We start from the raw sequence: 72,089 nt of genomic DNA, 5'->3' as shown, positions 1-72,089 counted from the left end.
ATTATTGAACTACCGATTGTTTTATAGTGCAAATTGGATCGATAGGTTTAATCACGCAGAAAGAACAAAAAAAAAGCAGATTACAACTTGCAACGGATTTGGATATATCTGATTTGATTTCGAATCTTAATACAGGATTAGAGACAAGAACAAATTTAATAAAGTGTGATGGTGAGATGAAACATATTACGTATATGTATAAAGTCAGTGTTTATATTTTATATAATTTGTATTTATGTATATATATATTCTGTATATATATTTAATTGTATTTTCATATATATATATATATATATATATATATATATATATATATATATATATATATATATATATATATATATATATATATATATACCTGTATAAGTATTGCTGTCCATTGTTTATATTTATATCTGTATTTTAAATATATAAGGAAAATATACTAATATTAATTATTAATATTTATTATCGATTTTAATAGTAATAATAATCTATACTAATAATAAAAATACTAATATCAATAATAATAATAATATCAATAATAATAAAATTAATTATATTAGTAATAATAATACTAACATTAATAATAAAATAAATAAAAACTATAATTATAACATTGCTAATAATAATCTTATTAATGATAATATTAATTATATTTTTATTATTTCAATATAATATTTATATCTAATAATTTTACTAATATTAATCATAATAATTAAAATTGCAACTTTACTACTATTTATAATAATAATAATGATGTTAACAATGATAACAATAATATTAGTAAATATAATAACTCAAATGTATCAAATTTCATATTATTTGTTTTAATAATATTATTAATATTTGAATGTAATAATGTAACAACTATACTTTGTAATTATATTTAATATAAAATATAATATACAATATTATATTATGTGATATCATTTATTTAATATTTATATGTTACAAGTAATTATAATATATATATATATATATATATATATATATATATATATATATATATATATATATTTTAATAGTAACTTAATTATTTTATTATTTTACATTTTTAATTCCAATTGATTAAAGTATATTTTATTAATTCAAATTATTATATATATATATATACACTTATATTTACATATATATATTTACATATGCATATTTTCATATTTATCTACACACAACAGTTCGTGAATCGTCGGGAATGGTCACAGGATAATTTAATATATAATAACAGTTCAAAAGTTTTGAAATTCGATTTAATAGAGTTTGCTTATCGTATCGAAATCATATAAAGATTAAGTTTAAATTTGGTTGGAAATTCCCGGGTCATCACAGTACCTACCCGTTAAAGAAATTTCGTCCCGAAATTTGAGTGAGATGGTAATGGTTAACAATAAAAATGTTTTCATGATGAATATGAGTTGATAAATTGAGTTTTATCATCATTGAGTAATACGGATAAAAATAATTCGATTATTCGAAGAGTACGAATGAAGCTATCACCAAAGAGTGAAATAGGAAAGTAAAGATTCATCTTAACTTTTGACAGAGTCAGGGTTGAATTCCGAAATTCAAGGGATTTAAAGAAAATCTTCGCAATCTAAAAGATTTGATTCTTCAGCGAGTAAGAAAATTAAGATCTCTATAATTAAATACGGTGATCTGCCTCGATTACGCTGTCTGATATTTCCATTACAAATTAAGCTCTTCCGTTCCATTATTCTCACCATTCCTATACTTACTTTCTTAGTTCATACATCCAAAAGATTGTGAAAATGCTTAATCCAGTTCTAATCCTTGATATTTTTCTAATTAACATTTCTGTCATCCTTCTTTTCAATCCTCCATCAGAAGAATCTGTTTACTTCTACTATTACCTTGGGGTGATACTATTCTTAATTATACCGTGTCTTTATATTGCTATCCGTATTAATATCCATGGTTTGTAATCTTCGTGTTGTTATTGGGCTTTATATTTTCTCTTATATTTTGGAGCTCTTTGCCTTTTTATTATCTTCTCGACCTCTAGTAAAGCGAGTAACGGTCCAGAATTCATAAGTATGGAGTTTCGAATGAACATCATGTTCTAAACAAGAAAGAACGTATTAACACGATTTGATTTGTCAAATTTCCAGAATCACCGAGAATAGAACTATCAAAAATATATTTTCTTGATATGTTCAGAAGTTAAATAGAATGAAAGAGTTATGTAACATGGCACGTGATGACGTTAGGATCTGTGAATCATCACGTCCCATTAGAAACTCAGCATGACTTACTGTAATATAATCACGTTGATCAAGTGTCATTATATTATACTAACTCATGCATCAGTTCCCAACATTACTTCAATAACATTCATATTTTAAGCTCGAAAGTTTACAGAATATAGAAACTAACAGTTTCTATATGATGTAATACTGATAGCACTAAGAGATTAATGATTTCAGATAAGATTAGTTATGAAAATATATTCAGAAATATCGAGGATATTTATAATGAAAGATACGATAATATCTCGGAATATCTAAGATCAGAGGATGATAGAAACTATTGTACGCAAGGGTTTAGAGTAAAGAGCAAGATATTCGCTAAAGACTTTAGCAGGCATTGAATCATTTGGATTCTTTGAAGTCAAACTTATTCTTTGTGATTTGTCCACGGCTTCCTTCATAGTTTCGTATAATCCGCTTTTCGGTACTAAATTTTCTATTGAATGTTTCCAATACTCCATTCTTTATCATCAAACTTTCGACGATTAAGGTCGTGTACAGTTTTTGCCGCTGTATTCAGCTTTTTCAGAATTTGTGGTATTGATTTGTAGACTGGGTGCTTTTCGGAATTTCAGAATGGAAGATCATAATTCTAAGAGATAAATGTTATATGTTTATATATAACTGTTGATGTAGATTTGCTGTGAGATTTCAAAATATTGATTGTTGATTCTCGGTGTTTGGTACGGCAATTCTCGTTATCAGATGTAGATGAATAGATGATAGGATTTCAATGAATATAATAACTTTTCATAAAGTCAAAGATCAATGAAGTTGCTGGTAATTTTACTGCTAATGTAGTGAGATATAAACGGTTTTTCGGTATCGATGACGAAAGGTAAACTTATATATGAAGGTTATAATAAGCTAATCCGAGTGAAAAGTCGAAGTTAACTTGCTGGAGCTGTGACAAAATTTGCTACTTTAATAGGAATTACCAAGTTATTTTTGGTAATAATAATACTAAAGAAATTAGCACAGATACGTGTTAAACGTTTACTCAGGTTCCAAGAGTTTTCAAGTGCATAACTATATGCATCAATCTCTTCTTACGTAGATGAAGTGCGGTTGGTTCATCATCCCGATTGAGGTGTTTTCAAGAATCATGAAAAGTTTGAATACATATTGTAATCGTTAAGATACAAATGAGGTTTAAGATGAAATCAAGTGGCAAACTTGAAGAATTATTTAGTTTCATATGTTATAATCAATATTTTAATTTATTTTAATTGTCCAATGTTATTAGTACACAGTCGATAGTCCACAGTTGACAGTCCAATAATTCATATATAGTTTAATATATAATATTCGAATTAATACGTATCGTGACCCGTGTACATGTCTCAGACTCGATCACAACTCAAAGTATATATATTATTATAGAATCAACATCAACCCTGTATAGAGAACTCGATCATTACTGCATATAGAGTGTCTATGGTTATTCCAAATAATATATATATATATATATATATATATATATATATATATATATATATATATATATATATATATGCGTCGATATGATATGTCAAAACCTTGTATACATGTCCCGATATTTAAAGTGCGTAAAGTAAATAGCAGAAATTAAATGACGATAAATAAAATTGCGATAGTTAAATTACGATAAATAAACTGCGATGAATAAAATGTAATCAGTTAGCTAGGAACAGTTAGTTAGGATTTTGTTAGCGTGGATTCTTAACAAAATTTTTTTTTATACTTAATTTGTTTGTTTCTAACAAATTTTTATTTTTTATCCAATGTTTTTTTCATTATGCCACTTGTTGGATTCTGATAGATCAAAATCCAAATATGAAATTGAATGAAAAGGGTTATCCTGTGGTGAACGGATACGTATATCGGTGGTTGTAAATATGATAGTAAATGACTGTTGAATTAGATTTGAAAGAATGTACAGTGTAACTTATTAATGCGAAATCTAAATATTCCTCGGGTATTACCTACCCGTTAAAATATTTTCACCATTAACAGTTTGTACAATAAAAATTTTAATTACAATCTTTATGAAAATATATATACATATATATTTTCTTCAGACGTAATCATGGATTTAATGAGTCAATGTGATATTAAACTCATCAGATTTACGGCTAGAACTGGAGTACATAATCTCTAAAACATTAGAGATTACATAATCACCATGAAAGATAAGATAGTTTATGTAGAACGATTCGTAGAACGATGATTATGCTTGAGGTATAGATTGCGAGGTTGAGACGTGTGATGATGTTGTTGTTGTTGTTGGTATTGGTTATGCTGCTGGTGCTGCTGATGGTGGTACTATTGCTGTTGGTGCTACAAGTGTTGTTGGTGCTAAGGTTGGTGATGATGTTGGTGTAGTAAGTATAGCTTGTAAATCACGTACCATTCTTGTCAGGGTTTCTATCCTACCTTCTATCATTTCTATCCATCCACTCATCTGATTCGATAGATCTTGATTATCAATTCGAAGTTCCCTAACTTCTTCTAATATTCCCCTTCGATTGGTATTCGAAAGTAGAGGTTGAATATTTTCTGATATTGCAGTAATACGACCTTCGAGGTGGAAAACTTTAGCAAGAAAGGTGAATACAGTGTTGCGCATAGGTTCACCGGTGAGTACATCGTTTTCTCCGATGTTTGGAGGTAAGTTTGGTTCGCGGTAGGGCTCGCCTTCTTCATTTCTCCATCGAGTAAGTAAGTCTCGGACCCACCCCCATCTCCTCCAAAAAGAAAAATATCTAAATGGTTGAGGCACTTCTGGTTCATTGACTTCGGAGTCTGCTTCAATATACATCTCGAAATCGCTTCCGGAACTAATGGAATCCAAGCTAGGTGTAGGATCCATCTCTCAAGATCAGTTAAAGGGTTTTGATATGAAATGATTTTCGAATATCGAATGATATTCTAATTATATATAGAATATCTATACATACTTCCAAAGATCCCGTGAATTACGGAGAAAATTAAAGGAAACGTGTCAGATAAAGTTTACATTGACAGATACGCTAAGATATGGATTTTTTTTGTCTATACACTATTCATGCAATCAATGCAGTAAGATGTGTCTAGACTAAGAATGATAAGCAGATGATTTCTGACTAGAAATGATAAGCAAAACTTTTGACATGCAGACACAGTCGAAGTCCAGACTCTCTAATGCCTCCTAACGACTTATCAGTTAGACACACTAATGCAGACCTGGTTCACTAAAACCTCCGCTCTGATACCAACTGAAGCGACCCGTCCTAATCCATCTGGACGAAGTCCATATCGATTACAAACGATTCACAATATTTGATTACATCGCTAGGTACTTGACCTCTATATGATACATTTTACAAACATTGCATTCGTTTTTAAAAGAACTTGCTTTACATCAAAAATTGATGGCATGCATTCCATTTCATAATATAACCAACTATAATTGACTTAGTAATAATCTTGATGAACTCAATGATTCGAATGCAACATCTTTTGAAATATGTCATGAAAGGCTCCAAGTAATATCTCTAAAATGAGAAAATGCACATCGGAAGATTTCTTTCGTACCTGAGAATAAACATGCTTTAAAGTGTCAACCAAAAGGTTGGTGAGTTCATTAGTTTATCATAAACATTCATTTTCATCATTTTAATAGACCACAAGATTTTCATTTTCAGTTCTCATAAATAAACGTCCCATGCATAGAGACAAAAATATCATTCATATGGATTGAACACCTGGTAACCGACATTAATAAGATGCATATAAGAATATCCCCTATCATTCCGGGAAATCCTTCAGACATGATAAAACAACATCGAAGTACTAAAGCATCCGGTACTTTGGATGGGGTTCGTCGGGCCCATAGATCTATCTTTAGGATTCGCGTCAATTAGTAGATCGGTTTACTAATTCTTAGGTTACCAAGCAAAAGGGGCATATTCGGCTTCGATCATTCATTCATATAATGTAGTTTCAATTACTTGTGTCTATTTCATAAAACATTTATAAAAAATTGCGCATGTATTCTCAGCCCAAAAATATAAAGGGTAAAAAGGCAAATGAAACTCACCCTACAATATTTTGTGGTAAAAATATTCATACGACGATACAGAACAACTGAACAATGCAGGGTTGGCCTCAGATTCACGAACCTATATCAATTGTATATTCATTAATACATACAAACGTACTTGAACAATTTCATATATTATAACCTAATTTATATATATATTATATATATATATATATATATATATATATATATATATATATATATATATATATATATATATATATATATATATATATATATATATATATATATTTAATTTGTGTATATAATCAAAATGATTAATATTTATATAGTTATATTAATATGTCCATATTTATATATATAATTGTTTAATGTTATATTTAAAAATCAATAGTTTGTTATATGTAAATATTTATATAAATAATAGTAATAGGTTATATATATATATATATATATATATATATATATATATATATATATATATATATATATATATATATATATATATATATAGTTATGTAATATGTTAATATAATAATTGTATATGTAATAAGTATATTTTTATGCACAAAAATATATTTGTTTAAAAAGATAGTTTTGATAATAATAATGACTTACTAATAATAAGAGTAACTTCATTAATAATAATACGAAAAAGGATTTTTGTTAATACTGGTACTTATAATAATAATAATAATAATAATAATAATAGAAATCTCATTATTAATGATAATATTAATAATCATATTACTTAATAATAATACTTATTTTGATAAAAATTTTGATAATAACAATAATATTAATATTAATCAATATTGTAACTAAGGTTATGATAATAATAATAATAATAATAATAATAATAATAATAATAATAATAATAATAATAATAATAATAATAATAATAATAATAATAATAATAAGTGGTAACTAATACTTACATTAGTAATAATAACAGCAATAACTAACATTCGTAATACTTAATAATAATAATTCAGCTACTTAATGATAATAATAATAATAATATCCTAATCATAATAATTCTTATATCAATATTAATAATGCTAATATTAACACTAATAATACATAATGATGTTACTTGGTAACAAATTGATATTAATATTAATATTGTTTATAAATGTAATTATAATCATAATAATGATAACTAATACTTATTTTAACATTAATAATAATAATTATTATAATACATGTGATAATAATAATAACTAATGATAACAATACTAATAACAATAATAAGAATAATTATTAATAATAATAATAACATAATGATGGTAGTAAAAATAATAACTACCTCATAATAATCGGATTAAAAAAATTGCCTCACTCGGGTCTCGAACCCACGACCTCCTGTGATGCCCCGTACAAAACCATCGTGTACGAATCATCCACAACAGGATCATTACAAGGTTAAGTACTATATGCGTTTTCAAAAAGAGTTTGCATTCAATAATAAAGTGACGTCATAACCGACATCAAATGTTTTACAATCCAAAAGCATGCTTCACTAAGTAGAAGCAGATAATAAGTGTATGTGACCACAATGGTCGTTACAAGTCATAGTTCAAAAGTACGAATGTTTGAATGCAAAATAAAGTAGTTCATGCGATAGCAACGGGTGTCTACAGCATGACTAGTACACAACGGAAGCTAACCTCAAGCACCTAAGAAAAACATGCTTGAAAACGTCAACACAAAGGTTGGTGAGCTATAGTTTAAGTATAACAGTATGTAAGGTAGGCCACGAGATTTCAGTGCTACAAAGAGCGTTTCAAAATAGTATGATAAAGTATATGTTAACCGTGGGCACTTGGTAACTAACTTAATGTTTATACCCCCTGAAAGTACACTTGGAAAGTGCGTATGTCTATGAAGTATTAAACACTCGTTAAATACTAGCGCTACTAGCCCGAATGGGGATGTCAAACCCTATGGATCCATATCTAAGATTCGCGTTCACGGTTCAAAAACCAATGATTAAACGTTACCGAGCTAAAGGGAATGTTTATGCCGTTGTATAACCCACACATATATAAGTTTAAGTACTCATTCCTAGTATGTAAAACATAAAATCCGCATGTATTCTCAGTTCCCAAAATAAGTTAAAGTAAAAAGGGAATGCTATAACTCACAATGATAATGTAGTCGTAAAGTCGGTTCGGAAAAGGTGTGCAAGTAATCGGTCCGAAGGTCCTCAACCTAAGTCAAATAGTACTAAGTCAGTAAATCATCTTAATAGGTTTAAAAGTATGTAAATAAGGTCTTAAGGGTCATCATCGTTCATCATCAAACAAAAGGCGTAAAGTAAGTTTCGTTTATGAAAGTAGTTTAAAACAAAGGCTGAATTCAGTCAGTCACCACGGCCTCTACCCTTACTGAATTAAGGTGAGACCAGTGGCCATGGCTCCGTATATGAGTCCTTTAAGTGTGGTAAAAATTCCAGAAGTAAACTCATCTTGGTTTGACCGTGGCGACGGTCTAAGTGCGAGTAGGTCAGAAATTTCTGCACAACGTTAAAGGACATAGTGACGATCGGAGGGCCATAAATCCTAAACCGTAACTCGGATTAAGACAAGTCCTATATGAAAAGTTATCTACTAGAAAAGTTATATCTAAAAATCATGGTCTCAGTAGCCCAAGTCTAATGGTATGTTACAGAAACAGCAGGTCAGTAGGGTTTGGACAGAAACAGTAAGTTTAAGTGAGTTCCGGTGGTCTTGGTGCTTGATGTTCATCATGGTTCTCATCCTTGATGCATATAGCTTCAAGTGTACAACTCATTGATGTATCTACATCATCTTAACCAAGTCTTGACCATCATAACCCTAGTGCAAGTCTAAGACATAAAGCACAACTCACTTAAGAGTTGCATGTAGTTTGATGAACCAAAGTTGCATCAAAGTCTTAGGTTTGACACTTACATGAACTATAATAGAAATATTGAACTCTAAACTTGAAATTAAGCTAACTAATCAAGATCTTAAAATGTAGAACATAGTTCTTAGTTAGATCTTGAAGATCCAAGACTCAAAAGTCTAGATCAAGCATAAGTATACAAAGTTATATTTAAAGAAAACTTATTTGTGTGTTCTTGAACTTTCAAGGTTAACTTTTAGTTCAAGATTAATGAGATCAAGACTAACTTGTAGTTCTTGACCATTTAAACTAATCACATGAAATTAAAGTGCAAGAATGAAGAAGTAAACTAAGTAAACATGTAATTTGTTCATGGTTGTTCATACTTTAAAGATTCAAACCAAAGTTTGATCTTTAGAAAGTAAACTTTAAAGTTTACTTCATGAACTTCAAGTATGAGTTTTTGCAATCTTTTAAGAAAGTATATGTAGAATCATAACTAGTAAGCTATGTTCTTGAGTGTTCTTGTAATTACAAGATAAAAGAAGAATCTAACTAGGAAGTTGATTCTTGTAACAAGTATGTAATAACAACAAGTAAGTAAACAACTATAACTAACAAGTAATCAAGCAACAACAAAGATGATGATGATTTAAGGTGTATAAATTCGGTTTTGTAAGAAAAGAAAAGGAAGAAAAGAAGTTCATAATGCTTACAATCTAGAGAGAAAAAGAGAGGAAAAGTTGAGAGAAAAATGAGAGATAAGTGTGTGTGAGTTTGAATGAGAGAATGTGAGTGAAGTAGTAATGAAAAAAAAAGATTTGAACTCCCCCACATGGCCTTAAGCCTTCGGCATTCAGCAGAAAAAGAAAGGGAGAAGGCAAGTGTTTAATGGTTATTCATGTGTTAAAGTTTAAAAGTTGGATAAAGAATGGTTATGCATGGGGATTATGAGTGAACTAGATTCTTATCTCCTTAACTAACTAGTTGCCATATACAAGTAATACTTACAAGTCTTATGGGCTAATTAAGTCCATTTAAAAGGTAGGGTGGGCTTATAAGCCCATGTTCAATTAAAAGCCCAAGTTGTGTGTAATTAACAAATGAATCCAATTAAAGCCCATGTAACTAACTACTCACCATAGTTAATTAAAATGATTAATAAAACTAATCATGAATGTAAATAATATCTAAAAATATTATTCGTGTAAGTCTCTGGTGTCACAAAGACGTTTCAGGCAATTAAAGTCAAGTACGTTTAGTCATGGCAACATGTAAATGTAATAACATACATTCGTTTAATCACACGTATTAATAATAATAATAATTAATAAATAAACGTTGGAAATTCCAGGGTCGTTACATTACCCACCTGTTAAAGAAAATTTTGTCCCGAAATTTTAAGCTGAGGTAGATGGAGGAGTTGGGAAAAGGTGATGATATTTCCGCATCATTTGATCCTCTCGCTCCCAAGTAAACTCATGTCCTCGTTTAGCATTCCATCGTACCCGGACGATTGGAATCTTGTTGCATTTCAAAGTTTTGATCTCACGATCCATAATCTCAACAGGCTCTTCCACAAAGTGGAGTTTGTCATCAATTGTAAGTTCTTCAGGTGGTATGATGAGTTCAGGTGCAGCAAGACACTTCTTCAAGTTTGACACGTGGAAGGTAGGATGAACTGAGCTCAATTGTGCTGGTAGATCCAAACGGTAAGCAACGGGTCCAACACGTTCCAAGATTTCAAAAGGACAAATGTATCGTGGGTTCAACTTTCCACGTTTTCCAAAACGGATCACACCTTTCCAAGGTGCAACCTTTAACATTACACGATCACCAACGTTGAATTCAAAGTCCTTACGTTTAAGATCAGCATAACTCTTTTGACGATCGCGGGCAGTCTTAAGTCTATCTTGAATCTGAGCAATCTTCTCCGTGGTTTCGTGGACTACCTCGGGTTCGGTGATTTGCTTTTCGCCTACTTCGGCCCAACAAATAGGAGATCGACACTTACAGCCATACAATGCTTCAAAAGGTGCAGCATTAATGCTGGAGTGATAACTGTTGTTGTACGAGAATTCGGCCAGTGGCAAATGCCTTTCCCAGGCCTTTCCAAAATCAATGACACATGTGCGCAACATGTCTTCCAACGTCTGAATCGTTCGTTCACTTTGCCCGTCAGTCTGAGGATGATAAGCAGTACTCATGTCGAGACGAGTTCCCATGGCTTCTTGCAAAGAATGCCAAAATCTAGAGGCAAAACGGGGATCGCGATCTGAGATGATCGATAACGGTATACCGTGTCGTGATACAACCTCCTTAATGTATAATTGAGCAAGTCTTTCCATCGTATCAGTTTCCTTCATTGCTAGGAAGTGTGCAGATTTGGTGAGGCGGTTAACAATAACCCAAATAGTATCGTATCCGCCCACCGTCTTTGGCAGCTTGGTGATGAAATCCATCGTTATCCTTTCCCACTTCCATTGTGGGATTTTCGGTTGTTGAAGCAACCCAGAAGGTCTCTGATGCTCGACTTTAACCTTCGAGCAAGTCAAACACTTACCAACATAAGTCGCAACGTCCTTCTTAAGATTCGGCCACCAATATTGTTCTTTAAGGTCGTGGTACATTTTGCCCGCTCCAGGATGAATTGAATATCTCGATTTGTGTGCTTCATCAAGTATCAGGTTTTGTAGATATCCATAAAGAGGTACCCAAATTCTTCCGGCATAACATCGGAGTCCAGACTCCCTAACCTCGAATCGAGAGACAAGTATGTTCAAATGTTCGTGAGATATATTCTCCTTCTTGAGAGCCTCATCTTGGGCTACTCTGATCTGGTTGTTGAGGTTCGAATGGATGGTGATGTTCAGAGCCCTAACACGAAGAAGTGTCGTCCTCTCCTTTCGGCTTAGAGCGTCAGCTACAACATTGGCCTTGCCAGGGTGATAACGGAGTTCACAATCGTAGTCGTTGAGCGTCTCGATCCATCGACGCTGTCTCATATTCAGTTTCTTCTGATCAAAGATGTGCTGGAGGCTCTTGTGATCGGTGAAGATAGTACTCTTAGTTCCAAAAAAATAATGTCTCCACAATTTGAGTGCAAATACAACGGCTCCAAGTTCAAGATCGTGAGTAGTGTAGTTCCGCTCGTGAATCTTCAATTGGCAGGAGACATAGGCAATAACCTTTGATCGTTGCATCAGTACACAACCAAAACCACTCTTCGATGCATCACAATACACAACAAAGTCGTCACTGCCCTCAGGAAGTGATAGGATAGGTGCGGTGGTTAGCTTCTTCTTCAAAGTTTGAAATGCTGATTCGTGTGTGGGTTCCCAAATGAACTTCTTGCCCTTGTGGGTCAGCGCGGTCAAAGGACGCGCAATCAGAGAAAATCCTTCGATAAATCTTCGGTAATAACCGGCGAGACCTAAAAATTGGCGAATATGCGTCGGAGTAGTGGGGGTCTCCCACTTGCTGATGGCTTCAATCTTGGCGGGATCAACTTTGATACCCTGGTCGCTCACAACATGACCCAGAAATTATACTTCCTACAACCAAAATTCACACTTGGAGAATTTGGCATAAAGTTGCTCTTGTCTCAAGAGTTCAAGCACTAGTCGGAGGTGTTGCTCATGCTCTTCTTCACTTTTAGAGTAGATGAGGATATCATCTATGAAGACGATAACAAACTTATCCAAGTACGGCTTGCAGACACGATTCATGAGGTCCATGAACACGGCAGGTGCATTTGTCAAACCGAATGGCATCACGAGAAACTCATAATGACCATAACGGGTCCTGAATGCAGTTTTCATCACGTCACTTTCCTTCACCCTCAGCTGGTGATATTCGGATCGCAAATCGATCTTTGAGTAAACGCTCGATCCTTGTAGTTGATTAAAAAGATCGTCAATTCGTGGAAGAGGATACCGATTCTTGATAGTCAATTTGTTGAGTTCAGGGTAGTCGATACACATACGGAAGGATCCATCCTTCTTCTTCACAAACAACACAGGTGCGCCCCAAGGCGAGAAGCTTGGTTGGATAAATCCACGGTCAAGTAGTTCTTGTAGTTGACTCTGTAATTCTTGCATCTAGGAAGGTGCGAGTCTATAAGGTGCGCGAGCTACAGGTGCAGCTCCTGGCACTAAATCAATCTGAAACTCTACGGCTCTCTGCGGCGGCAATCCAGGCAATTCCTCTGGGAAGACATCAGAAAATTCGTTCACAATTCGAACGTCGTTCACGCTCTTCACCTCAGTTTCTACCGCTTTCACATGTGCTAGGACAGCAAAACGTCCCTTCTTCATAATCTTGTGCGATTTCACGCAACTAATGAGGTTCAACTTCGAGGTATATATATAAAAGAGATATTTGATTAGCTTACATCTCATTAGCTCCTTAAATATTGCATATTAAGCCAAATGTAATTTCCACATGTCACAATTATTCATATATACATATCACATATACCTCATTCAAATACTAAAACTACCATACCATATGTACCCATTTAATTTAAAAAATTCACTAAACCCAATTTTACACAATTTAATTCTTATTTCATCCCTACTCCTATATACTACTACGATCATCAGAAAAACTACAGACATTTGTTCAGTATATTCATACACACATTTGTTCATATTAAATCATAAGAAAAACTATCAAACAATTTTTAATACTAATTTTGAGGGAATGGTAACGTATTACTCTTATTAGTAAAATTATGTCATTACATAATTAGATTCAACCGATTTCTTAAATCTAATAGAACTCGAGCAATTTTTTTTTTGGTGCAACTACACGCAATATGAAACATATATGTATTTTATAGTCCCGTTTTGCCAACGAAACATACTAACATACTAGAAATGCGTCATTTTTTAACAACTATGACTTATTGAAAATAGAGTACGGGCTCAAATAGAGTACACAGTTTTATATATGCTCGAATTTCATAAACCCCAGTAAACATTTCTCTTAATTTTAGTACGTTTTGTGGTCCGATTCCAGCTTCAATTATACAAAATCATGTGTTCAATTTTTTACCCTTTGAAACACTAGTTTGTTTCAATTCAAATGAAATTGAGTGATTTTTTGCGTTACTATATTTTTACATATACGATTAGTGTATCTGTTTCATTTTTGTCTGATTGAATGGGCGATCTTGGTATGGATGAGGATCGCTCGTATCTGCCGCCATTTGCTGCTCCGTTGAATAATCCGGATCCAGATTCGGTTCGGGTTGAGGCGTGGGCCGTAGCTGAAGACCCGGTGTAGTGACCCGAACTTTTCCATGTTTATATATATTAATTGAGATTGATATTTACATGATTAAATGTTTCCAACATGTTAAGCAATCAAACTTTTTAAGACTTGATTAATTGAAATATGTTTCATATAGACAATTGACCACCCAAATTGACCGGTGATTCACGAACGTTAAAACTTGTAAAAACTATATGATGACATATATATGGATATATATATAGTTAACATGATACTATGATAAGTAAACATATCATTAAGTATATTAACAATGAACTACATATGTAAAAACAAGACTACTAACTTAATGATTTTTAAACGAGACATATATGTAACGATTATCGTTGTAAAGACATTTAATGTATATATATCATATTAAGAGATATTCATACATGATAATATAATAATTTAAAATCTCAATTGATATTATAAACATTGGGTTAACAACATTTAACAAGATCGTTAACCTAAAGGTTTCAAAACAACACTTACATGTAACGACTAACGATGACTTAACGACTCAGTTAAAATGTATATACATGTAGTGTTTTAATATGTATTTATACACTTTTGAAAGACTTCAATACTCTTATCAAAATACTTCTACTTAACAAAAATGCTTACAATTACATCCTCGTTCAGTTTCATCAACAATTCTACTCGTATGCACCCGTATTCGTACTCGTACAATACACAGCTTTTAGATGTATGTACTATTGGTATATACACTCCAATTATCAGCTCTTAGCAGCCCATGTGAGTCACCTAACACATGTGGGAACCATCATTTGGCAACTAGCATGAAATATCTCATAAAATTACAAAAATATGAGTAATCATTCATGACTTATTTACATGAAAACAAAATTACATATCCTTTATATCTAATCCATACACCAACGACCAAAAACACCTACAAACACTTTCATTCTTCAATTTTCTTCATCTAATTGATCTCTCTCAAGTTCTATCTTCAAGTTCTAAGTATTCTTCATATATTCTACAAGTTCTAGTTACATAAAATCAAGAATACTTTCAAGTTTGCTAGCTCACTTCCAATCTTGTAAGGTGATCATCCAACCTCAAGAAATCTTTGTTTCTTACAGTAGGTTATCATTCTAATACAAGGTAATAATCATATTCAAACTTTGGTTCAATTTCTATAACTATAACAATCTCATTTCAAGTGATGATCTTACTTGAACTTGTTTTCGTGTCATGATTCTGCTTCAAGAACTTCGAGCCATCCAAGGATCCGTTGAAGCTAGATCCATTTTTCTATTTTCCAGTAGGTTTATCCAAGGAACTTAAGGTAGTAATGATGTTCATAACATCATTCGATTCATACATATAAAGCTATCTTATTCGAAGGTTTAAACTCGTAATCACTAGAACATAGTTTAGTTAATTCTAAACTTGTTCGCAAACAAAAGTTAATCCTTCTAACTTGACTTTTAAAATTAACTACACACATGTTCTATATCTATATGATATGCTAACTTAATGATTTAAAACCTGGAAACACGAAAAACACCGTAAAACCGGATTTACGCCGTCGTAGTAACACCGCGGGCTGTTTTGGGTTAGTTAATTAAAAACTATGATAAACTTTGATTTAAAAGTTGTTATTCTGAGAAAATGATTTTTATTATGAACATGAAACTATATCCAAAAATTATGGTTAAACTCAAAGTGGAAGTATGTTTTCTAAAATGGTCATCTAGACGTCGTTCTTTCGACTGAAATGACTACCTTTACAAAAATGACTTGTAACTTATTTTTCCGACTATAAACCTATACTTTTCTGTTTAGATTCATAAAATAGAGTTCAATATGAAACCATAGCAATTTGATTCACTCAAAACGGATTTAAAATGAAGAATTTATGGGTAAAACAAGATTGGATAATTTTTCTCATTTTAGCTACGTGAAAATTGGTAACAAATCTATTCCAACCATAACTTAATCAACTTGTATTGTATATTATGTAATCTTGAGATACCATAGACACGTATACAATGTTTCGACCTATCATGTCGACACATCTATATATATTTCGGAACAACCATAGACACTCTATATGTGAATGTTGGAGTTAGCTATACAGGGTTGAGGTTGATTCCAAAATATATATAGTTTGAGTTGTGATCAATACTGAGATACGTATACACTGGGTCGTGGATTGATTCAAGATAATATTTATCGATTTATTTCTGTACATCTAACTGTGGACAACTAGTTGTAGGTTACTAACGAGGACAGCTGACTTAATAAACTTAAAACATCAAAATATATTAAAAGTGTTGTAAATATATTTTAAACATACTTTGATATATATGTATATATTGTTATAGGTTCGTGAATCAACCAGTGGCCAAGTCTTACTTCCCGACGAAGTAAAAATCTGTGAAAGTGAGTTATAGTCCCACTTTTAAAATCTAATATTTTTGGGATGAGAATACATGCAGGTTTTATAAATGATTTACAAAATAGACACAAGTACGTGAAACTACATTCTATGGTTGAATTATCGAAATCGAATATGCCCCTTTTTATTAAGTCTGGTAATCGAAGAATTAGGGAACAGACACCCTAATTGACGTGAATCCTAAAGATAGATCTATTGGGCCTAACAAACCCCATCCAAAGTACCGGATGCTTTAGTACTTCGAAATTTATATCATATCCGAAGGGTGTCCCGGAATGATGGGGATATTCTTATATATGCATCTTGTTAATGTCGGTTACCAGTTGTTCACCATATGAATGATTTTTATCTCTATGTATGGGATGTGTATTGAAATATGAAATCTTGTGGTCTATTATTATGATTTGATATATATAGGTTAAACCTATAACTCACCAACATTTTTGTTGACGTTTTAAGCATGTTTATTCTCAGGTGATTATTAAGAGCTTCCGCTATCGCATACTTAAATAAGGACGAGATTTGGAGTCCATGCTTGTATGATATTATGTAAAAACTGCATTCAAGAAACTCATTTTGTTGTAACATATTTGTATTGTAAACCATTATGTAATGGTCGTGTGTAAACAGGATATTTTAGATTATCATTATTTGATAATCTACGTAAAGCTTTTTAAACCTTTATTTATGAAATAAAGGTTATGGTTTGTTTTAAAAATGAATGCAGTCTTTAAAAAACGTCTCATATAGAGGTCACAACCTCGCAACGAAATCAATTAATATGGAACGTTTTTAATCAATAAGAACGGGACATTTCAGTTGGTATCCGAGCGTTGGTCTTAGAGAACCAAAAAATTTGCATTAGTGTGTCTTATCGAGTTTGTTAGGATGCATTAGTGAGTCTGGACTTCGACCGTGTTTTCTTTAAAAATGATTGCTTAACATTTTTGTTGGAAACTATATATTTTTAACATATGAATATTATGTGATATATTAATCTCTTAACGTGTTTGATATTATGTGATAGATGTCTACCTCTAGAACAAGTCCCATTGACTCACCTAATAATAATGAAGAGTCAAAAGTAAATTGGAATGATTCGTGGACTGATTCACAAGTTCCCGAAGAGGAACCGGAAGAAGAGTCGGAACCAGAAGAAGAATCGGAACCGGAAGAAGAATCGGAACCGGATGAAGAAATAGAACCGGTGGGGGAAATAATAAAACGGTTAAGTAAAAGAAAATCCTCAACCAACCGACCAAGGTTAATTATGGTCAATGGTGTTTCCGCCAAGGAAGCAAAATATTGGGAGGATTACCAATTCTCCGATGAATCGGATTCCGACGAGAATTCCGATGATGTTATAGAAATTACCCCAACTGAATTTAAAAAGGCAAAAGAAAATAATAAGGGAAATGGCATAAAAATAGAGAAATCTAATTCCAACCCCGATGAACTTTATATGTATCGTCAACCCCCGAAGTCCTTAAGTTGTAACAATGACCCGGGAACCTCTAAACCACCAGGTTTTTTCTAAACCAATGTGGAAAACGACGGCTCGTATTAGGGGAACATCATATATCCCTAGAAACTTGGCAAAACGAACCAAAACCGAAGAAGAAGAAACAAGCGAGTCGGAATAAGATCGTTGTATTCGTGTGGTGTAATATATGTAATATAGTGTGCTTATGCTTTATGATATATGTAAAAATTGCTTGTATTAATAAGTATTTTTTTTATGAATCTAACACTTGTCTATTTTACAGTATAAAAACACAAAATGGATAGACAACCCAATATTTTAAGAGACCTACCCGGAGACATGATTGATGAAATCTTGTCTAGAGTCGGTCAGAATTCTTCGGCACAACTATTTAAGGCGAGATCAGTTTGTAAGACATTCGAAGAACGTTCCAAGAATGCCTTGGTTTATAAAAGGCTTTCGTTCGAAAGATGGGGGATATCACATTGGGAAATCCATAAGTTACGATGTGTTTACTTTGACGCATATATTGCGGGGAACCCAAATGCTATTTTACGCAATGGGTTAAGAAATTATTTTGACTCAATATATCCGAATATTGGACTTCGTGATTTAGAAAAAGCGGCTAACATGCAACATAAAGAAGCATGTTATGCTTACGGATTAGTAATGTTCGCTTCTCACCAAAGTGAGAACAAGAACATCGGGCTACAACTATTAAACAAAACGTTCCCACAAGTGACGGAGTCGGTAATTGGGGTAAGAAATGAGGTTTTTAGATTGTTACGGGACTGTTGGACATTACGTAACCCTCGTCCCTTTGACGACGTTACAACACGCTGTCTTATTAACGGCCATAACGGTTATGTTCCACAAGACCAAGGATGGGAAGTAATCCTAGTAAAACCAGAATGCATGACTTGTTTCTGGACGTATGAATTACGTGTCTTTATTGCCTTTGCTGAACGACTTGTGTACTAGCTAGAATTATCTTCACAACCATCTTGTATCAAATTTATTGTGTGCTATATTTCATGCTATATGTAAAATAAGCGGTATTGTAAGTTTGTAAAATATTGTATAAAAGTTTGACCGCGAAATATTATTATAATCAGTTTTTCATATAGAATTGTAGTAGTTGAATTGTATATTAGCTACTAAGTATGAACTTAACGGGTAGGTACTACCCGAATTTAAACTTATAAAATGCTAATATGAAGAAAAAGCTTTTATAAATGAGTTCATATTATGCTACGAAATACTATTAACTACTCTTAATATTCTGTATGATTAACTTGTTCCATTTGACTATTTTTGAAGGAAATGGCACCAACTACTCGACACACCGTGAATATGAATGAAGAGGAATTCCGTACTTTTCTAGCTTCAAACATAGCCGCAGTACAGGCTGCGCTACATACCAACAATAACCTTGGATCTGGCAGTACAGGAAATCGTGTAGGATGCACCTACAAAGAATTCACTGCCTGCAAACCTTTGGAATTTGATGGAACCGAAGGACCGATCGGATTGAAATGGTGGACCGAGAAGGTCGAATCGGTGTTTGCCATAAGTAAGTGTACTGAAGAGGACAAAGTGAAGTACGCTACGCATACCTTCACAGGTTCTGCGTTAACATGGTGGAATACCTATCTAGAGCAAGTGGGACAAGATGATGCATACGCACTACCGTGGTCAGCATTCAAGCACTTGATGAACGAGAAGTACCGTCCCAGAACCGAGGTCAATAAGCTCAAGACAGAACTTAGAGGGTTACGAACCCAAGGATTTGATATTACCACGTACGAAAGACGATTCACAGAATTGTGCCTATTGTGTCCGGGAGCATTCGAAGATGAGGAAGAGAAGATCGACGCGTTTGTGAAAGGATTACCGGAAATAATCCAAGAAGATATAAGTTCACACGAGCCCGCCTCCATACAACAGGCATGTAGAATGGCTCACAAACTAGTGAACCAGATTGAAGAAAGAATTAAAGAACAGACTGCTAAAGAGGCCAATGTGAAGCAAGTCAAAAGAAAGTGGGAGGAAAACGGTGATAAGAATCACCAATACAACAACAACAGCAATTACAACAATAATCGCAACAATTATCCCAACAATCGCAACATCAATCGTAACTACAACAAACGGCCCAACAACAACAACAACAACAACAACAACAACAACAGCAACTACAACAATCATCCCAACAACAATAATAACGGCAACAACAACAACAATCAGAAGCAGCTATGCCAAAGGTGTGAAAAGTATCACTCGGGGTTCTGCACCAAATTTTGCAACAAGTGTAAAAGAAATGGTCATGGCGCGGCGAAGTGTGAGGTCTACGGACCAGGGGTTAATAGAACGAAAGGAACAAATGGTGTCGGAACGAGTAATGGCGGAGCAAGTAGTGTCGGAGCAAGTTATGCCAATGTAGTTTGTTATAAATGTGAAAAATCGGGCCACATTATTAGAAATTGCCTGAACCAGGAGAACACGAATGGACAAGGCCGCGGAAGAGTTTTCAATATTAATGCGGCAGAGGCACAGGAAGACCCGGAGCTTGTTACGGGTACATTTCTTATTGACAATAAATCTGCTTACGTTTTATTTGATTCGGGTGCGGATAGAAGCTATATGAGTAGAGATTTTTGTGCTAAATTAAGTTGTCCATTGACGCCTTTGGATAGTAAATTTTTACTCGAATTAGCAAATGGTAAATTAATTTCAGCAGATAATATATGTCGGAATCGAGAAATTAAACTGGTTAACGAAACATTTAAGATTGATTTGATACCAGTAGAGTTAGGGAGTTTTGATGTGATAATCGGTATGGACTGGTTGAAAGAAGTGAAAGCAGAGATCGTTTGTTACAAAAATGCAATTCGCATTATACGAGAAAAAGGAAAACCCTTAATGGTGTACGGAGAAAAGGGCAACACGAAGCTACATCTTATTAGTAATTTGAAGGCACAAAAACTAATAAGAAAAGGTTGCTATGCTGTTCTAGCACACGTCGAGAAAGTACAAACTGAAGAAAAGAGCATCAATAATGTTCCCATTGCAAAAGAATTTCCTGATGTATTTCCGAAAGAATTACCGGGATTACCCCCACATCGATCCGTTGAATTTCAAATAGATCTTGTACCAGGAGCTGCACCAATAGCTCGTGCTCCTTACAGACTCGCACCCAGTGAGATGAAAGAACTGCAAAGCCAATTACAAGAACTTTTAGAGCGTGGTTTCATTCGACCAAGCACATCACCGTGGGGAGCTCCTGTTTTGTTTGTCAAGAAGAAAGATGGTACATTCAGGTTGTGTATCGACTACCGAGAGTTGAACAAAGTTACCATCAAGAACCGCTACCCACTACCGAGAATCGACGACTTATTTGATCAACTACAAGGCTCGTCTGTTTATTCAAAGATTGACTTACGTTCCGGGTATCATCAAATGCGGGTGAAAGAAGATGATATTCCAAAGACTGCTTTCAGAACACGTTACGGTCATTACGAGTTTATGGTCATGCCGTTTGGTTTAACTAATGCACCAGCTGTGTTCATGGACCTTATGAACCGAGTGTGTGGACCATACCTTGACAAGTTTGTCATTGTTTTCATTGATGACATACTTATTTACTCAAATAATGACCAAGAACACGGTGAACATTTGAGAAAGGTGTTAGAAGTATTGAGGAAGGAAGAATTGTACGCTAAGTTTTCAAAGTGTGCATTTTGGTTGGAAGAAGTTCAATTCCTCGGTCACATAGTGAACAAAGAAGGTATTAAGGTGGATCCGGCAAAGATAGAAACTGTTGAAAAGTGGGAAACCCCGAAAACTCCGAAACACATACGCCAGTTTTTAGGACTAGCTGGTTACTACAGAAGGTTCATCCAAGACTTTTCCAGAATAGCAAAACCCTTGACTGCATTAACGCATAAAGGGAAGAAATTTGAATGGAATGATGAACAAGAGAAAGCGTTTCAGTTATTGAAGAAAAAGCTAACTACGGCACCTATATTGTCATTGCCTGAAGGGAATGATGATTTTGTGATTTATTGTGACGCATCAAAGTAAGGTCTCGGTTGTGTATTAATGCAACGAACGAAGGTGATTGCTTATGCGTCTAGACAATTGAAGATTCACGAACAAAATTATACGACACATGATTTGGAATTAGGCGCGGTTGTTTTTGCATTAAAGACTTGGAGGCACTACTTATATGGGGTCAAAAGTATTATATATACCTACCACAAAAGTCTTCAACACATATTTAATCAGAAACAACTGAATATGAGGCAGCGTAGGTGGATTGAATTATTGAATGATTACGACTTTGAGATTTGTTACCACCCGGGGAAGGCAAATGTGGTAGCCGATGCCTTGAGCAGGAAGGACAGAGAACCCATTCGAGTAAAATCTATGAATATAATGATTCATAATAACCTTACTACTCAAATAAAGGAGGCGCAACAAGGAGTTTTAAAAGAGGGAAATTTAAAGGATGAAATACCCAAAGGATCGGAGAAGCATCTTAATATTCGGGAAGACGGAACCCGGTATAGGGCTGAAAGAATTTGGGTACCAAAATTTGGAGATATGAGAGAAATGGTACTTAGAGAAGCTCATAAAACCAGATACTCAATACATCCTGGAACGGGGAAGATGTACAAGGATCTCAGGAAATATTTTTGGTGGCCGGGTATGAAAGCCGATGTTGCTAAATACGTAGGAGAATGTTTGACGTGTTCTAAGGTCAAAGCTGAGCATCAGAAACCATCAGGTCTACTTCAACAACCCGAAATCCCGGAATGGAAATGGGAAAACATTACCATGTATTTCATCACTAAATTGCCAAGGACTGCAAGTGGTTTTGATACTATTTGGGTAATAGTTGATCGTCTCACCAAATCAGCACATTTCCTGCCAATAAGAGAAGATGACAAGATGGAGAAGTTAGTACGACTGTATTTGAAGGAAGTCGTCTCCAGACATGGAATACCAATCTCTATTATCTCTGATAGGGATGGCAGATTTATTTCAAGATTCTGGCAGACATTACAGCAAGCATTAGGAACTCGTCTAGACATGAGTACTGCCTATCATCCACAAACTGATGGGCAAAGCGAAAGGACGATACAAACGCTTGAAGACATGCTACGAGCATGTGTTATTGATTTCGGAAACAGTTGGGATCGACATCTACCATTAGCAGAATTTTCCTACAACAACAGCTACCATTCAAGCATTGAGATGGCGCCGTTTGAAGCACTTTATGGTAGAAAGTGCAGGTCTCCGATTTGTTGGAGTGAAGTGGGGGATAGACAGATTACGGGTCCGGAGATTATACAAGAAACTACCGAGAAGATCATCCAAATTCAACAACGGTTGAAAACCGCCCAAAGTCGACAAAAGAGCTACGCTGACATTAAAAGAAAAGATATAGAATTTGAAATTGGAGAGATGGTCATGCTTAAAGTTGCACCTTGGAAAGGCGTTGTTCGATTTGGTAAACGAGGGAAATTAAATCCAAGGTATATTGGACCATTCAAGATTATTGATCGTGTCGGACCAGTAGCTTACCGACTTGAGTTACCTCAACAACTCGCGGCTGTACATAACACTTTCCACGTCTCGAATTTGAAGAAATGTTTTGCTAAATAAGATCTCACTATTCCGTTAGATGAAATCCAAATCAACGAAAAACTTCAATTCATCGAAGAACCCGTCGAAATAATGGATCGTGAGGCTAAAAGACTTAAGCAAAAAAAAGATACCAATTGTTAAGGTTCGATGGAATGCACGTAGAGGACCCGAGTTCACCTGGGAGCGTGAAGATCAGATGAAGAAGAAATACCCGCATCTATTTCCAGAAGATTCGTCAACACCTTCAACAGCTTAAAATTTCGGGACGAAATTTATTTAACGGGTAGGTACTGTAGTGACCCGAACTTTTCCATGTTTATATATATTAATTGAGATTGATATTTACATGATTAAATGTTTCCAACATGTTAAGCAATCAAACTTTTTAAGACTTGATTAATTGAAATATGTTTCATATAGACAATTGACCACCCAAATTGACCGGTGATTCACGAACGTTAAAACTTGTAAAAACTATATGATGACATATATATGGATATATATATATAGTTAACATGATACTATGATAAGTAAACATATCATTAAGTATATTAATAATGAACTACATATGTAAAAACAAGACTACTAACTTAATGATTTTTAAACGAGACATATATGTAACGATTATCGTTGTAAAGACATTTAATGTATATATATCATATTAAGAGATATTCATACATGATAATATCATGATAATATAATAATTTAAAATCTCAATTGATATTATAAACATTGGGTTAACAACATTTAACAAGATCGTTAACCTAAAGGTTTCAAAACAACACTTACATGTAACGACTAACGATGACTTAACGACTCAGTTAAAATGTATATACATGTAGTGTTTTAATATGTATTTATACACTTTTGAAAGACTTCAATACACTTATCAAAATACTTCTACTTAACAAAAATGCTTACAATTACATCCTCGTTCAGTTTCATCAACAATTCTACTCGTATGCACCCGTATTCGTACTCGTACAATACACAGCTTTTAGATGTATGTACTATTGGTATATACACTCCAATGATCAGCTCTTAGCAGCCCATGTGAGTCACCTAACACATGTGGGAACCATCATTTGGCAACTAGCATGAAATATCTCATAAAATTACAAAAATATGAGTAATCATTCATGACTTATTTACATGAAAACAAAATTACATATCCTTTATATCTAATCCATACACCAACGACCAAAAACACCTACAAACACTTTCATTCTTCAATTTTCTTCATCTAATTGATCTCTCTCAAGTTCTATCTTCAAGTTCTAAGTGTTCTTCATATATTCTACAAGTTCTAGTTACATAAAATCAAGAATACTTTCAAGTTTGCTAGCTCACTTCCAATCTTGTAAGGTGATCATCCAACCTCAATAAATCTTTGTTTCTTACAGTAGGTTATCATTCTAATACAAGGTAATAATCATATTCAAACTTTGGTTCAATTTCTATAACTATAACAATCTCATTTCAAGTGATGATCTTACTTGAACTTGTTTTCGTGTCATGATTCTGCTTCAAGAACTTCGAGCCATCCAAGGATCCGTTGAAGCTAGATCCATTTTTCTATTTTCCAGTAGGTTTATCCAAGGAACTTAAGGCAGTAATGATGTTCATAACATCATTCGATTCATACATATAAAGCTATCTTATTCGAAGGTTTAAACTCGTAATCACTAGAACATAGTTTAGTTAATTCTAAACTTGTTCGCAAACAAAAGTTAATCCTTCTAACTTGACTTTTAAAATTAACTACACACATGTTCTATATCTATATGATATGCTAACTTAATGATTTAAAACCTGGAAACACGAAAAACACCGTAAAACCGGATTTACGCCATCGTAGTAACACCGCGGGCTGTTTTGGGTTAGTTAATTAAAAACTATGATAAACTTTGATTTAAAAGTTGTTATTCTGAGAAAATGATTTTTATTATGAACATGAAACTATATCCAAAAATTATGGTTAAACTCAAAGTGGAAGTATGTTTTCTAAAATGGTCATCTAGACGTCGTTCTTTCGACTGAAATGACTACCTTTACAAAAACGACTTGTAACTTATTTTTCCGACTATAAACCTATACTTTTCTGTTTAGATTCATAAAATAGAGTTCAATATGAAACCATAGCAATTTGATTCACTCAAAACGGATTTAAAATGAAGAATTTATGGGTAAAACAAGATTGGATAATTTTTCTCATTTTAGCTACGTGAAAATTGGTAACAAATCTATTCCAACCATAACTTAATCAACTTGTATTGTATATTATGTAATCTTGAGATACCATAGACACGTATACAATGTTTCGACCTATCATGTCGACACATCTATATATATTTCGGAACAACCATAGACACTCTATATGTGAATGTTGGAGTTAGCTATACAGGGTTGAGGTTGATTCCAAAATATATATAGTTTGAGTTGTGATCAATACTGAGATACGTATACACTGGGTCGTGGATTGATTCAAGATAATATTTATCGATTTATTTCTGTACATCTAACTGTGGACAACTAGTTGTAGGTTACTAACGAGGACAGCTGACTTAATAAACTTAAAACATCAAAATATATTAAAAGTGTTGTAAATATATTTTAAACATACTTTGATATATATGTATATATTGTTATAGGTTCGTGAATCAACCAGTGGCCAAGTCTTACTTTCCGACGAAGTAAAAATCTGTGAAAGTGAGTTATAGTCCCACTTTTAAAATCTAATATTTTTGAGATGAGAATACATGCAGGTTTTATAAATGATTTACAAAATAGACACAAGTACGTGAAACTACATTCTATGGTTGAATTATCGAAATCGAATATGCCCCTTTTTATTAAGTCTGGTAATCTAAGAATTAGGGAACAGACACCCTAATTGACGCGAATCCTAAAGATAGATCTATTGGGCTTAACAAACCCCATCCAAAGTACCAGATGCTTTAGTACTTCGAAATTTATATCATATCCGAAGGGTGTCCCGGAATGATGGGGATATTCTTATATATGCATCTTGTTAATGTCGGTTACCAGGTGTTCACCATATGAATGATTTTTATCTCTATTTATGGGATGAGTATTGAAATATGAAATCTTGTGGTCTATTATTATGATTTGATATATATAGGTTAAACCTATAACTCACCAACATTTTTGTTGACGTTTTAAGCATGTTTATTCTCAGGTGATTATTAAGAGCTTCCGCTGTCGTATACTTAAATAAGGACGAGATTTGGAGTCCATGCTTGTATGATATTATGTAAAAACTGCATTCAAGAAACTCATTTTGTTGTAACATATTTGTATTGTAAACCATTATGTAATGGTCGTGTGTAAACAGGATATTTTAGATTATCATTATTTGATAATCTAAGTAAAGCTTTTTAAACCTTTATTTATGAAATAAAGGTTATGGTTTGTTTTAAAAATGAATGCAGTCTTTGAAAAACGTCTCATATAGAGGTCAAAACCTCGCAACGAAATCAATTAATATGGAACGTTTTTAATCAATAAGAACGGGACATTTCACCCGGCCCGGGAAGTGTTGAATTGTATACATCCAACTTTGGATTCTGAGGAGAAGAGGAAAGATGTTATTGAATTTGTGCATAAGCTTATTAGATATCATCTTCAATTTGAGGCTAATGTTAATTCATACATATTTAACTTTTGTCGCTTTGTTTTTGCATTGTGTAAATATTTTTTATAACTAGTTAAGTGACCCGTGAATTCACGGGTTTGATCAAAAACTATTACGATATATTCCTACTTTAATACAAAAATATTAAGGTGGTGATAATATTACTCATCCATGATCATATTCCATAAGGTATATATATATATATGTATATATAGCATAGATGACAACTAAAACAAATTGAAGATGACAACTAAAATAAATTGAATATAACTAACGAAACATACTAACATTTCAAGATATGAGTCACCGAACATCTCCTACATCACTCTATAGTTAATATTAAATCTCTATCCTTGTGATGTCATAAATAAGCAATTATTCTTTATAAAAATAAATCAAAAGAAAAAAGAAAAAATTAAAAGACATGTAGATGATGTCATAAACACTAATTAAAATAAATTAATTAAAAAGGAGTAATTATTTATCTTCTACTTTATTAATAAATTAGTTTTTCCTTTTCATAATAACAACTAAATAATTATTCCGTATTATTTTTAACGAACATCATTATCTTCTGCATCATATCTTATTCTTTTTATTTTCTTCAATCATAACAACTAAATAATTTATGTGGCTAAAATGCAAGTCAGATTGTGACTGATATTGTGTGATATATTTGTGTGGGAATATCAAATCTCTTATAACATACTTAAAATAAAATTTCTTAAACACAACAAAATATCATTCATTAGTCAACTTTTTAAACACAAAATATCGGATCACTTTTTAAAATTATGATAAAACATCCACGTGACCATATGTACAAACTTTAAAAAATTATACAATCTTTTATAAAAGACCCCATTAACACATGTACAAACTTTGAAACATATTATACCACCTTCATATAATAATTGTAATTTTAATTTTTTTAATAAAAATAAGGAGACATTTGTTATTACCAATAATTATTATTAAAAATATAAATACTAAATTTTAACACAACAAAATATCATTCATTAGTCAACTTTTTAAACACAAAATATCGGATCACTTTTTAAAATTATGATAAAACATTCACGTGACCATATGTACAAACTTTAAAAAATTATACAATCTTTTACAAAAGACCCCATTAACACATGTACAAACTTTGAAACGTATTATACCACATTCATATAATAATTGTAATTTTAATTTTTTTAATTAAAATAAGAAGACATTTGTTATTACCAATAATTATTATTAAAAATATAAATACTCAATTTTAGAGCAAAATTTATTATTATTATTATTATATTATTATTATTTAACTATGGTTTTTTTTACCGAATTAATTACGTTACACATGTATACAAAATACACGTTTCAATAAAATGTTGTAATGTAGACTTTTATGACAAGGAAAATAGAAATTGTGATGAAAATTGGAAGAAGGTCGTGGGAGAATAAATGTAGTTCATTTATTCTGACCAAGTTAAGTATATCAATATGTTTGTAAAAATAATGACAAGTTTCTTAGTCGGAATCTGTAGTTCCACGGGTCATTAAACTAAATGACTTTAACATTTACGTTCACTTAATACCTAAAACATATCATTAAACTATTTTATTAAAACAAACCCGTGATTTCACGGGTCATTTCACGTATATATACATATACATATATAGATAAAGATAAATATGAAAAGTAACATATACAAATGAAGATAAAAGTAACAATACTTCGGCATGAGGGAGTAATGCTACTGGTACTTAGTAAATGTCCATGACTTCTCATTTATAGCCACTAAATGGATGTAAAGCTAGTTTCTATGTCTATTTTTTTTACAAAATACGAAAAGTAAGTTAGAATAGACAAAATTAAATACAGTACAAAATGAGTTTTCATTCCATTTACATTCTTTCCCAAAACAAAAGTAAACTCTGTTGTTAATTTGTAAGCATGTGAGATTACGGAGACCGGTTTTCTTCAAAAGTTAGAAGAATATAAGCCAAACATCATCTTTATAACAAAGGATATAACAATCTCGCAATTAAACGAAGAAATCAGAGTTCTGGTAAAACTAACGTAATCATGAAGAGCTTGAATGAACTCGCCAAGGGTAAAGGGCCAAAGACCAATAATGTCAGCAAAAGTCATACAAAATCTCCAAAGCTGTGATAGTAAGCATATAGTATATATATACTTACATATTAACTATTAACCATTATGATAATGATAAAGAGCATACTTATTAAAGGAAAAAATAAAGAGATGTGGATATGAACCTACCATGAGAAGATTTCCAACAATTTTATTAATAAATTGACGGGAGAGTTAACATTTATTAGGGCAAAGGATGTAATAGAGAAAAAAAACTCACTTAAAGGACTCTTTGTGCAGTTTTTGCTTGGGAAAGATGAAAACGGCTAAAAACCACCAACACGTGGACGATTTCAGTAAAAGTTTGTCTACGAAATAACATGTAGAACTGCTATTTATTAGCATGTAAGTAACATGTTGCAATTGAAAGGAGATGACAACTTTAAGCAAGCATATGACTATGATTATGCATATTATGTAGAGCTCCATGTGCAGAACTAAATTAAAGTAAAGTTTATTAAATCTAAGTTTTTGGTTGGTAATAACTTACTGAATGGGTCATGGTTGACAGCAAAAACGAAATGCAAGTGAGTGATCAGTATGTTAACTTCAATTTCATCAAAAGTCAATACCAATATTAAAGATCAATATGAAATTAAATTAAAAAAGTAATTGGGTTGAATATGATAAAAGTTATAATCATGAGTTTAAAGGAGCCCGATCGTAGTGAATGGATTTTTCATTGCGTAACGATCTGATTACTACATACGAATCGGATTAAATCTACAGGCGGCCACATAATCTCGAATCTACTCATGAAGCCTAAATTATCATTACACTCAAATTATAACTGAAAAAACGAAATCAGGAAGAAAAAAAAATTATACCTTTAGTAATCTTTTTCTCTTGGGCATTTCATCAAACAATTTGTAAGCACTACAATAGAAAAAAGACAACTTTAGTTGGATATGAAATCAAACCGAAAAAAACCCTAAAATTACCAAATTGAAAGCATATATCTGGGATTAAAACCACAAAATATAGAATCTAAGATAAGATTAGATGTAAAGTTTTTATCACAAGCTCACCGATTTAAACCCTAAAAATCTCCGACTCATGTAATCGTTCAAAAGAAAGGAGAAACAATATACGAAAAGTAAAATACAAAACTGAAATATTACCTGAAAACAATCTCGATCTCATCATACCTTCTGATTGAATCTGAAATATTAGAGAAATTGAAAATGATAGGAAAGTGAATATAGAAACCCAGCGATTTGAAAGATGAATAGGTAATTAGACCTTTGTATACCTTGCTTTTCAAAAAAAAAAAATTAGACCTTTGTATACCTTGCTTTTCAAAAAAAAAATTAGACCTTTGTATAATTTTTAATCTGTAATAAAAAAAAAAGGGTAATAATTGCTTTTCCTTAAACTGATACTCAGAATTTAATATTTTAATAATTTTAGCCCTTTCATGATCATGATTATGTGAGCCTTTTTTTTTTTTTCAATTTTATTTTATACGCTATTTAATCACCTTAAATACACCATTTAATTAATTTGATACTTATTTTTATACAAGGTAAGTAAAGAGTAATTTATTTTGTTCTTATGTACAAAGTTGTTAAAACTAAGAAAAAACAACATAAAAACTACCAAAACCCCCCACAAGTGACACCGACCAGCCGCTGTTCGAAACAAAAAATAGTACAGATCTGAAGAAATAGACGGCGGCAGCAGAGAGCAGTGGCCGACGGTGCTGGAGGTATAAATTTACAACATATTCAGCACGAGGATTACAACCACAACTAAAAATGTACAACATTTTCAGCACGAGGTACCACCTTAATAGTCATTTTTTCTTTTTGTAAAACTGGCTCTGTATGTATGAAGTTAGGAGAGGAAATGATAAAGTCTATTAGGCAAATATGTTGTATAGAGCTCGCAAAAAATTGATTTTATCTAAACGATTTGATGTTTAAAAAAAAATTGACAAAAGGAAACTTGTAGTTTTTGTTTCAAAACATGTGTATCGGCAGGGACATGTTAGCCATGTGTTGACTTTTGTCAACCCATCCAGCGGTCCCCGGTAGCCCACTGGAGCCTGACGAAACACCATCACCCATTTCCCCACAGCATGCCAGGCCCGATAAACGAACCTGCATTGTCATTGTTTCAATCTTCGCATGCGTGAGACCAAGGGATCATTTGGGCCCGGTAAGAATAGTTTTTGATCCAATTATTTGGAAAATCCTCACCTAGTGGGAATCGAACCCTCACCTCCTCCCCTAAGGGAGAGTGAGTCATTCGCCACTAGACTATTGGCCCATTCTTAAAAGGAAACTTGTAGTTAATCGGAGGTAAAAATTAGGTAGGGTCCACGTTCATTTTTGGAAAAGCTTGGTCCAAAGCAGTAATCATTAACCCTATTTTAACCTAGTTGGTTTTTTAATCTTAGACTTTGGTTTACTCATCCTTACCCAAAAAAATATGGAGGCATGCATGAATGGTGATTGGGGGAGACCGTAGTGTCAGATCAATATCTTCTTGTGTACGCTTTGTCACAACAAACTATACAGTAAAAGTAAATAATAAATGGCTCAACTGTTAAATACTTTAAGATTACATCATCTTAGTTGCCATGTTACAACTCTTGAAACATACTCCGTATATTACAACCTTAAAGTCAGGTGATGACCTCAGCATCAACTCTCAATGATAAGATATACTACCTCCGTCTCATTTCAATAGTCCACAGACAAAAAACACGCAGTTTTAGGAAATCCCACTAACTTCATTTCTCCACCAATGAAATATCTTCTCTCTCCAAATCCACCAATGAAATATCTTCTTTTCTTTCTATTTATGGAAGTGGACTATCAAAATGGGATAGCCCAAAATAGAATAATGGCCTATTGGAATGAGACGGAGGTAGTAATAGATAGATAGATTGGTGTTTCAGGTTTATATCTTTTTAGATATTTTTTTTTTTTTTTTTTTTTGATGATTGATAAGGTTAGGAATACTACTTTTAGTGTATGCAGCTTCGTTTCATTCTCAGAATTGTTATTTTCTAGTAAGTTTATTTACGTTTATTTATGTTTAGATATCTCCTAAATATATTTAATAGAAACTTTCAAATAACACTTGATATCAGGTGTTGTCTATTCCACCGCGTATTATGTTATCATGTGTAAGCTACAGAATTGATTTGTTCATTTTGTATGAGTTCCTTTTGAGTACACTTGGAATTTAGCATTTCTAAGTACATCGTTGTGCTTATTTTTGTTCATATATAATCACTTTGATGGAAGTTTTGATATTACTTTCGCTCTTGTCGTTTTTAGTCTTGGAAGATTAGTGTTGATATCCTGTCGGCTTCCTAGTTTTGTTGGTCAGTCATTAGGTCGACACTAAAACATAGAATTATTGGCAACTGATTTGCTAGAATGTCGAAAAGTATGGGAATGTTACTTATAGCTTGATCGAATCATTTGCATTATTATTTTTTATTTTTTTTCAGGAGTGAACGTAACGAGTTCAGTGACATAGATAGCATAAATTGATAATATCTTGATAGCATCTTTTTTAACCTTTGGTAAATTATTTGTCTTTCTTTTATATATCATATTCAAAGCATGCTATTCATCTCATAGATCTATAAAATTGGCTTTGGTATAAGATCTTTTTTAAATATACTTGGGTTTTAAATAAAGTAGTCATTTGCATGGGTATATTTAGTGGGGAATTTTAATCTGACATTCACTAGTGTGCCTTTTAGGTGTTCCCATATGGCTCAGTGCCACTGAAGACTTATCTCCCTGACGGAGACATTGATCTGACGGTCCTTAGTACTCCTAACTTGGATGATATTCTACCTCGGGAAGTTCTTCGCGTTCTTCAGGAAGAAGAGCAGAATGGAAATACTGAATTTGAAGTAAAGGATACTCAATTTATCGATGCTGAGGTAGTGAGGTTATCCTCGTTACACAACTGTTCAATTTTTTTTTTTAATGGTATGGTATTTGTCCTGTATATTTTGGAGTATATTTATATGATGGATGCAAGTGTGCCATCTTTTTTTGTTCTTATGTAAGCTGTGATATATTGAATATATGTGGAAATATAGGCTGGTTGGTGGTTAATGGATTCAACCAGAATAGTTGTAATGTTAAAACGGCCCGAGCAAAAAACTTTTATCTGTTTTATTATTTTTATCAAATTGAAAATTTTGTTAAATAACTACCCACCTTTCTACATTACCTGTATGACCCATTTAAAGTGGGTCATAAGCCGAGTCTAACTGTTCACAGTAAAAAGGATTAAATTTGTCACCTTTTTATATGGAATATCTTAACAAAGAGTCTAACCTTTTTATACGGGTCATAAGCCGAGTCTAACTGTTCATAATAAAAAGGATTGGGATGTGATTCTCACACACTCACTTTTAGTCCATACACACTAATTTCATTGAATTAACTATTTTGCCCTTAATAAAATAATACCAATAATACGAGTACTCCGTGTACCTAACTAAAATATACAAAACCAATCAATTATTTGGTGACTCTCACTGTTATCTTTTCTCTGAATAACCACCATGAAAATTTTAGGGAGTATTTCTTCTCTCAACAACCGCCCCTTTATCCCAAACAATCTAGTTTTTGACTTTCGAATCAAAAGGTTATAAATATGCAGTGAATAAAGACGTGCTAATTTCGAAACCGTAGTCGAGATTGAACGTCATAGAGCTTCAGGCGATTGGATTAGCCGCAAGATTGTCGCAAACGTCAACGCATCAATTCGAGAACTTTATGGACCGAATGAAATACAATGGTTATTTTTTAAACGCTTATATAAGAAAATACGACGACAACAGGTTTCTTGTTTATCTGTCGAGTTTCAGTTCTTTGTACCTGGTATTTGATAAATTGATACTTTGCCAGAAAAATCAAACAAACAACCCTAATTGGTCGGTTTCGCATTAAGTGGTGCGACGACGCTTCGATTAACGAGCATTATTAAAATTTAGTGGGTTATGTTGAGAAAAAGATCTGTAATTGAATGGTGGTGAGGATGGTTTAAAACTATTAAAATTGTGAGCATTAATTTACCAAATCAACAAATTTAATTTAATTTAACTTGGAGGGTATAATAGTCAATTATGAAATATTGGTGTGTATGGATCAATAATGAGTGTGTGAGGATCACCTCCCAAAAGGATTAAATTTGTCACCTTTTTATATGGAATATCTTAACAAAGAGTTTACCAACCTAATTTGTTCAATACAATTTAGTGTCATGTTTCATGTGGCAGGTGAAGCTTGTGAAATGCCTGGTTCAAGATATCGTCATCGACATATCATTTTAGGGTTGTGCATGGTCCATACCCGGACCGGACCAGACAAAACCCGGACCGAACCGAAACCCAATTTTTTATGAGAATAGGAATCGAGGACCAGACCATTAATATACGGTTCGGTTCAGTCCGGTTCTAACTTTGGTCCAATCGGTTCGGGTAAAAACCCGACCTATATATATACTTTTGAAAATATGTTATATATATATTATTTCATTCCATTATTTATAACGCACTTAACATTTGGGCATATAATTCACAGCCTATCGTTTACCATACGAACTATGATAGCGCATATTTATATATATGTATATACATAGAAACAACCTTACAGAGTTTATCATATACCAATTGTAATCCATTATTTGCTTTGGCTCCAAGATATGGTACGATAACTAAAATTCCTATTATTATTTAGATATTGTTTACATAGTTATCATGTATTGTATTTTAGTATATATGTAACGTAATATCTATAAGATCATTGCCATAATAAATATGTATATTAGTAACAAGGATATATTATCAGTACGTAATATATGTGGGCCACAAAGATATATGTTTTCTCGGTTCGGTCCAGACCAATGGTCTTTTCGGGTTTGGCCCGGACCGGACCGAAACCCGAAATAATCAAGATATATGGACCAAGGACCGGACCAAATATTCTCGATTATTTCGGCTTCGGTTCCTCCTCGGTCCTCGGTTTTTTTCGGTCCCACCCGGACCATGCACACCCCTATATCATTTAATCAGTTGGGCGGACTTTGCACCCTGTGTTTTCTTGAACAGGTAGGATCCTTAGGTATTATGTGAAATTTTTTGCCATCATCAGTTCGTGTATGCATATTTGATTCAGTTATATGTTACCACAAAAATATATATTTTATCTTGAGGAACCACTACTGTAACAATGTCTATGTTTAAAATCTACACACCGACTTACAGGCTACCTGAGTTAAGTTAAAAAGAAATGTTGTTTTTAACTCCTCAAAAACCATTCCTTTGGATTTATTCATACATTCTTTGATGCAGGTTGATCGCCTTGCTGGCAAGGATCATCTTTTTAAGCGCATTATTATTCTGATAAAAGCATGGTGTTACTATGAAAGCCGTATACTTGGTGCTCATCATGGGTTAATATCTACGTACGCTTTGGAAACTCTAGTCTTATACATCTTCCATGAATGAATGGCCCAATAGAGGTGATAACTTTTGGGAATTCACATGTGAAACCATATTTGTAATCAAAGATGCATATTCTTGAGTTCACTAATGATCTATTTTTACCCCGTTGTAGGTGCTTTACAGATTTTTGGATTATTATGCCAAATTTGACTGGGATAACTATTGCGTCAGTTTGGATGGTCCGGTTTTCAAGTCTTCTATGGCTAACTTAGCCGGTAAGATTTAAACAGTGGCAAATTGATAGGTTCAACTTGTTAATATTAAAAGTCGAAATATCTTAATCTGAGTCGGATTTTGTTTTTTAGTTGTAAGCACGTCGGATGATTTAATAGTCACCAATTATGCTATGTTTACAACTTTGAAATTGTTCTTAAAGAAATGGGTATTACTTCACTATTGATTATATAGTAGTACCATATTCAATATGAAGGTATTTCGTATGCCCGAGAGACATATTAAATTAATGTGGCTAATATGTTATGATCCAAGTCGGGTCATACCTAATAACAAGCTTACCGACACCTTATATGTATTTAATCTTAACGATTGGATCGTTAAATAAATACGCGACACTTGGACTTTAAAAAATCGGTTTTCTAAAATATTATCACTTGAGATAAATTATTTGGATAATTTATATCATAAGGATTTAATTGTTTATAGGTTTACATAATTATATTGCGTTATATTTTATAAATGGTTTATAAAATATGTAAGTAACTTAATAAATACATGGGTTTATATATCTAGTTTTATAAATCATCGTTTTTTTTATAAACCCTCCATGGTGGACAGTTTTGGGACTCCAAGGCAACACCCGTGCTCTTGTTTTGTTACTTTTAAGATCACACAACTCCTTATGTGCATGTGGAACTCTTTAACCAAAGATTTGACTCATTCATTCAAGTGACAAGTTTGAAAACTCCCTCTTTCTCCTCCTATTAGCTGCTGGCCAAAATATTTGAGAGAAAAAGAGAGGGTTTAAGCTTGGTAATCTTACTCATTAAGTGTCAAAATCCTAACTAAATTAAAGGTGGTGTTGGTGCACAAAAAACTTGTGGGTATTACACACTTGAGGCTTCAAGTTAGAGGTTATTATTCCATCATCTTCATCATCTACTTGCTCATCCAAAACAGCCCTCAATTAACTTGAGGAGGTATATACTTTCTTCCTTTCTCGTTAAATGTAAGCTTATGTTCAAGACTTGATATTAACATGGGATTAAACAAAATGGCTAAACATATAAACATGATTTTAATATTATGCTTCCGCTTGCTATAACTCTCATAAAATTGGTTTTGTGATTATGTAAACTTTATGAACATGTTGTTATGAAACTTGTTAAATCCTATCAATGGTATCTAGAGCCGAAGTCTATGGAGTATACTTCTTAAATGGTTATTAAACCCACTATATTTGCATTCTATGTACATGCATGAAAGTAAAATGCAAAAATTAAAGGGTTTGGGTGGGTTTGATGGTTTGGCCGAAATATTTGAGACCCAAAATGGGTTTTGGGCTCTTCCATTTTGGTCATATTTGTTGTATGTTGATGTTCACAATCATAGCCTTGGCCTTGTGTTTGAATGAATGTTTGTTTGGTTGATTTGTTTATCATTCAATATGGTTGTATTATTCATTCATTTGATTTGTAATATTATTTATTCTTTTGGTATGTAATATTATTTTGGTTATGGATTTTATTTTATATTTGGTATGTAAAATAGATTAGGTTGTATTTCATTTTCTAGACAAAATGTATTAGAATATATTTTGTAACAAAATGAAGATACAAGAAGGTGACAATGAAGAACACAGGGAAGGATGCAAGATTTAGTGGGAGATGTAAAATCTCCTACTTTGTATTTTGACCCATTGACCGATGGCATTTTGTGTTCGGCTAAACAAAATGCCTACCAAAAGGCTTGATTGTGAACATATTGTTTTGCATGCGTGGTTGTTTTGTATGATTGTGGATTGTGCATTTTATTACTACAAGTTAATCACACAAGTTAACAACAAGCAAAACGACATTTAAATGGTTAAATTGAAATGACAAAAGGACGTTAATAAATGGTTATTAAGAACAAGAAAAGGATTACACATATAAAATGGTTTATTTCAAAGTAATGAAAATGGCTTTGTTACATGTCATGAAAATGTATTTTCATATGTACCATATACTAAATGCACGTTGGTATATGGTATAAAAGTTTTCTTAAACTAGAAATAATGAAAACTCAAAATCCCTTTTATAAACTAGGTTAACAAGTTTAACGCCATCCTTTTGTGTGACACTTAGACATAGAGGCGGAGCTACATGAACATGAGGGTGGGCCTGTGACACCACTCATCTGTCCAAAAATTCACAGCCCATACTTGTTCACATTGTGTAACTCAATGGACTTCTGTTTGGTGACACCACCGATTAGTATTGGGACCCTCAGCCCATTTGGATTAGAAGACCTAACAGATTATAAATGAATAGTATCATCCAGGAAAGACTATTAAGTGCTAACCGGTACGAACCGGTACCAAAACCGTTTTTTGTAAACTGTGAATCGATACCGAATAGCATCGGTACGGTATTTCGATACGATACGCTTTTGATATGTCGGTATTTTTTCGCATCCCTAACTCGATCTATTTTGAGTTTATTTTGTGACACCACTAATCAAAATTCATAGCTTCGCCTCTGCTTAGACATATTAGGGAACTCATAATGGGATAAAGGTCACCTAACCGTTATAAGCAAACTAATATGATTAAGGTAAATTTCACATGCTTGTGGGATAAAGGTCACCTAACCACTTGTATGTTAAGTTTACATGTTTACACAAGTAGAACGACTTGATTTGAGAATCATGAACTTAGGGTCACCGAAGCATGAGGAACAAATAGGCGTTGATGGGATAAATATGCCATGCAAAAGGATTGCATGATCACATACCTTAGAAGTTGCAAAAGGATTGCAATTGTCATATAAATGACTACCTAGCTAAATCAAATAACGGGATAAAGGTCACCTAACCGGAATTTGGTTTACCGTTGGATTCTAAAATTTAATATATCAATTGGATTTAAAAGGGTATTGATCATTAAATTAAAAATTGACACTTAAACAAACTTTGTTAAATTTTGTAGATGGCCGCCAATAACAACAACATTCCAAATGCACCAGTCAACTTTAATAACCTATCATTGAGGTCCTTACTCGAAAAGGAAAAACTCAACCATACGAATTTCATGGATTGGTATCGCAATCTAAGAATTGTCCTCAAGTTTGAGGATAGAGCGTATGTGTTGAAAGACCCCATTCCCGATCAACCCGAGGAGGATGATGTCGAGGGTATGGCATATTGGGAGGAATATTGCGCCGATTCGGTGAAAGTTTCTTGCCTTATGCTTGGGACCATGATCCCCGAACTCCAAAAGGACTTTGAGCATCATGGAGCATACGAGATGATTACTCAGTTGAAGGAGATGTTCCTTCAACAAGCTCGTATTGAGCGCTTCGAAACGCTTCGAGCGCTTCATGCTTGTCGAATGGACGACTCCCAATCCGTCTCATCCTATGTTCTTATGATGAAAAGCCTAATTGATCGATTGCACCGTCTAAACTGTAACATGTCTAATGAATTAGCCACGGACCTTATCCTCAACTCTTTGTCAAAAAGGTTTGACACATTCGTGTTGAATTACAACATGAATGGTTGGGATAAAAGCATTGGCGAATTGCATGCCATGCTTAGGACGGCCGAATCAAGCATGGGTAAAAGGGCTTCTCCCGTGCTTATGATCAATGAAGGCGGGTCTAAGAACAATTCCACTTCTAAGCCAAAGGTGGCCAAGAAGAAAGGACCTGCCTACCATGGCAAGGGCAAGGGAAAGGGAAAGATGGTTACCCCAACCAACAAAAATAAGAAGCAAAAGGTTGCCGGACAAGCAAACCCAAGGAAGATCCGTGCTTTGGTTGCGGTGAGATGGGTCACTGGAAATGCAACTGCCCGATCTACCTGAATTGTAGTGACCCGGAAATTTCCGACCAAATTTAAACTTTAATCTTTATATGTATCCGACACGATAAGCAAAATCTATAATGTTGAGTCTCGAAAATTTTGAAATTTTATATATGTAATCAATTTACCCTTTGACTATGCTCGACGATTCACGAACACTTGTTAGTACACATTCCACTTTTATTTTTTTTAATATTTCGACCGTACCAATTAAAGTTATGATTGTCGACACAATCTGAGCTATAAAACAAGAATAAACGATTCCTAAAGCTGGAGTAGTTAATCAGTCTTCTGCAATTCGAATGATTTAAAAAAAAAATAATATTTACAGCTTCTTTCTCCTCTGTTCTTAACCCATTTTACCAAAACTCGATTTTTAATTCCATTTAAAAATCTATAAGTGCAGAGATGTTAGCAATCTTATAATGAAACTATCTGCAAATTCTCAAATTCTAATTCGCTAAATCAAGGGTTAATTCTTGAGCCAAAGTTTTTGACAAAAAAAGTCAACTTTTGTTCTAAGATTAAATTGAGGAATTTCGTGACGTTTCCGTTGAATTTTATGATTTAGAAAGTTTTTATGAACCTTTTGAAACACAATTTATGTTATAATATTTCTATGAAATAATCTTAAACTCGAAATCATATTTTTTTTTTGTTTCACTCGTCGACACAGCAGCAAGGCTGTTTGAATGATTTTATTTAATTTGTTTTTTTCTTTGGCTAATCTATTTAAACCTGTTCTAAATGATTCGGTATCTGTTTTAAAATCAAAATTATCTGATAACTCGATTATGTGGATGTGGAATTGAAACTGATAATGTATGATGAAGAAGAAGAGAAATAGGAAGATAATTAATACGGGTTTAATATAATTAGAATGTGAGTTTAATCAGAAAAACTATTACAGCTCAATGGTTAAGGCTTTGTCGGGTGAGCGAGAGGTCTCGGGTTCGAGCCCGATCGTGGGTATTTCTTTTTAGAGCGATTTTTTTTGTTCAAGGGTATAATTTCTTTTCCTTTCTAATTATTATTATTATTATTATTATTATTATTATTATTATTATTATTATTATTATTATTATTATTATTATTATTATTATTATTATTATTATTATTATTATTATTTGTTGTTAATATTAATTATTATTGTGCTAACCATAAGACAAATTGTTATTATTAATTATTGTTATTATCACAAGCATTATAATAATAATAATTATTATTATCATAACCTTAGTTAACAATTATGATTATCATCGTTATTATTATTATTATTATTATTATTATTATTATTATTATTATTATTATTATTATTATTATTATTATTACTATTATCATTATTATTACTATTATTATTATAATTATTATTAGTATTAATCTTAAGTAGTATGATTACTAATATTATCATTATTAGTAAGATAATTATTATTATTAGTATAAGTATTATTGTTAATAACATTAAGAAGTATTATTATTATTATTATGAAAATAATACAAGATATCATTATATTCATTAATATTAGTATTAGTATCATTTTTATAACTATTAGTATTGTTATTATTATTATTAAACTAAAGTATCACTATTAACATCATTATTATTATTACTATTATCATTTTAATAAAGTAATTATTATTAGTAAATCATCAATATCAAAACTAATATTTTTAAACAAATTAAGTATATTCCTTCATACAATTCTAAATATATATGGATATCAAAATAATCATGTTAATCAGTTTAACTACATGTACAAGATATCACATAAAATATATTTTTAAATGAAATCTGGTATAAATCTTATAACTATAAAATATATAAATAATATACATCAATAAATGAAATTTTGATATTTTTATCGTACGTTTTAATAGAAATGCAATTAATATAGGTTCGTGAATCCGAGGCCAACCTTGCATTGTCTAGTTGTTCAATGTCGTTATATGTATTTTTACTACAAAATACAATACGGTGAGTTTCATTTGCTCCCTTTTACTCTTTATATTTTTGGGCTGAGAATACATGCGCAAATTTTATAACTGTTTTACGAAATAGACACAAGTAATCGAAACTACATTATATGGTTGAATGATCGAAATCGAATATGCCCCTTTATAGTCTGGTAATATAAGAATTAGGGAACAGACATCCTAATTGACGCGAATCCTAAAGATAGATCTATCGGGCCCAACAAGCCCCATCCAAAGTACCGGATGCTTTAGTACTTCGAAATTTATATCATGTCCGAAGGAGGATCCCGGAATGATGGGGATATTCTTATATACATATTGTGAATGTCGGTTACCAGGTGTTCAATCCATATGAATGATAATTTTGTCTCTATGCATGGGACGTATGATTATGAGAAATGGAAATATGAAATCTTGTGGTCTATTAAAAATTATGAAATGATTATTTATGTTAAACTAATGAACTCACCAACCTTTTGGTTGACACTTTAAGGCATGTTTATTCTCAGGTATGAAAGAAGTCTTTCGTTGTGCAATTGCTCATTTTAAAGATATTATTTGGAGTCATTTATGACATATTTCAAAAGACGTTGCATTCGAGTCGTTGAGTTCATCAAGATTATTATTATGTCAATTATAGTTAGTTATATTATAAAATGGTATACATGCTGTCAACCTTCGATGTAATGAAAGATTGTCTTTTCAAAAACGAATGCAATGTTTGTAAAAATGTATCATATAGAGGTCAAGTACCTCGCGATGTAATCAACTGTTGTGAATCGTTTATAATCGATATGGACTTCGTCTGGATGGATTAGGACGGGTCTTCACAGTTGGTATCAGAGCAGAGGTCTTAGTTAACTAGGTCTGCATTAGTGTGTCTAACTGATAAGTCGTTAGGAGGCATTTAGTGAGTCTGGACTTCGACCGTGTCTGCATGTCAAAAGTTTTGCTTATCATTTTTGTAGGAAATCATCTGTTTATCATCCTTTGGAAATTACCTGCTTATCATTCTTAGTCTAGACACATATTACTGCAATGATTGCATGAATAGTGTATAGACAAAATTCGTATCTTAGTGTATCTGCTAATTCATATCTTAGCATATCTGTTACTGTAGACTTTGCCTGACATCTTCCGTAGATTCCTCTGTAACTTATGGGATTTTAGTATTATATATACATATGTAAATTATGTATTGCAGAGTACTAATCTATATCCTATAATCTATTTCTTATCAAAAATCCTTCATCTGATCATACGAGATGAATCCCTCAACAAGTTCGAGTCCCTCAGATTTCGATAGCTATTCCGATAGTTATTCCGACAGCTATTCCGACATGGATGTTCACCTAAGCTCCGAAAGCAGTGTCACCAGAATGAATCAATCAATCATCCATCCCCAATTCATCTGATGAGTTCGTAGTCGACCTAATCAATGGAGACGCGAAAAAGGCGATCCCTTCCACCAACCGAATTCACCTCTTGACAATGAACCTGAAGCGTTTACCGGCGAACCTGTTCGAGACACCATTTTCAGTCTCATTTCCAGGGTAACTCGACAAGATTATATTCTATCCACAATTCTAAACCTTATTCATCCGCTCGTTCCGACCGACAATCATCCTGGAGTAATAAGTCAACGAACTTCGCGCTCAAATAATCAATTCGAAGAATATGGTTCAAAATGTACCAGCTTCAGCAACATCACCAACACCAACAGTACCATCAATAACAACACTAGTACCATCAACAATCCATGCTTCAATATCATCATTTGTACTTTGAGTATGATCTTCGTTCTACGTATCGTTCTACCTCATTTATCTTCGTTCGACATGGCGAATATGTAATCTCTAAAGTTTTAGAGATTATTTATTCTAGTTCCAACCGAAAAGCAAATGAGTTTAATATCATATTAACTCATTAAATCCATGAATACATCTGAAGAAAATATATATGTATATATGTTCTCATAAAGATTGTAATTAAAAATTCTCTTGTACAAACTGTTAATGGTGAAAATATTTTAACGGGTAGGTAATACCTGAGGAATATTTAAATTTTACATTAATAAGTTACATTGTACATTCTTCGAATCTGATTCAACAATCATTTACTATCCTATTTACAATCACAGATATACGAATCCGTTCACCACAAAACAACCATTTTCATTCAATTTTATATTTGGATTTTGACCTATCAGAATCCAACAAGTGGCATAATGAAGAAATAATGGACAAAATAAAAATTGATTAGAAAGAGACTAATTGACAATATGAAATTTTGTTAAGAAACCACGCTAACAAAATCCTAGCTAACTGTTCCTAGCTAACTGTTAATTCCATATTACATTTTATTTATCGCAATTTAATTATCGCAATTTATTTTATCGTAATTTTAATTCTCGCAATTTTATTTAAATGTCATTTAATTTCTGTTATTTACTTTACGCACTTTAATATTCATCATTTATTTTTTATTTTTTTTTTATTTTACGTACTTTAAATATAGGGACACGTATACAAGGTTTTGACATATCATATCGACGCATCTATATATATTATTTGGAATCACCATAGACACTCTATATGCAGTAATGATCGAGTTCTCTATACAGGGTTGAGGTTGATCCTTAAATAATATATATACTTTGAGTTGTGATCGAGTCTGAGACGTATACGGGTCACGACACGTATTAAGTAATTCGAATATTGTATATTAAATTATATATGAATTATTGGGCTGTTACTGTGGACTATCGACTGTGGACTAATAACATTGGATAATTAAAAGGAATTAAAATATTGATTATAACATATTAAACTAAACATTCTTCAAGTTTGCCACTTGATTTCATCTTAAACCACATTTGTATCTTGACGATTACAATCTGCGTTCAAACCTTTCATGATTCTTAAAAGCACCTCAATCAAGAGGATGAATCAATCGCACTTCATCTACGGAAGAAAAGATTTATGCATCTAGTTATGCACCTGAGAAACTCTCAGCAACTGAGTAAAAGTTTAACACGTAGCCGCGTCAGATCCTTTGGCATTTATTAGCAAAAATAACTTTGCGATCCCTTTTCAAAGTATCAAATTTTGTCACAGCTCCAGCTAGTACATCGACCTTTCATTCGAATAAGTCTTATTATAAGTTTACCTTTCATCATCGTTACCGGGGAACTGTTTAAATTCCACCACATTAACAGTAAATGTACCAGCAACTTCACTACTATTTGACGAAAGTCACTTCGATAAATCAATATATTTGTTCATTAATACCGTATCATATACTCATCCGTTCTGTAACGAGAACTGCCATACCAATTATTGGGAGTCAGCAATCAGCACTTTGAAAACTCACAGCATATCTACATCAACAGTTTTATGTATGACATTTATCTCTTAGAATTATGACCTCTCATTCTGAAATTCTGAAAAGCACTCAGTCACAAACCAATACTCTGAATGTTGAAAAAGCTGAATGAAGCAGCAGAACCCATAGACAACCGTAAACTACCTTAATCATTGGAAGTTTGATGATAAAGAATAGTATGTTGGAAAAGCTCAGAAAAGTTGAAACTGGAAAACGGATCGAGCTAACCACGAAGGAGATCAAGGACAAATACAAGGACCATACCCTATATTCAAAGAATTCAGGTAATTCTGAATTCGTTGAAACCTTCAATGAATATCTTGCTCAGTACTCATGATAAAATCTTGCGGAAAAATCTTTCTCCATCAACCATCGAACTCAGAAATCCCAAAATATCATCATCAATATCTTTGATATTTCTGAGGATATTTCCATAAATATTCTCGTCCGAAATTATATACCTCTTCGTGCTTCCTGTGTATCATTATATTGGAAACATTCAATAGAAAATTTAGTACCGAAAAGCAGATTATGCGAAACTATGAAGAAAGCCGTGGACAAATCACAAAGAATAAGTTTGACTTCAAAGAATCCAAATGATTCAATGTCTGCTAAAGTCTTTAGTGAATATCTTGCTCCTTACTCTAAACCCTTGCAGATAATAGTTTCTATCATCCTCTGATCTTAGATATTCCGAGATATTATCGTATCTTTCATTATAAATATCCTCCATATTCCTGGAGATATTTTTATAACTATTCTTATCTGAAATCATTAATCTCTTCGTGCTATCAGTATTACAGCATATAGAAACTGTTAGTTTCTATATTCTGTAAACTTTCGAGCTTAAAATATGAATGTAATTGAAGTAATGTTGGGAACTGATGCATGAGTTAGTATAATATAATGACACTTGATCAACGTGATTATATTACAGTAATTCATGCTGAGTTTCTAATAGAACGTGATGATTCACAGTACCATCATTATGTGCCATTTACATGACTCTTACATTCTAACCAATCTCCAAACATATTAAGAACATATCTTCTTAATAGTTCTATCTTTTTGGATATTCTGGTAATTTACCAAATCAAGATCGTGCCATTACGATTCCCTTCTTATAACATTAACTATGTTAATCCAAAACTTCATATCTATGAATTATGGACCATTATTCGCTTGACTTGAAGTCGGGAAGAAGAGACAAAAGTATGGAACTCTTGAATACAAAAGAAGATATAAAGCTCGACAACAAGACACAAATTACAAACCGTGCATATCAATACGTATTGCCACGTAAAGGCACGGAAAAATTTATAACACTATAACCCCAAGATAATAGTAGAAGTAAATAAAATCCTTCGGTGGTAGATGAAAGAGAAGAATGACAGATATGAAAGTTAAGAGTATATCAAGAATCAGAAATGGATGGAGCATATTGGCAAATGCTTTAAAGTATGAGCTGAGAGAGAAAGAATAGAAGTTGTGGGAAATAAGAAAAATGAAGGGGGTGGATTTATAGTAAAATATCCGACAGAGTAATCAAAACAGATGATCGCATTTAAAGCGGATCCTAATTTCCTTGATTACCGAAGAATCAAATCTAATTACAAAGATTTTCTCCAAATCTCTTTAACTTGGAAATCAATCCTATCTACGTCAAAAGATATGACGAATCTATACTTACTTATTTCACCCTTTGGTGATAGCTTCCCTCGTACGCTTCACATGATTGAATCATTTTATCTATATTAATCAATAATGATAAATCTCTAACTCATATTCGTCATGAACACACTTTTATTGTTAGCCATGACGACCTCACTCAAATTTCGGGACGAAATTTCTTTAACGGGTAGGTACTGTAGTGACCCGGAAATTTCCGACCAAATTTAAACTTTAATCTTTATATGTATCCGACACGATAAGCAAAATCTATAATGTTGAGTCTCGAAAATTTTGAAATTTTATATATGTAATCAATTTACCCTTTGACTATGCTCGACGATTCACGGACACTTGTTAGTAAATATATATATATATATATATATATATATATATATATATATATATATATATATATATATATATATATATATATATATATAAATGTATGTATATATAAAAATTGAAATAATAAAACACTAATTAATCATTAAAAATTAAATATGTAAAATAATATACATGTGGTTATTAGAATAAAGCTATATATATATAAATGTAAATGATTATTATGATAGGTATATTAGAATAAATATAAAAGAAAGGTATAAATATTATATGATTAATAATATGTAGTGTTAACATATTAAACATAAATGTAAATTAAAATACTATTAATATTATTACTTTTATCAAATTAGATATTATTAGTAAAATCAATATTAATAATTTTATCATATATATAACATATAGATATGAAGTTGATATATGAAAAACATCATCAATACTAATAACATTAATACTAGCTTAATTAGCATTATTATGAGTATCATTAATATTATTATTATTATTATTATTATTATTATTATTATTATTATTATTATTATTATTATTAGTCTTGTAATTAATATTAAGATTATTAAACTTATCTTTTAATTTAAAATTCCTATCATATCAATATTTGTTATTACACTGTACCATTTGATATTGTTATTATAAACGATAAAATTAATTCTATTATTGTTAGTATTAGAATTTTTATATTCATAATTACAATTATGCTCATTAACATTAGTAGTATAATTATTATTATCATTTAACTGTTATTAGTATCAATATTAATTATTATTATTATAATTATTAGTAGTATGAGTGAAAATTATTATTATTTTTATTAGTATTATTATTATTATAATAATAATTATTATTATTATTATTATTTGTATTATCATTAATATTAATAAAAAGATAATTATTAATCTATAATATATATATATATATATATATATATATATATACATATATATATATATATATATATATATATATATATATATATATAAATATACGGATTTAATGCAAAACTGGAAACAGATTAGTTGCCATCACAATCGAGCTGACTAGATTTTTTTGTTTCTATCTTCAAATCGTTACACATCTATATCACACGTACAATTGGGACTCAATCACATTCCATTTTTATTTTTTTTAATATTTCTGTCGTACCAATTAAAGTTATGATTGTCGACACAATCTGAGCTATAAAACAAGAATAAACGATTCCTAAAGCTGGAGTAGTTAATCAATCTTCTGCAATTCGAATGATTTAAAAAAAATAAAAATATTTACAGCTTCTTTCTCCTCTGTTCTTAAACCATTTTACCAAAACTCGATTTTTAATTCCATTTAAAAATCTATAAGTGCACAGATGTTAGCAATCTTATAATGAAACTATCTGCAAATTCTCAAATTCTAATTCGCTAAATCAAGGGTTAATTCTTGAGTCAAAGTTTTTGACAAAAAAAGTCAACTTTTGTTCTAATATTAAATTGAGGAATTTCGTGACGTTTCCGTTGAATTTTATGATTTAGAAAGTTTTTATGAACCTTTTGAAACACAATTTATGTTATAATATTTCTATGAAATAATCTTAAACTCGAAATCATATTTTTTTTTTGTTTCACTCGTCGACACAGCAGCAAGGCTGTTTGAATGATTTTATTTAATTTGTTTTTTTCGTTGGCTAATCTATTTAAACCTGTTCTAAATAATTCGGTATCTGTTTTAAAATCAAAATTATCTGATAACTCGATTATGTGGATGTGGAATTGAAACTGATAATGTATGATGAAGAAGAAGAGAAATAGGAAGATAATTGATACGGGTTTAATATAATTAGAATGTGAGTTTAATCAGAAAAACTATTACAGCTCAATGGTTAAGGCTTTGTCGGGTGAGCGAGAGGTCTCGGGTTCGAGCCCGATCGTGGGTATTTCTTTTTAGAGCGATTTTTTTTGTTCAAGGGTATAATTTATTTTCCTTTCTAATTATTATTATTATTATTATTTGTTGTTAATATTAATTATTATTGTGCTAACCATTAGACAAATTGTTATTATTAATTATTGTTATTATCACAAGCATTATAATAATAATTATTATTATTATCATAACCTTAGTTAACAATTATGATTATCATCGTTATTATTATGATTATTATTATTATTATTATTATTATTATTATTATTATTATTATTATTATTATTATTATTATTATTATTATTATTATTATTATTATTATTATTATTATCATTATTATTACTATTATTATTATAATTATTATTAGTATTAATCTTAAGTAGTATGATTACTAATATTATCATTATTAGTAAGATAATTATTATTATTAGTATAAGTATTATTGTTAATAACATTAAGAAGTATTATTATTATTATTATTATGAAAATAATACAAGATATCATTATATTCATTAATATTAGTATTAGTATCATTTTTATAACTATTAGTATTGTTATTATTATTATTAAACTAAAGTATCACTATTAACATCATTATTATTATTACTATTATCATTTTAATAAAGTAATTATTTTTAGTAAATCATCAATATCAAAACTAATATTTTTAAACAAATTAAGTATATTCCTTCATACAATTCTAAATATATATGGATATCAAAATAATCATGTTAATCAGTTTAACTACATGTACAAGATATCACATAAAATATATTTTTAAATGAAATCTGGTATAAATCTTATAACTATAAAATATATAAATAATATACATCAATAAATGAAATTTTGATATTTTTATCGTACGTTTTAATAGAAATGCAATTAATATAGGTTCGTGAATCCGAGGCCAACCTTGCATTGTCTAGTTGTTCAATGTCGTTATATGTATTTTTACTACAAAATACAATACGGTGAGTTTCATTTGCTCCCTTTTACTCTTTATATTTTTGGGCTGAGAATACATGCACAAATTTTATAACTGTTTTACGAAATAGACACAAGTAATCGAAACTACATTATATGGTTGAATGATCGAAATCGAATATGCCCCTTTATAGTCTGGTAATCTAAGAATTAGGGAACAGACACCCTAATTGACGCGAATCCTAAAGATAGATCTATCGGGCCCAACAAGCCCCATCCAAAGTACCAGATGCTTTAGTACTTCGAAATTTATATCATGTCCGAAGGAGGATCCCGGAATGATGGGGATATTCTTATATACATATTGTGAATGTCGGTTACCAGGTGTTTAATCCATATGAATGATAATTTTGTCTCTATGCATGGGACATATGATTATGAGAAATGGAAATATGAAATCTTGTGGTCTATTAAAAATTATGAAATGATTATTTATGTTAAACTAATGAACTCACCAACCTTTTGGTTGACACTTTAAGGCATGTTTATTCTCAGGTATGAAAGAAGTCTTCCGCTGTGCAATTGCTCCTTTTAAAGATATTACTTGGAGTCATTTATGACATATTTCAAAAGACGTTGCATTCGAGTCGTTGAGTTTATCAAGATTATTATTAAGTCAATTATAGTTAGTTATATTATAAAATGGTATGCATGCTGTCAACCTTCGATGTAATGAAAGATTGTCTTTTCAAAAATGAATGCAATGTTTGTAAAAATGTATCATATAGAGGTCAAGTACCTCGCGATGTAATCAACTGTTGTGAATCGTTTATAATCGATATGGACTTCGTCCGGATGGATTAGGACGGGTCTTCACATGAAGGAGTTGAAAGAAAAGAGTGATGCAGGGCAAACCTCATGTAATGTATATATGGTATACGTTGAGTTTAGTATTACTTCTTCTAATACATGGGTATTAGATACAGGATGTAGAACTCATATTTTCAATTCTTTGCAGGGGTTCAAAAGAAGTAAACAAGATGCGGGAACAACAAGTCTCTTCATGGAAAATGGTGCAAAGGTGCACGTAAAAGCTCAAGGAGACTTTATTTTGAAGCTACAAACTGGTTTGGAGCTTATTTTGAAAAATGTTTTATATGCACCTGATTTGACTCGAAACATTATTTCTGTATCCCGTTTAAGACAATTTGGTTTTAATCTTAATTTTATTAATGATGATATCCATGTTTCTTTAGATAATGTGTTCTATTTTAAGGCTTCGCCTTTGAATGGTATTTATGAATTGGTTCATGATGACACGTCATACAGTAGCTCAATATACCATGCAAACGCCAAGAAACTCAAAAGGGATTTGAGTGATTCCTATTTATGGCATTGTCGCCTTGGTCACATAAACAAGAACCGAATGCATACACTTCAAAAGAATGGTCTTTTGAAATCAAGTGAGCTAAACTCATTTGATGTATGTGAATCTTGTTTACAAGGCAAAATGACTAAAGCACCTTTCAAAGGGACCTATGAAAGGGCTAAGGACCTATTGGGATTAATACATTCGGATGTATGTGGACCATTTAAGCCCATGACTAGGAATAGTGAAAGATACTTCGTTACCTTCATTGATGACTTCAGTCATTTCGGATATGTCTACTTATTGAGACACAAGGATGAAACTTTTGAAGCATTCAAAGAATATCAAAACGAAGTACAAAATCGACTCAACAAAACAATCAAGGTACTACGTACCGATATAGGAGGTGAATACCTAAACGATGCTTTCCAAGATCATCTTAAAAGCTGTGGGATTATCTCGCAACTTACTCCACCCGGAACACCCCAACTTAATGGAGTATCCGAAAGAAGGAACCGAACCCTAATGGATATTGTTCGATCTATGATGGCTAGAAGCTCGTTACCTCTATCATTTTGGGGTTATTGTCTATGCTCCGCGGCTCGTATTCTAAATATGGCCCCAACCAAGAAAGTGGAACGAACACCTCATGAGATGTGGTTTAGAAAACCTCCATCTCTATCATACTTAAAGGTATGGGGATGTGAAGCTTACCCTAAGCGTTACGTCCCTAATAAGTTGAATGCTCGATCCACGAAGTGTATCTTCATAGGATATCCCAAGGATGATATGGGATACTATTTCTATGATCCATCCGAGCAAAATGTATTTGTTGCTCTAAAGGCGGAATTTCTTGAAACTAAGTTCCTAATGGAAGGTAATAGTGAAAGGAAGATAGATCTTGAAGAGGTTCAAGATCAAGTAGATGATACACAATTGGTTGACACTAGCACTCAACATGAAAATGTTGAGAATGATCAAATGGATGATCAAAGTATACAGAACGTTTGTAGATCTGATAGCATTAGTAATCCTCCTGAGAGATATGGATTTCTCATGGATGATTGCTATGTGGTTGATTTGGATGGACCAACCAACTATCAAGATGTTTTATCATGGGTTGATAAAGATAAATGGCAAGAATCCATGAACGCTGAGATGCAATCCACGTATGACAACCAAGTTTGGGAACTGGTTGTACAACCTGCTAGCTCCAAGTTAGTTAATTGTAAATGGATTTTCAAGATAAAAACCGACATGCATGGAAACTTGAATACATATAAAGCTAGACTTGTAGCAAAAGGTTTCACTCAAACTCAAGGGATTGACTATGATGAAACTTTTTCACCTGTGGCAATGTTAAAGTCTATCAGGATATTATTTTCCATTGCTTCTCATTATGATTATGAGATAGGTAAATGGATGTCAAGACCGCTTTCCTAAATGGATATCTTGAGGAAGATGTCTATATGGTTCAGCCTGAAGGTTTTGTTGATTCAAAGTATCCTAACAAAGTATGTAAGTTAAAGAAGTCAATCTACGGATTGAAACAAGCATCTAGAATGTGGAATCATCGTTTTAATGAGGAGGCCAAGAAATTTGGCTTCATTAAAAATGGTGATGAAGCTTGTGTATACAAGAAGGCTAGTGGGAGCACTATCATATTCCTTATATTATATGTGGATGATATATTATTATTTGGAAATGATATCCCAACGATGCAAGGTGTTAAAACTTGGCTAAAAGGCTGCTTCTCCATTAAGGATCTTGAAGAAGCACAATACATTTTGGGGATTAGGATCTACAGAGATAGATCCAAGAAATTGATAGGTTTGAATCAAAGTGCATACATTGAAAAAGTCTTGAAAAGGTTCAAGATGGAGAACTCTAAGAAAGTTTTGGTACCTATTTAAAGAGGGACGCTCCTCAGTTCATCTCAGTGTCCCACCACAAAAAATGAACAAGAGAGAATGAAGAATGTCCCATATGCGTCTGCTATCGGGTCAATCATGTATGCAATGATATGCACTAGACCAGATGTGTCATGCGCTCTTAGCTTGACAAGTAGATACCAGAATAACCCTGGAAACAGTCACTGGATTGCGGTTAAAAGTATATTGAAATACCTTAGGAGGACTAAGGATATGTTTCTAATATACGGGTCTGGTGAGGAGGAACTCGCAGTAAAAGGTTACGTGAACGCGAGTTTCCAAACTGATCGAGATGATTCTCGATCACAATCCGGTTATGTCTTCACATTAAATGGAGGTGCGGTCTCTTGGAAGAGTTCAAAATAGGATGTAGTTGCATTATCCACTACAGAGTCAGAGTACATTGCCGCCTCATTGGCAGCTCAGGAAGCTGCATGGATGAAGAAATTCATCGACGACTTAGGAGTAGTCCCTTCCATTCAGGACCCTCTTGAGATCTTTTGTGACAACGAGGGTGCGATTGCTCAAATCAAGGAACCTCGTGCTCACCAAAAGACCCGTCACATTGAGCGGAGATTCAACTACATAAGGGATGAAGTTGAAAAGGGAAAGATATGTATTCGCAAAGTTCATACAGATCTTAATATAGCGGATCCACTCACGAAGCTCTTACATGGAGCAAAACGTGAAGGACATGTTTGTGCATTAGGGCTTCGATATTCTAGTGATTGGTTATGATCTGTTTTAAGTATTGTAACGGAACGAAGTTGTTCAAACTCATTAATATAATTATGGTGTTAATTTATTTTGAGTCAAGTTCCTATTTTGCATATTTTATCCATGAATAAGCTATTATTCTAAATTCCGTAGTCGATCACATTTGTGGGAACAAGTGTGAGGTTTAGACTATTATGAACTTGGATTGGTATACATTCACAGGCTGAATGTGGGGCAGGGTTACTACCAAGGTTCATAGATATTTGTGGGAAACAAATATTGGAAGACCCGCTCTCAAGACTTGCTAAATGGAGCCTTTGTGGTTGATCACATGTAATCTTGAGTAAAGGCGAATATCATTGTATCCTCTGACCTGAGATACATATTGAATTCGGATATTCACCAAGTATTGTGCCTTGATTCTTTCCTTCGCTATTTTGAAATATGGTAGTCCATAACGAAGAGCTCAGGTATAATACAAAGTATATATCTAGGACGTATGTAGTCAAGATGAAATTTGTCCCTCTTATTCGTTGAGAGTGAGATGTCTAAGGCCTGATAAAGTTAAATCTAGAAGAGAGTGATCACTCTGTGTCTCTTGGATTTAACATGACATCTAGGACGAAAGGATATAATAAAAAAATTCACCTATTCATATTCGAGATGGAAACTCGAAAGGGATGATGTTATTGAATGGCACAAAGTCATAACATATTGGGGGTGATGGACGGTCGTTGGGTGGTATCTGTCACTTGCATTAATTTCTTATGTTTCTCGTGCAAGTGGGAGATTGAAGGTATTTCGTATGCCCGAGAGACATATTAAATTAATGTGGCTAATATGTTATGATCCAAGTCGGGTCATACCCAATAACAAGCTTACCGACACTTTATATGTATTTAATCTTAACGATTGGATCGTTAAATAAATACGCGACACTTGGACTTTAGAAAATCGGTTTTCTAAATTATTATCACTTGAGATAAATTATTTGGATAATTTATATCATAAGGATTTAATTGTTTATAGGTTTAAATAATTATATTGTGTTATATTTTATAAATTGTTTATAAAATATGTAAGTAACTTAATAAATACATGGGTTTATATATCTAGTTTTATAAATCATCATTTTTTTTATAAACCCTCCATGGTGGACAGTTTTGGGACTCCAAGGCAACATCCATGCTCTTGTTTTGTTACTTTTAAGATCACACAACTCCTTATGTGCATGTGGAACTCTTTAACCAAAGATTTGACTCATTCATTCAAGTGACAAGTTTGAAAACTCCCTCTTTCTCCTCCCATTAGCTGCTGGCCGAAATATTTGAGAGAAAAAGAGAGGGTTTAAGCTTGGTAATCTTACTCATTAAGTGTCAAAATCCTAACTAAATTAAAGGTGGTGTTGGTGCACAAAAGACTTGTGGGTATTACACACTTGAGGCTTCAAGTTAGAGGTTATTATTCCATCATCTTCATCATCTACTTGCTTATCCAAAACAGCCCTCAATTAACTTGAGGAGGTATATACTTTCTTCCTTTCTCGTTAAATGTAAGCTTATTTTCAAGACTTGATATTAACATGGGATTAAACAAAATGGCTAAACATATAAACATGATTTTAATATTATGCTTCCGCTTGCTATAACTCTCATAAAATTGGTTTTGTGATTATGTAAACTTTATGAACATGTTGTTATGAAACTTGTTAAATCCCATTACAATATATATGTGGCCAATCACAATTTTTTTTCACTACTTAATTTGAAAATTTGGATATAAGTTTGAAACTTGGGTCTAAAAATGTTTAAAATGCATACTTAAGGCATACCCAAAGGTCTAGAACCCACACTCGGGTCTGATGCTAACCATTTGCTCAAGAGATGAATGCACTAAATTGTGTTTTCACATATATTTTCTTCACAAATATTAAAAAATTAAAAAATATTTATTAATAGAAAATTAATTTCATAAATCCCAAAGGAAGTGTTGGCAGGTCGTACCTGACCAAATAGTTTACCTATGTGGACCTGACCCATCCAGCCTGACCCATACAATTACCTATTATAGTCTTTAGAAAATTTATATTTGTATTTCTTTTTGTTGATCTTAATTTTTCTTGCTTCTGGATTCAGTGGAAACCCCAGGATTAGATGTATTACTTGGTACGGAATTTCGGAAAAACTGTATGGATATGTTCATAGTGCCGTCAAATGGAGTTGAAACAGATACCCGGAGTTTTACGCTAAAGAATCTCAACATAATTGATCCATTGAAAGAAAACAACAATCTTGGACGAAGCGTTAATAGAGGTAAACAATTTATATTAATGTCAGCTACAATGCTAACTAGGTTTTTCTTCTTCAAAATATTACCATTTTGTCTTTTTGCCTCCATAAGGTGCAATATAACCCAAATACATAAAGTCTAAGTATAACCATTTTATTTTAAGCTCAGTTTTATCAAAAGTAGTGTTTGTATGATACAGTTATTATTTATATAGAGTTCAAAAAATGTTGCGGTCAACCAATCTGACGTGAGTTATCACGTTTAACTGTTATAAAAATGACCTGTTGCAATCTGAACATATGATGACTAGTTACCCAACGCTTATGACCTACCCATTTTGCCGTTATTACGAAGTTAATGTTGGATACAACCCTTTCGTATTCAATTTGACAATTTTGAACCATTGTAGGAAATTATTACCGGATACGGAGTGCATTTAGATACGGGGCGCGTAGGCTTGGTAAAATTCTGCAATTACCTAGCGGCAATATGGGAGATGAAATCAAGATTTTCTTTAAAAACACCCTGCAGAGGCATAGACCTAAATACGGGCCTGATAAATCTTTAATATTCGCTATTAACGGGTTTAGCACTCTATCCATTTCGTCCCATAGTGAACCTTATTACGAGGATGATACGTATTCAAGATTCTCAAATGGTGATTTTGATGACTATATAAATGATACCTCCACTGTTGCCTCATCAGAAATAAACAGTGTGGGTTTGAAAAATGACCATAATGCCCCTTTATATAACGAGCCTAACATAGAGAAAACATCCCAGGAATCAGACTCTGCTGATGAGAAAGCGGACCTTGAGCTATTGATGGAAAGAGGGTGTGAATTTGTGGATGGAGATACGATTTGTTTAGGTATCAATAAGGACATTAATGACATTTCTTCTGATATTATATCTTCTGATAGTACTGCGGATACTGAAATCTTGATTCCATATTCTGATCTCACGGGAGATTATGATGCTCACATAAGGAATCTCTTATACGGTCAAGCATGCCATGGTTATGCGTTGGTTACAAAAATGGTCCGGGCGAATCCTAGTCCTCCTACTTCACCTTTCGGAACGAAGAACTCACGGGTCTCGGTGGCTCATTCCACTACAACAAAAAAGTCTAGTCCACACACATATTTTTACCTATTTACACGCTTTAAAGGATGTACTTTTGTCAACTTCACACCTGCCCAATGTGTGTGGAAATTGACCGTAACAAAATTCATCTGCGTTTGCACACTATTGAGTTTGAAATTATTAATGTACTCTTCATGTTTCAAAGTGTGAAGAATTAAGGGAATTCCTCACACATTTAAATGTACAATACTAAGATACATCACTCACACATGTAAGTGTGAGGATTTGAGTCAATAAATTAGTTACACATTTAAGCCTGGAAACTTGAGAAGAGGATTGTATTATCTTTTACACTCTCAAGTGTGAGAAATTTATATATACATACATACATATATATATATATATATATATATATATATATATATATATATATATATATATATATATGTATATATATATATATATATATATGTATATATATATATGTATATATATATATGTATATATATATGTATATATATATATATGTATATATATATATATATATGTATATATATATCACCCAGAAATTGAATAGGTACAAATGTAAATAAAAAATTAAAAGCAGAAACAAACATGAATTTATATATTTAACTTTGTAGCCGGACACCAAAATTTGATTTTAAACACACAATCAGTATTGTAGTATTACATCAAAAGATGGATGATTCATACAACAAAATAAGATCCTAGCATCTTATTATCATTAACCATCTATGGAGTTCTTGAAAACTAAAATCATGAAGTATTACCAGCAACAACCCACTGCACTCTACCATCAGATTACAAACTGCAAGAAAACAAGCAAATTGAACAAGAAAACAATATTAGAACTGTAAACAAACCATTATAAACAATAAATAAGACAATAACAAGTCTTACGACTCATTTATGATCATAGTGAGTAACCAAGTCTTGCAACTCAATTATGGTCAGAGTAAGTTTTAGCACCAATTATACATATAATGAAATATAAAAGGAATAGTTTTTTCTTGAATACAAATTGAATATAAGTATTGCATTTATAACAATCAGATATGAGATGTAACAAAAAGGTTTACCTCTTAATATTCAGAAGAAAACAGCTGCACATGAAAATGTATATTCAGTAAAACATGGCATGCAAAGAAAAATTTGACGTAAGTAAATCACTTACCCATTCAATCACGTGTTCGTTGAAAAGTCTCTATCCGCTTCTTCATGTGATGCCCCTGAAAAGAACTATAATACAAGACATGAAAGCAAGTCCAAATGTCTCAACTCATTTACATTTACATCAATATGTAACTATAGACACATTCCAAGTTACAATTTCAAGGGTAAAATATAACTATTAAATTGTAGTGGTATATGTTATATTGTATTATGCGATATTCTACATAAATACTAAATACTGAAATACAAAATTTAGTTGTACCTGTGTTCGGGATAAACTTTCACGTGGGACATCAATAGTCAAAGTTCTCCTCTAACATCATCAACGGTTTGTTGCAAACTCATCATCAGTTTATTTTGAGACTCAAGTTGTTGGCTTTGAGTTTGAATTTGTAGTCTTTGAGATTCAATTTGTAGTCTTTGTGATTCAAATTGAACCAACAGTGTACCATCATGATTATTTATAGAGCTATCACTTCTAATCCTTCTTAGGTCATAACTAAAATCCGTTACTTGCGATTTTGTTACTCCTTTCCCATGAAATCGAGCTCGTCCATTCTTTTCTGGCCCCATAAGCTCCATCACAACTTCTCTCTCAATTTTCGACCTCTTGTGAGTATCAACAGATTCGGGGTCCTTTAGGTTTAGAATCCTTTTATTCACTTCCCCATTTGCCATATCCTATGATAAAGACAACCATAAAATTATAGGTTTAGAATCCTTTTAAAACTTGAGATAGCAAGCGAAATTCAATAAAGTTTAAACATACCATTAAATCCTTAGATATATCTTTAACATATGCTCCATCTTTCGATTTATGAACGATTTCAAAAAACTCAAGGGGATGTGGTTCTCTATTGTTTTTCATCATCTGCAATTAAAGAGACAGTTATCAGTGAACAACACATATCAGTAACAGGCCCGAAATCGTAAACCCATTTTCGTTTGGTTCCCATGAATAATGTTTTTAGATTTCAGTTCATTTTCAATTACTCTGAAAGCTAATTGTTTTAAAATCTGAGAAATTTCTTTTATTCATACTTTTAAGTGAAAAAGGATTAAATAAAATTAATTTTAAACCGTTGCTGAGTCGATTTACGTTTTGTTTCCTGTTTTTAAAACTTTTTCAGTCTAGCTGAATAGTTGCTACTCTAACAGATCAGAAATCAAATCAAAACATAAAATCATCTCTTATTCATAAAACTCACAAAATCATCTCTTATTCGTGCATGGCTACGAGCACCTGTAGTATGAACATGAAGTTTCTCATCTCTTGCCTTTTTCCCAAGTTTTGATAAGTTCTATATTTCAAGTGAAATAACAGACGTTGGTGACTAGTAATTATCAGAACCAACACATAAAAACATATCGATAAGTTAGCATCCACATGCACAAGTTATATCTATACGGAAACAAACACAGAATATACGAAACATGCATATGTTCACACGCATATATTTGCCCTAAAACCATGCGCATATGTACAAAAACACAAACAGAATAATAACACTTCTATACATACAAATATGAAAACACATAAAATGAGAAAAAGGCATAATTAATTTCTGTATTACTGGACTTGTAGTTAATACCTTTGACTGAGATGATCTAAGATTCCTTTTATATTTGTCCCACTGGTCATTATTAATGTTGGGAGGTGCTTCTACCAAGTCGAGCCCTTCAAGAATCTGTTCTTCCGTGTATTGTATTTCTTGTCCTTCTACCAAGTTAACTCCTTCAACCTCTTTTAATTTTTGAGTAACAACCTTAAACAACTCATCCTTCACTCGATACTTTCGAGCCCTATACTTATCATCGAGTATTAAAAGCAAAACTCTATTAACATTCTCTCTATCAGGTAACATGAATTTTTCCTGCCAAAAATAACCAAAAGCATGTCACATAAAAGAAACTGTACTCAACAACTAATATCAAACAAAATATGAATACTAAAAATGTTTAAATATAAATGTTACCCGGATGTTCATTACCCAAATCATTTTCATATCTATTTGACTTTCGCGATTTAGAACTTTGGCCTTGTTCATTACCCAAATCATTTTCATATCTAGAAGCACCACATATATGACATGATTGTTGAGATTCCGTCTCACGCCAATAAAGTATACAATCATTAGGACATGCATGTATTTTTTGATAACCAAGTCCCAACTCATTAGTCAATTTCTTAGCTTCGTTAATAGATGACGGTAGTGATGTCAAGTGAGGAAAAGCATCCCTTAGAAGCTCTAGCAACATCTCAAAACACTTATTAGATATACCACCTAAACACATGATGTGATATAAATGTAGAGTGAACGATAAATTAGAATATTTGCATCCTGGATATAATTCTTTATCACATTCCTCTAATAACTTTTTATATCGAATGTTCTTAACATTATCATCGCATTGTTGTGAGTTTGGGTGACCATCATCGTATTCTTGTGAGTGTGGGTCATTATCATCGCATTCTTGTGAGTTTGAGTCAGTATCATTGCATTCTTGAGAGTTTGGGTCATTAACACCTATAGTATCTCGAACTAGGCCTCTTATGTCATCTTCAACGCAAAAATTTTCTTGTACAGAAGTAGACCGAGATAGTGATGAATGTGTATAATCCTCTCCGTGAAACATCCATGTTGTGTAACCCGGTAAAAAACCATAATTCAGTATATGCACTTGTACAATATCCAAACTGAACCACTTATCATTAACATCTAAGGCACGGACATGCAATCCACCCTATTATAGCTCCAACACGGGCAAAATCAATAAAGGATTTGGCTCCGTCTATAAAAGCTTTGCTTGTTCTTTGAGCATTAATCCATGTTTTATCCATTCTAAGATTATATATCAACGATCACATCAATTACTATCTTTTCAAAGCCAAATGCACCAAATGTCAATAAATATTTTGTCATCCCTGTCATTTGAACAATATGGAACAACAAGTCATAAAGCATTTTAGAAATAGATATGAAAACACGTGCATATTAAGAGATACTCTATGTATATTAAGAGATACTAGCTAAAGTCCGTATCACATTTATCGTATCATGAATCCCGAAATGAATGGAAACTTACATTACTATCTGACACATAAGATACAACACCTATATAATCAAAAAGTTGTATAAACTGTTAAACCCATCAATTACAACACCCATTTTAGCAGCAGCTTGAAGCATTTCTACAAATAGTTAAACCCATGTACAGCAAAATTAGTCCCATTTCTCTCCACAAAACTTAATTTACATATAAGAAATCCCTAAAACAATAATGGATGCAAAACCAAGCACTGGAGAATTGCTTACTTACATACAGTCCTTAGAATGATTTACACAATGGAATTGATAATTAAAGGTCAATAAATAATTCAATTGAACTGAATTACTTATCGTCATTTGTATCGGGGAAGAAACTTACGTCGCAAGATATGATCTTCAATAATTTGGGAATCTTTGATAAGTTCATCTGTGTAATAAGCTTAAGCCCAACATATATGATCTTCAATAGGTCAGATTTGAGAATCTTTGATGAGTAATTTTTGTGTTTTGAATTGGGCAAGATATGACCTAAAAATAAAGTTGCAATAATTTGGGGATAAATTCTTTTAACTTGATTTGGGGATAAATGAGATTAATAATATTTATTGTAGAATAAAGATTAATAATTTAAAATCATACAAAACCTCACGCTTTTGTATGTGTACTTTGCTTCAATTTTCTCACACTTTTAAATGGCCGGTCACTTATGTATTGAAAGATGTGGTACTTTATTCATATAAAATCGTATGTAATATTACCAAGTTTATAGGTGTGTACAAAGGAATAGATTCTGCACGATCATAATTGTGTAATTATTTTTACTCACTTATATGTGTGAAAATTTATTACTAGACATTTAAAATCATGATAATAAATCATTACATTTATAGGAGTAAACAAAGTTAAAAAATAGCACACGCTTGCCATATGCGTGAAGAAATTAGCGTAGAGAATCAGCTTATTTGTTGTAGTGTTCATGGTCAGGGTTGACGGTGGAAGAGCCCGGGGAGGCCGGGTCATTTGACCGAAATGTAAGGCTTTGGGCTATGAACCTATTAAAGAAGGCCCTATGGAGTAAAGGGAAGGGCTTCCAACAGAGCTCTGGTTGTCAAGTAAATGCCAATGTAGCATCATTGGGCACCAACCATAACCAGGGTAATGTTGTGGTTCGCGGGACTGAGCCATATATTCCTGTTATGGTATGTTATTTACACATTTGTGTATACTTGTTTATTTTCCTTTGTAATCACTGAGTACTAACATGAAAACATCAAGGAAGCTACGGTATCCATGGCGAGTCTGCCTTAAATAAAAAAGAAACGAAAATAATGATTTGTGATAGTAGTGCATACCCGTACAAAAGTCTTGGATTACCATAATACCACCTTATCCGTACTAAATTAAATGAGCATCTACAACTTGAATAAATCCAAGATCTGGTGAAAAGTGACGGAGTAATCCTAGAAATTAAAGGGTCACAGTCTTTACCTAACATCGATAATCTGATTTGTATTTTTAATTATTTATTGTTGTGATTTAGTAATTTAAAACTACTTTTAGTGGCCTAATTAACTACAAACTTCTTCATTATATAAGATTTGAGTGGAGAGTAAAGGATAAGACTTGTATATAATATATGAATGAGTGCATCACATGCTTACAATTGTATGCATATTTATACTACAAGAATCACTATACAAATGTTATTCATGTTCATTTTTTTCAAATGAGGAACAGTATAAAGATTTGGAGTAATATAATTGATCATTCAAATCTTGAACTTTAGAGGATACATATCTTGACTTTTAGGATACTTGTATAGTCAAGATATTATAACACTCCCCCTTAAATGACAATTTTATTATAGAGCACCCATTACTGTCTCGTTAAAAATCTTGCTAAAGAAAAATCTAGTGGGATAAAAACTTTAGCCAAGGGAAAAAGAGTGCAGCATAGAGTTGACTCCCCCTCAAGTAGACATCGCTGAGTCGTCACATCTTTTGAACTTGCCTCATGCCAATATTGTGAACGTGTGTTCTGAAAACAGCAGTTGATAGTGCTTTGGTATAAAGATCGGCAGAGTTGTTGATTGAACGTATCTCATTTTAATCTGGTTGTCTTTTATGAGATCTTAAGTATAAGAATCTAAGATTTTCATCTGAAACTGTATCATCTAAATCTTTTATGTACAAGTTTAGCCCCCTGTAATTTGTCTACAGTCTCCTTCATTGTTTTCTCAAACTGTTGTTTCAATTCCTATTCCCTTTTAGTCTTTTTTCTGAGCCATACCAACATACCATTCTTTTCCATCAAACTTATGACCGTAAAGACCTTCTATGACTTTAGCGCCTCGTCAGCATTTATATTTTGTTCTGTTACTTTTGATACTCTTCTTTCATTTGTACTATGCAAGCTGCATTATCTTCATAGATAGTTGTTGGACTTTTATAGCGTTCTAGTCCACAAGAATCAATAATGATTTGTGTCATTGATCTCAACCGAACACATTTTCGAGTAGTTTCATGTAATGCAATCACTTCGTCATGATTTGATGATGTTGCACCAAGTGCTTGTTTTAAGAACGCCATGATTTTGTGGTACCTCCATTTAAGAATACATATCCAGATTGAGATTTATCTTTATGAGGATTAGATATGACCTGTGTGACAACCCGAAAATTTCCGAGTTAATTTAAACAAAAACCTCTACATGACTTCATTTTGTCATACCCCGTCCTAATCCATCCGGACGAAGTCCATATCGATTATAAACGATTCACAACAGTTGATTACATCGCGAGGTACTTGACCTCTATATGATACATTGTACAAACATTGCATTCATTTTTGAAAGGACAAACTTTCATAACATCGAAAGTTGACGACATGCATACCATTTCATAATATATTCAAACTATAAATGACTTGATAATAATCTTGATGAACTTAACGACTCGAATGCAACGTCTTTTGAAATATGTCATGAATGACTCCAAGTAATATCTCTAAAATGAGCAAATGCACAGTGGAAGATTTCTTTTGTACCTGAGAATAAACATGCTTTAAAGTGTCAACCAAAAGGTTGGTGAGTTCATTAGTTTATCATAAATAATCATTTCATAATTTTAATAGACCACAAGATTTCATATTTCCATTTCTCATAAACATACGTCCCATGCATAGAGACAAAAATAATCATTCATATGGATTGAACACCTGGTAACCGACATTCACAATATGCATATAAGAATATCCCCATCATTCCGGGATCCTCCTTCGAACATGATATAAATTTCGAAGTACTAAAGCATCCGGTACTTTGGATGGGGCTTGTTGGGCCCGATAGATCTATCTTTAGAGTTCGCGTCAATTAGGGTGTCTGTTCCCTAATTCTTAGATTACCAGACTTAATAAAAAGGGGCATATTCGATTTAATAATCCAGCCATAGAATGTAGTTTTAAGTACTTGTGTCTATTTCGTCAAACATTTATAAAAGCAGCGCATGTATTCTCAGTCCCAAAAATATATATTGCAAAAGCATTTAAAAAGGGAGCAAATGAAACTCACGCATATAAATATTGTAAAACATTTAATAAAGTATTTGCATGTATTCTCAGCCCAAAAATGTAAAGAGTAAAAAGGGGTAAATGAAACTCACGCATGTAAATATTGTAAAACACTTAATAAAGCATTTGCATGTATTCTCAGCCCAAAAACGTAAAGAGTAAAAAGGGAATCAAATGAAACTCACCTAATGTATTTTGTAGTAAAAATACATAGAACGACATTGAACAAGTATAGGGTTGACCTCGGATTCACGAACCTATATCATGTATATATATATTAACACATTATACTATAAATTAACTAAGTTTATATATATTCTGTTATGTATTAAGATTAATTTTATTATATATAATTTCATTAATACTTATGATACATTATGTTACTTATTTGATATCTAATTAATGTTACATCAATAATATTAGTTAAACAAAATTTTATGTAATATTAGTATACTTTATATATATTTTTATATAAATATCTTTTATTTGCAAACTTAATAATTTGTTGTAATACTAGCTTAAGGATATTGATAATGATGATAGTAATAATAATAAAAAAAAATGTTAATTTTAAAGATGACAATTTTTACTAAGGATAATATCTTTAATAATAATGGTATATGATAGTTGTAATAATAAAATTGATACAATAATAATAATACAAATAAAATAATAATAATTATAATGTTAATAATAATAATAATAATAATGATATTAATAATACTTGTGATAATAATAATGTTAATGATATTAATAATAATAATAATACTTTTACTAATAATAATACTAATAGTGAAAATATTATTAATAATTTTTAAAACATGAAAACTACCTCAAAAAGCTTTCCTAAAAGCAACTCCCTTGTACGAGGCTCGAACCCGAGACCTCTCGGTTAACCCCAATACCACATAACCACCCCTCCAATTATATTTTTCTGATTAACTTATACCCGAAATTGATTTAACCCGATTCTGATTTTCCTCTTTATCATTCTTGGTATGTTTTGTAGCAGCCTAGTAGTAACCTGAGTTGGGTCGGCCCAATACAACAGTCCAACAACATAACTCATGTATGGCCGATCTGAGAAAGGGGTGGTCCAACAGAATAAACAATTCAATCGTGAGGTTAAAGGGGAATAAATGTCGGCCATTAGGAAAGAAAAAAAATAGCAGTCACGTTCTTCCTCATCTTCATTACGATCTTACATCACCATTCATCACGATCATCCTCATCATTATTCCATCATCATTATCATACTTATCCATCATTTACATGATCATAATCTTCTTCCATGATTATAACCATGATTTATCATCCCATCCTTATAATTCGCTATCAACATCACCACATACTTCATCATCATCATCATCCTTTGAGAAAAGTGTTTGGTTCTTTTAGGGTTCGACAGAAAATAGCTACAACAGTTGTAGCAGCAACACGAAGCAGAAGAAGAAAAGAGATACATCGGCCTGGTTTTGCAGTTTAATGGGTTTGGTAGTTTTAGGGTTTTGGTTGTTGGCCCAGTAAATTCACAAGTTCAACAAAAGATTGAAGTTGGATTCGACCTAAGGATAGAATCAAGTCTACGGCCCAATTAACAAAGAGAATCCAATAACATGTTAATTAATAGGGTTGTCGAGGCAGGGAAATTGTCACAGAATATAGTAGGTGAAATAAATACAACAAGTGGGGTTTGCAATTGTCGACCAGAATAAAGTGGGAGCCATTTACAGCTGGTAACAGAAGTGAAAGCAGAAAACAAATACGCAGTCCACATCAATAATCACTTCATCATTTTCTTTATTCTTCTTCAATCTTTATCATATATATATAATTGTTACTGTAACAGAAAGAAGAAGAAAAAAGAGAGCTGTAGCAGCAGCAGTAAAAGGTGATAGTACAGAAATTTCAAAGCAGTAAAATCGATAATATATGCAGTAGTTGCAGGTGGATGGTGTGTTTACTATGGTGGTGGATTAGGGTTGCTTTGTTTGTTGCACAAAACATCAGAAAATGGAAAGCAACAAAGAGGGTTGTTCGGTTATGATGATTTGTTCAAACAAAACTGAAACAGAAGAAAGTAAGCAAATTATCAAGCAGCATGAGAGTTTACCTTGTCTGTTCTTTAGTTCGAAATAAAAACAAAAGTAACCATGAGGTGTTCGATGTTTGTGATATTAGGTGATGAGTTATTGGTTCTTGGTTCTAAATTGAAAGTGAAACAGGAGGAGGGTTTGTTACAGGTGAGCATGGCGGTGATCAAGTTTTGGTGATCGAATTATGGGGGTGACGACTTGTAGTAATTGTTTCTCGTTTACATAACAGAATAGATGTAACAGGAAATAGTGATGAGTGTTGAGGTGGTGAGGTGGTGATGGTTCCCTAACATCACCGAAGGGAGAGATAGATGAGATAGAGAGATGTGATTCTAAGTTTAAGTGATGATATCGAGCAGGAGAAAGAAGTAGAAACTAGGTGGTTAGCAGTAGTACACAAGTGAAGTGTTTGATGAATGAAGATTTGTTTCATATGAATATGTATTTGTTTATACGAATATCAAGTTGCATATTTTGATAAAGTATCAAACAAATGTAATAATACTAGTGGTGATTGGTTTTTGAGAAAATGAAGTGAAACTGAACCAACAGTGAAACAGTTAGACAACTTGAAGTTTCCTTCCCTATATCGAACTCGTATAAATATTATATCCTTAAATTAGATAGGTAAAGATATATATAAAATAGATAAAGAAGGTTAGATTATGATAGATATAGATAGGTGGGTAACAGAAAGGCAAAATAAGACAAGTGAATTATTTGATTTAAACAAAAGTTAATCACAAGTATAACAGAGAGCATGGAAAAAGAATAGAATGGATAGTGATATATACAAAATTATGCGTAATTATTTGTCCTAAGAATCTTTATTTAATTAATATTAAAAATTAATAAACATATTAATAATAATAATAAAAATACTAATTTTATTAATAATTAAAATACTAACTATAATCATAATAATGTTAATCATAGTAGTAGTAATAATAATAATAATAACATTAATCATTAATAATACTAATATTGATGTTAATATTAACTATAATGAAAGTAGTAATAATAATATTAGTGTTAATACAACTTTATTATCATGTATATTATTTTGCATATTTAATTCTAATGTTTCAATTATATTTTATTATTCCCAATTATAATATATACTTATGATATTTATTTGCACACAAATATTCGTGAATCGTCGAGCACAGTCAAAGGGTAATTTAATTTCATGAACACAGTTCAAAGTTTTTGAGACTCAATCTTACAGACTTTGCTTATCGTGTCGAAATTATATAAAGATTAAAGTTTAAATTTGGTTGGAAATTCCCGGGTCATCACAGTACTTACCCGTTAAAGAAATTTCGTCCCCAAAATTTGATAGAGGTCATCATGGATAACAATAAGAATGTTTTCATAACAAATATGAGTTGATAAATAGAGTTTTATCATTATTTAGTAATATGGATAAAACCATTTGATTTTTGTGAAGAGTACGAGTGAAGCTATCACCAGAGTGAAATGAGTAGGTATAGATTCGTCATATCTTTTGACGTGAATAGGATTGATTTCCAAGTTCAAGAGATTTGGAGAAAATCTTCGTAATAAGATTTGATTCTTCGGTAATCAAGGGAATTAGGATCCGCTTTAAATGCGATTATCTGTTTTGATTGCTCTGTCGGATATTTTACTATAAATTCACCTTCTTCGTTTCCTTATTTCCACAGCTCACACCTTCTATTCTTTCTCCCTCAACTCAGACTTTGAAGCATTCTTCAATATGCTCCATGCCGTTCTGATCCTTGATATACTCTTAACTTTCATATCTATCATTCTTCTCTTTCATCTACCACTGGAGGATTTTATTTACTTTTACTATTACCTTGGGGTCATAGTGTTTTTAATTCTCCCGTGCCTTTATGTTGCGATAAACATTGATATACACGGTTTGTAATTTATGCGTTGTTATCGGGCTTTATATTTCTCCTTATATTTCAATGTCCCCCTTTCCGTTTCCTATAATCATTGTCATCCACATTTAATACTCCCTCCTATTTGCTGCGATTTATACTCCAATTTCTATTTCAGAGCTTTGTCCCTTCATTTCTTCTTCTGGCGATTTGGCATCTCTTGTAATGGTCCAGAATTAGCAGATATAAGTTTTAGAATGAACATTATTAATGTTCTAAATAAGAAGGAACGTAATAGCACGATTTGATTTGTCAAATTACCAGATTCACTGAGAATAGAACTATCAAGAATATACTTTCTTGATATGTTCCGAAGTTAAGCAGAATGACAGAGTTATGTAACATGGCACATGATGACGTTATGATATGTGAATCATCACATCCCATTATAAACTCAGCATGACTTACTGTAATATAATCACGTTGATCAAGTGTCATTATATTATACTAATTCATGCATCAATTCCCAACATTACTTCAATAACATTCATATTTTAAGCTCGAAAGTTTACAGAATATAGAAACTAACAGTTTCTATATGATGTAATACTGATAGCACGAAGAGATTAATGATTTCAGATAAGAATAGTTATAAAAATATCTCCAGAAATATGGAGGATATTTATAATGAAAGATACGATAATATCTCGGAATATCTAAGATCAGAGGATGATAGAAACTATTGTCTGCAAGGGTTTAGAGTAAGGAGCAAGATATTCACTAAAGACTTTAGCAGACATTGAATCATTTGGATTCTTTGAAGTCAAACTTATTCTTTGTGATTTGTCCACGGCTTTCTTCATAGTTTCGCATAATCTGCTTTTCGGTACTAAATTTTCTATTGAATGTTTCCAATATAATGATACATAGGAAGCACGAAGAGGTATATAATTTTGGACGAGAATATTTATGAAAATATCCTCAGAAATATCGAAGATATTGATGATGATATTTTGGAATTTCTAAGTTCGATGGTTGATGGAGAAAGATTTTCCGCAAGATTTTAACATGACTTCGGAGCAAGATATTCTCTAAAGATTTCAACGGATCGAGATTTATCTGGATTCTTTGAATATAGGGTATGGTCCCTGTATTTGTCCTTGGTCTTCTTCATGGTTAACTTTATCCGTTTTCCAGTTCCAACGTTTCTGAGCTTTTCCAACATTCAGAGTATCGATTCGTAAACTGGGTGCCTTTTCAAAATTTCAGAATTGAAGATCGTAATCCTAGGAGATAATTGTTATATGTATACATATAACAATTGATGTAGAAATGCTACGAGATTCGAAATACTGATTGCTGATTCCCGATAATTGGTATGACAATTATTGTTACAGGGTATAGATGAATACAAGATGGGGTTTCAATGAATATAATGATTTTTCGGAAAGTCCAAATTCATTGAAGTTCCTGGCAATTTTACTGCTAATGTGGTGAAATATAAACTGTTCTTCGGTAACGATGATGACAGGTAAACTTATATATCGAAGTTATAATAAGGCTAATTCGAATGGAAGTTGAAGTTAATTTGTTGAAGCTGTGATAAAATTATCTAATTTGAAAAAGAGTTGCAATGTTATTTTTGGTAATAACAATGCCAAAGGAGCTAACACAGACACGTGTTAAACTTTTACTTAGGGTCCAGGAGTTTTCAGGTGCATAACTATATGCGTCAATCTTTTCTTCCATAGATGAAGTGCGGTTGGTTCATCTTCTCAGTTGTTTCTTAATTGAGAGGTTTCAAGAATCATGAAAGATTTGAAAGCAGATTGTAATCGTCGAGATACAATTGAAGTTTAAGATGAATTCAAGTGGCAAACTTGAAGAATGTTTAGTTTCATATGTTATAATCAATATTTTAATTCCTTTTAATTGTCCAATGTTATTAGTCCACAGTCGATAGTCCGCAGTAACAGTCCAATAATTCATATATAGTTTAATATACAATATTCGAATTAATTAATACGTGTCGTGACCCGTATGTGATGACCCGGAAATTTCCGATCAAATTTAAACTTTAATCTTTATATGTATCCGACACGAGAAGCAAAATATGTAATGTTGAGTCTCAAAAGCTTTGAAACTTTATTCATGTAATCAGTTACCCTTTTACCATGCCTGACGATTCACGAACAATTATGTGTAAACAAATATATATACATATACATATGTGTGTTTTTTTTTTTTAAATTAAGATATATATTAATAAGACATTGAACGGGTTAGTTGAAATGAATATAGGTTATGAGATCTATGTTATGAACTGGGAAAGGTTATTAAGGTACTGAATGGATAAAACTTTACGTAAACGTATTTGTTCGATGTAAGTTTATCGACGAGATTAAAAGATAATATCAAATGATTGAAT

The 72,089-nt window shown here is 32.3% G+C and overlaps 1 pseudogene; it reads left to right on the top strand.

Annotated features, from left to right (window-relative positions):
- Window positions 1-14,307: 14,307 nt before the first annotated feature.
- On the top strand, window positions 14,308-58,967 carry LOC139841293 (uncharacterized; annotated as a pseudogene).
- Window positions 58,968-72,089: the final 13,122 nt, after the last annotated feature.

This window comes from Rutidosis leptorrhynchoides, chromosome 4, assembly GCF_046630445.1.
Source record: "Rutidosis leptorrhynchoides isolate AG116_Rl617_1_P2 chromosome 4, CSIRO_AGI_Rlap_v1, whole genome shotgun sequence".
Classification (NCBI taxonomy): domain Eukaryota; kingdom Viridiplantae; phylum Streptophyta; class Magnoliopsida; order Asterales; family Asteraceae; genus Rutidosis; species Rutidosis leptorrhynchoides.
The sequence above is the reverse complement of the archived record's forward strand: the minus strand, read 5'-3'. Positions and strand labels throughout refer to the sequence as shown.